Genomic DNA, 72,089 nt, shown 5'->3' with positions numbered 1-72,089 from the left:
GGAACCAGGAGCTGCAGTCTCAGAGGATGGTCCAGTGGCACGGGCAGAGGAAACTACAGATGCAGAGGAACCAGGAGCTGCAGTCTCAGAGGATGGTCCAGTGGCACGGGCAGAGGAAACTACAGATGCAGAGGAACCAGCAGAGGAACCAGCAGCTGCAGTCTCAGAGGATGGTCCAGTGGCACGGGCAGAGGAAACTACAGATGCAGAGGAACCAGCAGAGGAACCAGCAGCTGCAGTCTCAGAGGATGGTCCAGGGGCAACGAAGGGAAGCGACATGCTGGTGGCTGAAGAGGCGGTGGTGGCTGTAGAGACAAAAGGGACCTTACTTTAAAACAAAATTATCAAAAGAAAAAAATATTTCACAATTAGAGATTATTAAATACACACCAAGAACGGCTTTTCCGTTGGTGCCAACAACAATATTCCCATTGAAAGTTTTCTTGAGTCCTTCAATGGCCAGCTTGTTCAATCTTTTGTTTCGGTGGTGTAGAATGTTTCGCATTAGAAAGACATGGCTCGAGGGGGAAAGAGAATTCAGAAAATAATTGTTTTTGCGCATCCCGGAAAAAAGTTGCTCTACTACCTGGGAGTTGAGCCACCCACGTAGTTCAGGTACCACTCCTACACGTCTCAAGCTATCCTTTTCATCTTTTGTATTAAATTGATGGAATGTGTCATACAGACCGTAGTGGTCTGCAGAGCCTGTTTCGGGGTGGCCATTCAGATCAGGTGGGTCCTTCCTCTGCAGCAACCATGGCAAACTGATCTGTAGTTTCCCTGTCTTGGCATTGGCAATGTTCTCAGTAGTACTTGGTGCCAGTCAACCTTCACTGTTATAAAAAAAATATATCAGTATGACACAGTATGAGCAGTCAACAACTTGACAGCAATTGTAAACAAGTCAACTGAACATGACTGCCATCATCAAGCTAATCAAAATGGGCAAGTCAGGGGAACGTGACTGCCTTTAAAAATGAAACAATGTCGATAAACATGCGGAAATCTTTTCCTGAGATTTTACAACTGAAGGTACGGAGGATGAAGATAATTGGGAGTTTGTGTACTTTCTATATTCACGCCAAAAGACAGTAATAAATGTATATAAAACTCAGTTGTAAAATCACAGACATTAGTCAAGGGAACGTCTTTGACTAAATAAAAAGTACACTGCATCTTTTTTGCCTCAAGCAAGTGCGATAACCCTCATGTGCGAAGCCCTGTTTGCCTTCATTTGGCCTGAAGGGCAGTGTCTCTGGTTCTCGTAGATTGGTGTGACTCACCAATCCCCGAGCAAAGTCATAGATGATAACATTTGGAAAATGCTTGAATGAAAGTAGCATGTCCGCATAGTCCCTCGGGCTTTCAGCTCTGATATTGAATTTTACAGAGTTAACTATTCCACAAGGGCACGTGATGACTGCCCATCCACCTTCAAATAAAAAATAAAAACATGGACATGTTTAGTATTCATAAACATTAAATATTTTTCAGTGCACACATACATGATGCAACAGTATATATATTTAGTGTTTTACCTGATGCGCCCCAAACTTTTTCGAACACTTTATCATAGGTGCTCCTGGTTTTCATTTCATCCCTCAAACGCAGGAGGAGGTCCATCTTGGATCCCTTTGAGTCAACACCACACTCACGAACAAGTTTCCTCATAGTATCAACCTACGTGAACAGTCACAAAAGCTGTAATTAAAAAACTATTTTTCAAATATTCTCAATGATTAAAAATGTGTGTATGGCTATCATATGTAACAAAAATGTTATGTTATAAATCACCTTAAGTGGAAGGTAAGTTTGCTTGGTTTAGTTGATTTTATGTTTACTGTATGCATTTATAGTGTCAGTTTCTTTCCGGCGCCCATTTTAACCGATTGTGTCGTCCGCGCTGCGGCGTGCACCTTCACGGCCCCGGTGTCTGGTCTATTTGCTGTAATGAGTAGCTATGAGGACTGTTGTGGTAAACGGGGATGTGAGTGGTAGCCGCGGATGCTAGCCGCCACCGCTAGTTAGCATCGGGCTAGCGGAAGTTAGCATCGTGCTAGCGGAAATTAGCATCGGGCTAGCGGAAGTTAGCATCCACTGCTTGCACTCACTAGCATCCAGGACAGCTAACAGTGCTAACAGCCCTCCTATACTCTGCTGTACGGAGCTCCTCCTGGGCTCTGTCATACACACAAGCTGCCACTAGCTACTCTTCCTGGGTTCTGTTTCACAGTCAGGATGGTGTTTGTGCAGTTTCCAGCAGAGTTTTGCATGTATAAAAAAAAAAAACTGTAACACTACGTATTTTTCATCCACTTAACAATTATGCACTACTTTGTGTTGGTCTATCACATAAAATCCCAATAAAATACATTAAAGGGATAGTTCACCCTAGAATGATATTTCGCTCATTATCTACTCACCCTCATGTTGACTAAGGGCTGGAAGAAGTTTCAGAGTCCACCGTCCCTTCTCTGAGTTACAGGGGGTCTTGGCGTAGCAGTGCATGTCCATATAACGGTTGCAAAGGGACACCAGAGCTCTTCGTAAAAAAACACACACAAAAAAACAACCAAATACCTCCATGATGCTCGTATGTAATGTCCGTCTTGTGCTGAAGCCCCAAATTGCGTAATTGTCCCGAAAAAAATTAAATAAGTCTATATTTTAAGCTTGTTTGTAGCGGAAGCTTCTCGAAGCTCCTCTTCCTGGTCCGTCCAAATCTCGCGTGATTTGCGCCGGCGTCAGTGCGGTTACTGCGAATCACGCGAGATTTGGACGGACCAGGAAGAGGAGCTTCGAGAAGCTTCCGCTACAAACAAGCTTAAAATATAGACTTATTTAATTTTTTTCGGAACAATTACGCAATTTGGGGCTTCAGCACAAGACGGACATTACATACGAGCATCATGGAGGTATTTGGATGTTTTTTTGTGTGTGTTTTTTTACGAAGAGCTCTGGTGTCCCTTTGCAACCGTTATATGGACATGCACTGCTACGCCAAGACCCCCTGTAACTCAGAGAAGGGACGGTGGACTCTGAGACTTCTTCCAGCCCTTAGTCAACATGAGGGTGAGTAGATAATGAGCGAAATATCATTCTAGGGTGAACTATCCCTTTAAAGCTGTTGTTACATGACAAAATGTGTAAAGTAAAAGTTCAAGGTGTATGAATACTTTTGCAAAGCACTGTATCATTCACATTTATTTATTAAATGTTTTTTTTCCCCCCCAGCCACAGAGGACTTCATAAAGACACATGCTGGAGGAGAGGGATACACAGCAGTCACCCAGGACTGATTATCCATTGTGGAGAATCTTATCACAGTTTTGTATGCACTTTTGTACATGTCTTTTCTGTGTTAAGTATGCAGTAGTTGGTTCTGATTTGTAATTCTCCTCAAAACACATTGAGTTTATCACTTTAATTATTGTGTTATATTTGTTGTTGTGCCACAGACCCAAGCAAGGTGGGCTGTGTAACTTTATGTATTTATTAGTATTTTACCAGCAGTATTGATTTCAACAGATACAAATGACTTTATTAGAATGACATGTTTGTGCCAGTGATTAAGACAATAAAGATGGAAATAAATGAATGGGGATTGAATTGTGATTTATTATTTATTATTGGTAAACCTGTGTATAACTGTAGTCCCATATGTTTACAGGAGGTGGAGGATCTGTTTCCTGTTAATTTTCTTGTAGCTTCATCTGGCTCAGCAGCAGGTTTGAACTGGAAATGCATTACACCTTTGCATGCGTTTCCAGGTAATCTGCTGCTGAGAAAACCAAATGAAGCTATAGGAAAGTGAACTGGAACAGTCTGACACCTTCTGAAATGGGACTACAGTTATGCACAGAGCCTAGAAGCAGTATAAAAACGATGTCTAAAATTAGTTTAAATTTGATGCAAAAAAGACGTCGAAACGACCACATTTGGACGTCAAATAGCCCTCATGCGGCGGTCCTGTGGACGTTCAGTAGATGTCGGTTTAAATTTTGACGCAGAAAAGACGTCTATAATGACCACATTTGGACAACAAATAGCCCTTATATGGCGGTCCTGTGGACGTCAATACTGGACGTTCAGTAGACGTCGGAAAAAGACGTCGTCTGGAGTAACAGTCGGCACCTTCAGGGGACCAAAATTAGACGTGCAAAAATGACTTAGAAAAGACGTCGTTTGGACGTCTCTTTGCTCAGTGGGAAGTTCATTAGTTCACTTGACAGACGTTCCTCTGATATATCAATGTCAGCTTTTTCTCCAACGGACCTTTTGGTTGCAAGCTTGGCATACTCTGTATTGAGTAGGACTTTCCCAGCTCTCGTATGAGGCCCAATCCATGGTGCCCATTTATCATAGGAGGGAGACACTTTACAGGGGTTGTTTCGATTACCTTCATAGTCAAACAATGGATTTTGTGTTATAAACATGTGGCAAACACAACAGCACATGCAAGTATAAATGTGCATTATTTCAAGCTACAATAGACTGAGAGGAATTTATGAACACTTTTAACTGTACTGCAGAATACTCACTTCAGCTTGCCATTCTTGACTACAACTTACTTTTTAAAAACCCTCTGCAAACAATTTCTTTTTCAACAGAGTGCCAGAATGCCTCAACATCCACATGCCCATCGAACTCAGATGGGGGATCTTCAATGCTACTCACTGTAAGACAGGTGGTTAGACATGTTTCTTGAAATCAGTGTTGTGTTGATGTATTGGAAATGCCAAAAGAAATTTAAAAAAACTTACCTGGCATACTAAACACCCCCTTCTTATGCAAGTCCATAATAACAACAGGTGGATGGACCCCACAATTTACAAAAGAATAATTATAGTCTTGCGCTGTCAGTGCCTCAAAGTGCATGAAACCATGGAGAATGGAGTCATGATTTGGATATTTCTTGTTATTCGTTTGTTCGAGGGTGTCAAGAGCCCTCCCAACTGCAGTATGATTCTATGGAAATAATTAAAAGATAATTATGGTAGACAATTACACCTGAGAAAATTTAATATGACTGACTATAATAACTCAGTTGTGTATCCTTAGACCTTTTTCACAACAGCCATTTTGAATTGAGCTCGTAGGACAAACACAGGTGTTACCAATGATACTAATTAATGTTCTACGTTTCAAATTAGACAGCATATACAATAGGGTAGGTGCACAAGCTGTAGTACTTCCTGACAGGAAGATAGCATCTTTATTTCCTGTCCCATACTATTGGGTTAAGTGATTAATCAGGTTTGAACTAGTTGTGCCCATGAGATGCCGCACACCTGATCATTAACTGAACCTTTCCTGTTTCATGCCCATCTTCTCCCTCTCCTCATCTGTAAACGTTCTTTTAACCTTTCATAATTTAGAGAATTTCTATTGGTAACACCTCTAATTAGGGCCGCGGGCAATCGCACCGGGCACTACTGTTATTGTGTGGATTTTTTCTTATTAGGGCCGCGGGCAATCGCACCGGGCACTGGTCCCAACAGCTATGAAATAGCTGCAGGGACCAGTGCCCGGGCGGGATTTTTTCCTAGTTAGTGTAGTCACACTATTGTTCTTCTGTTTGGCCATTTTCTTCCGCCTTTTTACGGTCTTCTTCTAGTCCTTCATACTTTGTGCTATTTCAACAATTCATATATCAAAACGTGCAGCTTTTTTTGAACTTTATCGGCATTACTTTTCTCTTTTTAACTATTTATACTTTTTCAAATATTTAACTTTTTCTGATTTTTTTCAGCTTTATAATGGGTGTGTATTGCGTCTAACGAGCAGACCTAGAGTGGTGTCAGAGTGGATAGAGGCAAAAAAACATTCTAGAGTTTTTCTGGCTAAACTGTCAGCACGGCCACAAATTAAACTCTAGACAAATTATTTTCTCCAGTTTTGTAGCCACACTTGTCTTCTGGCTAAAATTCTGGTCAAAAATGCAAAGAGACTTAGATAATAATTTAAAATATTTTTTAAATGCAGCCAGGGAGCTCTCTGCTCTCATTCAGCCCAATGCATTTTTTTTTACATCAGCAGGAGAAGGAGCTCAACTTTGTAACTTGCTGTTAAGTGCTTTTTAATTCATTTTAATTCACCAAAAAATAGTCACAGGTCACAAAAAAGTCCTCTCCTTACTTGGTGTGGCTAATCTATACTCATTTCTTTTTATTTCAAGCATCATTGAAAAATCTCACATTCATCAAAGTCTCAACCTCTCTTCTTCACAACAACACTGTAGTGTAGGGGTTAGGGTGGCTGCTTGCCAACCCTAAGGTCACTGGTTCGAATCCAAGGGAAGAACTCTTGTTATGTTATGTTGAATTCTGCTCTCCTCCCCCGCCTTCAATTGGTTACAGGTGTTTGTTATCTCCTTGATTACTCATACCAGTTTGCAGCACATCATCACATTACAATGAATGACAACAGTCTTGAAAGCAGTGTGCTCTCTGTAGCCGAGTGGCAGAGTAAAGGTTTAGGCCCAATCCCATTTCACCCCTTGGCCCTACCACTTACCCCTACCCCTCCGTTTTGCGCGTTCACGTGTAGGGGTAGGGGTGTCCCAATTCCGTAAGGACAGAGGGGTAGGGGGAAGTGGTAGGGCTACATACCCCTCCAAACTGAGATTTTTCAGAGGCACACTCCAAACGGAGGGGTATGAAAAGTTTCCCAGAATGCATCTTGCGGCAGCCGGCAGCGGTGGCTGTAAAACGAAAAGTTGTTTTATTTCTTGCTGTAGCGCTGTTATTACGTCACTTTCTTAAGTTTTAATATTTTTTCTTGCGAGAAAGTAACTGTTTAGGTCCCAAATGTGTGGTTAGTTTATCCAAATGACGGCTGGTTAGAAGTTTGCTGCGACGATTTTTCGGAGAAGTGAAGCTCCAGGAGGAGCGGCTCCTCACAGAGACAGCAGCCGGTCTGCAGAGCTGCTCCGCCGGCCAAATTACGTCCTCGTCCCGGTCCCGCCGGGAGAGAAGGCGGTCGTTAATTAACTTATCCGCGGGTTTTTAGAGGTTTACCACCAGCATGTTACATTCTTTTTAGCATTTAAATGTTGGTCTCATTGATGAAATCTGACAATTGTGGCAGTAGCATTAGTTATTTGGATGAAAAGTGAAGCTTCATGTATCAGACAGAGGAGCAGGCAGCTGCCTCTGGGCTCTGTGTACAGAAATCACCACATTTACATCAGTAAATAAATGTTTTACAATGAACCGATCAGTCTGCATTAAGTTTTATCTTATTTTATTAAGTTATATGGTACACGCTATTTGATTTCTGGCAAAAGCTCGCCGCATCAGCTTACGTAAAAGCCAGTGAGACTACGTGATGACGTATGTGACTGTTGAAGGGGTGTCCCAATTCGGAGGGGTTGACTTTCTACCCCTACCCCTTGTAGCTCCGTTTCAAGGGGCGAGGGGCAAGGGGTAGGGGAAGGGGTAGGGGTAAAAAAGAGAAATGGGGTAAAAAAGAGAAATGGGATTGGGCCTTAGTGATCATATGGTCATGGGTTCGATTCCTGCCTCAGTCATTTCACATCATTGCTTGACTTTTGATTCCAATTATTCAGCTGTCATTGGACAGTCTTTGATTCCTCATAGTATAAAGCTCATTGTAACTCAGGTTCTCTGTGGCCATATGGTTAGTGTGTTAGGTGTTGTGCTATTTCAACAATTCATATATCAAAACGTGCAGCTTTTTTTGAACTTTATCGGCTTTTCTCTTTTTAACTATTTAACTTTTTCTGCAAATTAAACTCTAGACAAATTATTTTCTCCAGTTTTGTAGCCACACTTGTCTTCTGGCTAAAATTCTGGTCAAAAATGCAAAGAGACTTAGATAATAATTTTAAATATTTTTTAAATGCAGCCAGGGAGCTCTCTGCTCTCATTCAGCCCAATGCTGAGAGTTCTCCACAACTCTGTCTGTAGTCCAGTTGGTAAGGTGGCCGCTTGCCAACCCCAAGGTCACTAGTTCGAATCCAGGCTGAGCAATCTTGTTATGTGATGTTGAATTCTGCTCCCCTCCCCCACCCTCAATTGGTTACAGGTGTTCGTTAAGAGACGCATTAATTGCTTCTGCCACCGTTTGCAGCACATCATCACATTACAATGGCAACATGCCTATGTCTGTGCTCTCTGTGGCGAAGTGGCAGAGTAAAGGTTTATTGATCATGAGGTCATGGGTTTGATTCCTTACTTTTTTTTTTAAGCAGAAGCCAGTGATCCTCTTATCAAAGGTTTTCTTTACCCCTCACATACTGTCTCTGTCTGTAGCCTAGTGGTTAGCTTGCTGGTCTGGAGACCTGAAGGTTGCTGGTTCAAATCTTGCCTCAACAACAATTATAGTGAATTATTTTCCCAGTTGTCCTCTGTTGACTTCTGATAACTTGCTTCATGTTGAAACTGCTGCTCTCAGCCTGAAATTCACAGAAATTTTCATTCTAAGTCATTCAAGCTTGACTCTCAAGCTTTCTTGATGTTGACAGTGTGCAGATCATTAACTCATTGAGTGCCGCGCTCCTTTCCAAAGTTTTAGTCAAGTGTACCGGCAAATTAGACCATATTTGACTTTTTATTTTAGAGCCATAGTGTATTCTATATTATTGCCACCAACACATACTGTAGCTCATTTGAAAGGTTTAACTTTATCCTTCAAATGGCCACAAACCGTTTGTTTCTACGTGCCTCCGTTCCTGAGAAAAGTCAAGCTAAACATGGCTGGGTTTCACCAAAATCCCTCCTTTTTTTCTAGAAAAGGAGATAGAGCGTCTTTTATGAAAGGTGCGCTGTTTGTGTCTGTCGCTCTTCAGACACTCGCATTTCTGGATCAAAGGGCTCGTATAAGATAAATATACACAACAATTGTTGTTCTATTCACAAAACCACCATCGGGGGCGGGGGGGGCGCCACTAAACAGCAATAACACAGACGCACCGTGCCGTGTCACAGCCTCTCGCCGCGGAACGTGAGGCTCTGCCGGCCACAGCGGCTCGCGAACACCGGTCCCGCCGGTGGTCGCGGTCCGTCTGTGGTACGGGTCGGTGGTGCCGGTCTGCTTTGGTCCAGAGACCATCAGATTTTACCGCGGGAGGACTTTGGGGAGGACACGGTGTTGCTCCAGATGAAGACCGGGCGGGACAGTCGGCTGAGAGCTTCCTGGTTCAGCTCCCAGCTGCTGCAGCCTCGCGGGTGAGAGCGGAGCAGCAGCGGAGCAGCTGCTGCATCCACATGCAGACCTCCGTTTGCAGAAGCTGAGTTATGATAAAAACTTCCAGATCATGAGCTGTCATGTGACTTTGATCGTCATCTATTTCAGTTCTCCTCGTCGTAGAGTCCCCAAATTTACATATAATGTGTATTAAAGTGTCTATTTTCATAATTTAAAAAAAAAGCAAAAAACGAAAAATTTCGTTTTTGGCACTCAACGCATGGGAACGAAAAACGAGAAATTACGTGGTTGGCACTCAATGAGTTAACAGACAACAGTCTCTGCAACTGTGTGTGCACTGTGGCCTAGAGGCAGAGTGGAAGTCTAATGACCATGAGGTTGTGGGTTCGATTCTGACCTTGGTCAAACATTTGTATGGTGCTGCTTGCACTATTTGCTAATTCTGCAACAGCGTTCAGTTGCTATCAGCAGTCACACCATTTCCATTCTTGGAAATGCTTTTTCTAGTTTTCTTTCTTCATCTTCCGGCCTGATTTCGGTTCGCTACTAGTCATATTATATATCAAAACGTGCGTCTTGATCGGGATCGGTGTGCTATTACTTTTCTTAACAGTTTACGAATTTTTCGCGACGTAAGTCGCGAAAAACTGCGCAAAATTTTGCATTGAAGTCTATGGGACGGACGGGAAAAAAAGAGCGAAAAAGACCAATCATTGGAGTTTAACAAACGTCTACTGCTCAGGCATACTTTCACCTAGAGACTCCATTTAAACTTTAAACAGTAGACACAAGTCTTGTGTATTGTCGTATTACTCCACGTTTTGATAGGTCATATAGTTTTTGATCAATCCCTGATCAATGACCATGATCATTTTTGGAGAAATTATGAGATTATAATGGTTGTGTATTGCATGGAATGTTCGTGTCAGAGTGGGTGACATCATCGGTTAGAGTGGGTGAGATGCCAGAAAAACTCCAGATTTTTTCTCTATCCAAACTCCAAACGGCCACAATTCACACTCTACATATATAATTTCGGCCATGGTTGTAGACGAGCTCATCCTTGATCTCTTAACCTGTTCACGCAGGCCCCCTAGTGGTTGGGACGCCGGCGTCCCAAATCAATAACACATGAACGGCGTCCTTAATATAACGAAAAGTAGGCATGCTGTAATTAAAACTCCACCACAGACCTTTTAAGGACACTTTCGGCAACATGTAGGAAAAAAAATGAAGTTTCTAGGTGCTACGGTTTTTTCACAGTCACTGAAAAAGTCTCAAACAATATCAGACTACGGCAGCCCACAAGCGACGTCACGTCAACAACGAAGGTGATTTAAACATATATGTACCATCTGTACACCTCTTCTTTCACCACCAAAAAATCGTATACTGTCATATAAACAAAAGCAAAGCACAAAAATGCAGTTTTTACCCCATTAAAGGTTTAAACAAGCCTGCTCACTCAACACAAACAAACCCGGAAGTCATTTTCGAGTGCCGAAAAAGACGGACATTTGTGAATCATAGACCCACTAAAACACTGAATAAAATTACAAGCTTACCCTCTTGTTAAAGCTGAAGATGTGCTCGAAAATAATCCATTGATCGATTTTATCCATCGTGACCAGATAATCCACAGCGTGTTACGTAACTCCGCAGTTCTATTACTACTCGCATTCTCCGTCAGACTGCGCACCCGCTTTGCGCATCTCTCGTCGCCTGTCAATCAAAGTCACGGGGGTGAAAACTTTTTGGTCCAATAGCAGAGACTCTAAGGTGTGACCTGATATATAATGATCCCTGATTGGGCAAAGCTTAAGCCTGCACCCAGCTGGTTCCTGTGGTTCCCTCTCCCCCTAGTGTCAACAAGTAAGCAATACAAGTCTCCACAAAAAGTGAGTTTTTACTGCCCCAAGTTTAATTAAAATAATAATAAAAGACAAATGAACTATTTCAAATGTCCTTGTTAATTTAAGCCATCACTGATGGTTGTGGGATGTTTACTTCTGGAGTTATAAAGGAAAACTAGAAAATTTCCTCTCGGGAAATTTTGAATGGGCCGCGGGGCTACTGCCGATTTTGCCATCTCTGTCAACATGGGAATCAAACCCACGATCTTAAGCGCAAGACAGAGCTGATCAGACAGACACATGATCATCTTTCTATAAGCACTGATATGGAGGAGCTGTAACCACAATAGGTTAACTGTGTGTGTGTGTGTGTGTGTTTGTGTGTGTGTGTGTGTGTGTGTGTGTGTGTGTGTGTGACACCAACAAGGTTTAACTTTAAAACCAGATTAAATCATGGTTTAAGTTTAAATTCTGTTGCACGTTAACTGTGTTTTAATCACATGAAGGTGTGTGTGTGTTTGTGTGTGTGTGTGTGACTGTAATCACATGAAGCTGGCTCTAGAGTCTGTGTGTGTGTGTGTGTGACTGACTTGTCACATAGTTAGTTAGTAGCTGCATCCTGTGTCAGTCTGATTTAGCTGTGTCTGTGTTTTTAAACATTTAAACGAGCGCCAGGTGGATTGTTTATGAAGTTAACGAGCTCTGGCCTGAGGATCAAAGAGGTTACCACGGCGATAGGGGCCCCCGCAGGCTGAGACAGACAGAAACGTGGAGAAAAAGAGCCATTTTCTGCCTCTAAACCGGTCTCACATTTAGGCTTAGCATGACAAAACGGTAACTCCTATCAGAACAAAACACAGATCAACGTTGCTCTAAGGACTTACTGAAAATTTCGGTACGATTTGGTGTTTCTACAGTAAATATTTTGGCGACGCTGGCAGTTTTAAAACATCAGGCCGTTCTGCTCCTCTCAGAAAATATTTGTATTGGACTCAATGAGGAGCAGAGACAGACGTGGCCGCACTCAGAGGCTGATTCTGTCAATTCTGTAAGTCTCTCTGATATTTTGAGCACATGACATGAGAGATAACAAGTTTGTCTTACAAATTCTGAAAAAATTATGTCTGTAGAGTGTAAATTGTGGCCGTGCTGACAGTTTATCCAGAAAAAATACAGAATGTTTCTTCACTCTCTCCCACTCTAACCGATGATGTCACGCACTCTGACACGAACATTCCATGCAATACACACCCATTATAAACTCATAATTTCTCCAAAAATGATCATGGTCATTGATCAGGGATTGATCAAAAACTATATGACCTATCAAAACGTGGAGTAATACGACAATACACAAGACTTGTGTCTACTGTTTAAAGTTTAAATGAAGTCTCTAGGTGAAAGTATGCCTGAGCAGTAGACGTTTGTTAAACTCCAATGATTGGTCTTTTTCGCTCTTTTTTTTCCGCCCGTCCCATTGACTTACATGCAAAATTTTTGCGCAGTTTTTCGCGACTACGTCGCGAAAAATTCGTAAACTGTTGAGAAAAGTAATAGCACACCGATCCCGATCAAGACGCACGTTTTGATATATAATATGTCCTGCAACTCTTCGAGTTGCAGGACTAGTAGCGAATCGAAAAAGCGTCCGGAAGATGAAAAATAACTAGAAAAAGCATTTCCAAGAATGGAAATGGTGTGACTGCTGATAGCAACTGAACGCTGTTGCAGAATTAGCAAATAGTGCAAGCAGTGATCACCATACAAATGTTTGACCAAGGTCGGAATTGAACCCACAACCTCATGGTCATTAGACTTCCACTCTGCCTCTAGGCCACGGTGCACACACAGTTGCAGAGACTGTTGTCTGTTAATGATCTGCACACTGTCAACATCAAGAAAGCTTGAGAGTCAAGCTTGAATGACTTAGAATGAAAATTTCTGTGAATTTCAGGCTGAGAGCAGCAGTTTCAACATGAAGCAAGTTATCAGAAGTCAACAGAGGACAACTGGGAAAATAATTCACTATAATTGTTGTTGAGGCAAGAATTGAACCAGCAACCTTCAGGTCTTCAGACCAGCAAGCTAACCACTAGGCTACAGACAGAGACAGTATGTGAGGGGTAAAGAAAACCTTTGATAAGAGGATCACTGGCTTCTGCTTAAAAAAAAAAGTAAGGAATTGAACCCATGACCTCATGATCAATAAACCTTTACTCTGCCACTTCGCCACAGAGAGCACAGACATAAGCATGTTTCAGACAGAGTTGTGGAGAATTCTCAGCATTGGGCTGAATGAGAGCAGAGAGCTCCCTGGCTGCATTTAAAAAATATTTAAAATTATTATCTAAGTCTCTTTGCATTTTTGACCAGAATTTTAGCCAGAAGACAAGTGTGGCTACAAAACTGGAGAAAATAATTTGTCTAGAGTTTAATTTGCAGAAAAAGTTAAATATTTTAAAAAGTATAAATAGTTAAAAAGAGAAAAGTAACGCCGATAAAGTTCAAAAAAAGCTGCACGTTTTGATATATGAATTGTTGAAATAGCACAACACCTAACACACTAACCATATGGCCACAGAGAACCTGAGTTACAATGAGCTTTATACTATGAGGAATCAAAGACTGTCCAATGACAGCTGAATAATTGGAATCAAAAGTCAAGCAATGATGTGAAATGACTGAGGCAGGAATCGAACCCGTGACCATATGATCACTAAACCTTTACTCTGCCACTCGGCTACAGAGAGCACACTGCTTTCAAGACTGTTGTCATTCATTGTAATGTGATGATGTGCTGCAAACTGGTATGAGTAATCAAGGAGATAACAAACACCTGTAACCAATTGAAGGCGGGGGAGGAGAGCAGAATTCAACATAACATAACAAGAGTTCTTCCCTTGGATTCGAACCAGTGACCTTGGGGTTGGCAAGCGGCCACCCTAACCCCTACACTACAGTGGAGTTGTGAAGAAGAGAGGTTGAGACTTTGATGAATGTGAGATTTTTCAATGATGCTTAAAATAAAAAGAAATGAGTATAGATTAGCCACACCAAGTAAGGAGAGGACTTTTTTGTGACCTGTGACTATTTTTTGGTGAATTAAAATGAATTAAAAAGCACTTAACAGCAAGTTACAAAGTTGAGCTCCTTCTCCTGCTGATGTGAAAAAAATGCATTGGGCTGAATGAGAGCAGAGAGCTCCCTGGCTGCATTTAAAAAATATTTTAAATTATTATCTAAGTCTCTTTGCATTTTTGACCAGAATTTTAGCCAGAAGACAAGTGTGGCTACAAAACTGGAGAAAATAATTTGTCTAGAGTTTAATTTGTGGCCGTGCTGACAGTTTAGCCAGAAAAACTCTAGAATGTTTTTTTGCCTCTATCCACTCTGACACCACTCTTGCTCTGCTCGTTAGACGCAATACACACCCATTATAAAGCTGAAAAAAATCAGAAAAAGTTAAATATTTGAAAAAGTATAAATAGTTAAAAAGAGAAAAGTAATGCCGATAAAGTTCAAAAAAAGCTGCACGTTTTGATATATGAATTGTTGAAATAGCACAAAGTATGAAGGACTAGAAGAAGACCGTAAAAAGGCGGAAGAAAATGGCCAAACAGAAGAACAATAGTGTGACTGCTTCAGCAGTCACACTAATTAAAAAGCACTTAACAGCAAGTTACAAAGTTGAGCTCCTTCTCCTGCTGATGTGAAAAAAATGCATTGAGCTTAATGAGAGCAGAGAGCTCCCTGGCTGCATTTAAAAAATATTTAAAACTAGAAAAAGCATTTCCAAGAATGGAAATGGTGTGACTGCTGATAGCAACTGAACGCTGTTGCAGAATTAGCAAATAGTGCAAGCAGTGATCACCATACAAATGTTTGCCCAAAGTCGGAATCAAACCCACAACCTCATGGTCATTAGACTTCCACTCTGCCTCTAGGCCACGGTGCACACACAGTTAACATCAAGAAAGCTTGAGAGTCAAGCTTGAATGACTTAGAATGAAAATTTCTGTGAATTTCAGGCTGAGAGCAGCAGTTTCAACATGAAGCAAGTTATCAGAAGTCAACAGAGGACGACTGGGAAAATAATTCACTATAATTGTTGTTGAGGCAAGATTTGAACCAGCAACCTTCAGGTCTCCAGACCAGCAAGCTAACCACTAGGCTACAGACAGAGACAGTATGTGAGGGGTAAAGAAAACCTTTGATAAGAGGATCACTGGCTTCTGCTTAAAAAAAAAAGTAAGGAATCGTGGCAGAAAAAGTTAAATATTTTAAAAAGTATAAATAGTTAAAAAGAGAAAAGTAATGCCGATAAAGTTCAAAAAAAGCTGCACGTTTTGATATATGAATTGTTGAAATAGCACAACACCTAACACACTAACCATATGGCCACAGAGAACCTGAGTTACAATGAGCTTTATACTATGAGGAATCAAAGACTGTCCAATGACAGCTGAATAATTGGAATCAAAAGTCAAGCAATGATGTGAAATGACTGAGGCAGGAATCGAACCCATGACCATATGATCACTAAACCTTTACTCTGCCACTCGGCTACAGAGAGCACACTGCTGTCAAGACTGTTGTCATTCATTGTAATGTGATGATGTGCTGCAAACTGGTATGAGTAATCAAGGAGATAACAAACACCTGTAACCAATTGAAGGCGGGGGAGGAGAGCAGAATTCAACATAACATAACAAGAGTTCTTCCCTTGGATTCGAACCAGTGACCTTGGGGTTGGCAGGCAGTTACACTAACCCCTACACTACAGTGGAGTTGTGGTGAAGAGAGGTTGAGACTTTGATGAATGTGAGATTTTTCAATGATTCTTAAAATAAAGAGAAATTAGTATAGATTAGCCACACCAAGCAAGAAGAGGACTTTTTTGTGACCTGTGACTATTTTTTGGTGAATTAAAATGAATTAAAAAGCACTTAACAGCAAGTTACAAAGTTCAGCTCCTTCTCCTGCTGCTGTGAAAAAAATACATTGAGCTGAATGAGAGCAGAGAGCTCCCTGGCTGCATTTAAAAAATATTTAAAATTATTATCTAAGTCTCTTTGCATTTTTGACCAGAATTTTAGCCAGAAGACAAGTGTGGCTACAAAACTGGAGAAAATAATTTGTCTAGAGTTTAATTTGTGGCCGTGCTGACAGTTTAGCCAGAAAAACTCTAGAATGTTTTTTTGCCTCTATCCACTCTGACACCACTCTAGCTCTGCTCGTTAGACGCAATACACACACATAATAAAGCTGAAAAAAATCAGAAAAAGTTAAATATTTTAAAAAGTATAAAGAGTTAAAAAGAGAAAAGTAATGCCGATAAAGTCCAGAAAAAGCTGCACGTTTTGATATATGAATTGTTGAAATAGCACAAAGTATGAAGGACTAGAAGAAGACCGTAAAAAGGCGGAAGAAAATGGCCAAACAGAAGAACAATAGTGTGACTGCTTCAGCAGTCACACTAATTATTATCTAAGTCTCTTTGCATTTTTGACCAGAATTTTAGCCAGAAGACAAGTGTGGCTACAAAACTGGAGAAAATAATTTGTCTAGAGTTTAATTTGTGGCCATGCTGACAGTTTAGCCAGAAAAACTCTAGAATGTTTTTTTGCCTCTCTACACTCTGACACCACTCTGGCTCTGCTCGTTAGACGCAATACACACACATTATAAAGCTGAAAAAAATCAGAAAAAGTTAAATATTTGAAAAAGTATAAATAGTTAAAAAGAGAAAAGTAATGCCGATAAAGTTCAAAAGAAGCTGCACGTTTTGATATATGAATTGTTGAAATAGCACAAAGTATGAAGGACTAGAAGAAGACCGTAAAAAGGCGGAAGAAAATGGCCAAACAGAAGAACAATAGTGTGACTGCTTCAGCAGTCACACTAATAAAAAAAGAGAATAAAGATTTGAATAACAATAGTGTGAATGCTTCCAGCATTCACACTAACTAGGAAAAAATCCACACAATAACAGTAGTGCCCGCAGTAGTGCCAGCTTTCATAGCTGTTGGGACCAGTGCCCGGGGCGATTGCCCGTGGCCCTAACTAGAAAATTTCCTCTCGGGAAATTTTGAATGGGCCGCGGGGCTACTGCCGATTTTGCCATCTCTGTCAACATGGGAATCAAACCCACGATCTTAAGACAGAGCTGATCAGACAGACACATGATCATCTTTCTATAAGCACTGATATGGAGGAGCTGTAATCACATTAGGTTACCTGTGTGTGTGTGTGTGTGTGTGTGTGTGTGTGTGTGTGTGTGTGTGTGTGTGTGTGTGTGTGTGACACCAACAAGGTTTAACTTTAAAACCAGATTAAATCATGGTTTAAGTTTAAATTCTGTTGCACGTTAACTGTGTTTTAATCACATGAAGGTGTGTGTGTGTGTGTGTGTGTGTGTGTGTGTGACTGACTTGACACATAGTTAGTTAGTAGCTGCATCCTGTGTCAGTCTGATTTAGTTGTGTCTGTGTTTATAAACATTTAAACGAGCGCCAGGTGGATTGTTTATGAAGTTAACGAGCTCTGGCCTGAGGATCAAAGAGGTTACCACGGCGATAGGGGGGCAGGCTGAGACAGACAGAAACGTGGAGAAAAAGAGCCATTTTCTGCCTCTGCACCGGTCTCACATTTAGGCTTAGGGTGAGAAAACGGTAACTCCTATCAGAACAAAACACAGATCAACGTTGCTCTAAGGACTTACTGAAAATTTCGGTACGATTTGGTGTTTCTACAGTAAATATTTTGGCGACGCTGGCAGTTTTAAAACATCAGGCCGTTCTGCTTCTCTCAGAAAATATTTGTATTGGACTCAATGAGGAGCAGAGACAGACGTGGCCGCACTTAGAGGCTCAGAGTTTAAATTCTGTAAGTCTCTCTGATATTTTGAGCAGATTAACCTCTTCATGCAGAGGCCATTTTTGGCAATTTCCGCCTGTTTTTGTATCACTGCAATTAAAGCTTTATAACCACAGAAGTACTAATCCCACAACTATGGTTTATGGCTTAAATGAAAGACAACCTTTGTCCCTTTACATCTATATGTATAAAATATTGAATTGAGTCATTCCATAAAAAAATGGGCTTCTGAAATAACTTTTTTTTTTGGAAAAAAAAAAAAAACGAGTTTGAAATTTTTGGTGAAAAGGTGATATATCAAAATCCTAATTATAAAACAGGTTGAATTGTTCATATATGGTTCACACACTCCCTGTCCACATGTGTACCAAATTTTAGGTTGATATGTAAAACTACTGAGGCACTATAGAGTTTTTCCAAACAGTGTCCCTTGGCGATGTACAGTGTGCAAAACCTGTCCAAAATTGTCCAATTTGGCTAAAATGCACACTGCAAGATTTTAGTGAGATTTTTTTTTTTCCAACAGATAACCTATTGGGGCCAATCACATACTTGATGGCTTTTAGGAACACCAGTTACATAAGTAAAATGCCATTTGAAAATTTAATTTATGGGGATGAATATTTAGTGTCCAAAACCCATCCAAACATGAATTTACCTATTTTCGCCTGTATTATATTGTTATTAGGGCCGCGGGCAATCGCACCGGGCACTACTGTTATTGTGTGGATTTTTTCTTCTTATTATTAGGGTGAATGCTGAAAGCATTCACACTATTGTTATTCAAATCTTTATTATTATTAGGGTGAATGCTGAAAGCATTCACACTATTGTTATTCAAATCTTTATTAGGGTGAATGCTGAAAGCATTCACACTATTGTTATTCAAATCTTTATTATTATTATTATTAGGGCCACGGGCAATCGCACCGGGCACTGGTCCCAACAGCTATGAAATAGCTGCAGGGACCAGTGCCCGGGCGAAGCCCGGGCACTACTGTTATTGTGTGGATTTTTTCCTAGTTAGGGTGAATGCTGAAAGCATTCACACTATTGTTATTCAAATCTTTATTATTATTAATATTATTATTATTCTTACTTCTTCCCTTTTTTGGCCCTTAACTACTTCTTCATACTTTCTACTATTCAAACAATTCATATATCAAAACGTGCGGCTTCTTCAGGAGATCATTGGATGTATTCAACTTTTTCATATCATTCATACTTTTCAAAATATTCAAACTTTATTGAAAAATTTTTCCCCATAGGAATACATTGAATCGGTCTTCAAACTGTTCAAATCCTCTCCTTCTTTGAACTTCAACTGCTTCAACATACTTTCACCTACAGACCTCATTCAACTTTTAAAATGTTCACAAAACTTTCAAGTATTCACGGTATATTCAACTTTTTCATATCTTCTACCATTATTGATCAGTACACTTCAACTGTTCATGATCATTTTTTGACAAAATTCAAATTTAACATGCAAGTCAATGGCACGGAATTTTCAGAGCTAGAGTGATGATGACATCAGCTAGAGTGACAGAGAGTCTAAAAATCCTCTGACACTTTGCTCTCTAACCTGTCACCACGGCCACAAATTACACTCTAGACACATAATTTTCCCCCACTTTGGTAGACAAACTTGTGCTGTGTCTCACAGTGTGCTCGAAAACGCAGAGAGGCTAACAGAATTTAAACTGGGAGCCTCTAAGTGCAGCCAGTTCCCTCTCTTCCTCTCATTGACTCCCATTAAAAAGTAGGAGCAGATTTTCTGAGAAAAGCAGAAATGACCTCCTTATATTTCTTGCGACTGTGAGAAAAGTTTTTGTCCTACAAACATTTAATGCACATTGGCTCGCTCAGGAAGGTCTCCTTGCCCCGATAGTCATGACCACATTCTGGTAAGAGGTACGGTTCTCTTTTCAGAGGCTGTTGTTCGGAGCTGCACAGAGCTCAAATCTCACTGCTCTGCTCTGTGTGGTGCAGACAGAGAGAGAGAGACACACACACACACAGACAGATAGACACACAGACACAGAGACACACTGGCTTACAGCTCATAATCAGCCTCTAAATGAGTTCATATCTTTGAGGGGAATTTTTAAACATCTCTAATAATTTATTTCTCTTACATACATTTCAGTTTATTCTTGTAATGGAGATTTCAGGATTTGGAGCTTCTTCATGTCCTGACTTTCCTCTTTAACCCTTTACTTTGAAGGACTTGAACTTTTTCTCATTAATTCCAACAATTCAGACCATTTCTCAACCATTTAAGGACTTTCACATTTTTCATTTATGAATGTATATCTTCACACTCTTTTTTTTTTTTTTTTTTTTACACTTATCTTAAAACAATTCTGGCATTTGCATCCATTCCATATCATTCAGCCTCCTGCTTACAAGTTATAGACTTGAGGTATTGCTTCATCTTTATACATATTTGTTCATGCTTTCAAGCTGTTAATAATATATATATTTATTTGAGAAGACTTAAATGTTAATTTTTCATACTAACCTTCAAAAATTCAAGCAATTTTCCAAACACTTCATACAAATTCAACACCCTTCTTAAATTACTTTTTAATATTTTCTTACCTATTTCAGATTTCAACCATTCCACTGTTAAACTGTAAATATGCAGGATTTCTACATTTTCCTCAAACTTTTTATTGACATGTTTTACTTTTACCATTCAGATATGTTGTAGTTATTTTTAGTTATTCTCCCCTTTAACAGATTGTATCTATATTATTCTACTTTTACACTTCAGATATTCTTTCATCTATTAGTAATGGTTCAAAAATGTTTTCAAACTGTTTTAAATAAATCTGAGTGCACTTTAACCTTTCAATTCATTCATACTATTCTTCACTAATTCAAGTAATTACCACCCATTTCATACATCCTCCATCTTTCATCTTCTACTTTTACTATTCAGATATTGTTTAATCTACATTAGTAATGGTTCAAAAATGTTTTCAAACTGTCAGTTTTAAGTAAATCTGAGTAGACTTCAGACTTTCAATTTCTTCATACTGATCTTCAACAATTCAAGTAATTTCAAACCATTTCATACTCTTCATATATTGTTTCATCTCTTCAAGATTTCTTCAGCAGTTTCTTAAATTAATTCAGCATAGTTTCAACAATTTATTCAGCTCATTCAGCTTCCAGCTTTCAGCATTCACCCGTATTTCCTTCAGGAAATGCATTCTCTAGTTAGGGCCACGGGCAATCGCCCCGGGCACTGGTCCCAACAGCTATGAAATAGCTGCAGGGACCAGTGCCCGGGCGAAGCCCGGGCACTACTGTTATTGTGTGGATTTTTTCTTATTATTATTATTATTTTTCCACTTCCGGCCGATTTTCGATGTGCTACTAGTCCTGCAACTCGAAGAGTTGCAGGACATATTATATATCAAAACGTGCGTCCTGATCGGGATCGCTGTGCTATTACTTTTCTCAACAGTTTACGAATTTTTCGCGACGTAGTCGCGAAAAACTGCGCAAAAATTTTGCATGTAAGTCAATGGGACGGGCGAAAAAAAAAGACCGAAAAAGACCAATCATTGGAGTTTAACAAAAGTCTACTGCTCAGGCATACTTTCACCTAGAGACTCCATTTAAACTTTAAACAGTAGACACAAGTCTTGTGTATTGTCGTATTACTCCACGTTTTGATAGGTCATATAGTTTTTGATCAATCCCTGATCAATGACCATGATCATTTTTGGAGAAATTATGAGTTTATAATGGGTGTGTATTGCATGGAATGTTCGTGTCAGAGTGCGTGACATCATCGGTTAGAGTGGGAGAGAGTGAAGAAACATTCTGTATTTTTTCTGGATAAATTGCCACCACGGCCACAATTTACACTCTACAGACATAATTTTTTCAGAATTTGTAAGACAAACTTGTTATCTCTCATGTCATGTGCTCAAAATATCAGAGAGACTTACAGAATTGACAGAATCAGCCTCTGAGTGCGGCCACGTCTGTCCCTGCTCCTCATTGAGTCCAATACAAATATTTTCTGAGAGGAGCAGAACGGCCTGATGTTTTAAAACTGCCAGCGTCGCCAAAATATTTACTGTAGAAACACCAAATCGTACCGAAATTTTCATTAAGTCCTTAGAGCAACGTTGATCTGTGTTTTGTTCTGATAGGAGTTACCGTTTTGTCATGCTAAGCCTAATTGTGAGGCCGGTTTAGAGGCAGAAAATGGCTGTTTTTCTCCACGTTTCTGTCTGTCTCAGCCTGCGGGGGCCCCTATCGCCGTGGTAACCTCTTTGATCCTCAGGCCAGGGCTCGTTAACTTCATAAACAATCCACCTGGCGCTCGTTTAAATGTTTATAAACACAGACACAGCTAAATCAGACTGACACAGGATGCAGCTACTAACTAACTATGTGTCAAGTCAGTCACACACACACACACAGACTCTAGAGCCAGCTTCATGTGATTACACACACACACACACACACACACACACACACACACACACACACACACACACAGGTAACCTAATGTGGTTACAGCTCCTCCATATCAGTGCTTATAGAAAGATGATCATGTGTCTGTCTGATCAGCTCTGTCTTGACCTTAAGATCGTGGGTTTGATTCTCATGTTGACAGAGATGGCACAACCCGCAGTAGCTCCCGTGGCCCATTCAAAATTTCCCGAGAGGAAATTTTCTAGTTAGGGCCACGGGCAATCGCACCGGGCACTGGTCCCAACAGCTATGAAATAGCTGCAGGGACCAGTGCCCGGGCGAAGCCCGGGCACTACTGTTATTGTGTGGATTTTTTCTTATTAGGGCCGCGGGCAATCGCACCGGGCACTGGTCCCAACAGCTATGAAATAGCTGCAGGGACCAGTGCCCGGGCGAAGCCCGGGCACTACTGTTATTGTGTGGATTTTTTCTTCTTATTATTATTCTCCTTCATCTTCCGGACGATTTTCGATGCGCTACTAGTCCTGCAACTCGAAGAGTTGCAGGACATATTATATATCAAAATGTGCGTCCTGATCGGGATCGCTGTGCTATTACTTTTCTCAACAGTTTACGAATTTTTCGCGACGTAGTCGCGAAAAACTGCGCAAAAATTTTGCATGTAAGTCAATGGGACGGGCGAAAAAAAAAGACCGAAAAAGACCAATCATTGGAGTTTAACAAAAGTCTACTGCTCAGGCATACTTTCACCTAGAGACTCCATTTAAACTTTAAACAGTAGACACAAGTCTTGTGTATTGTCGCATTACTCCACGTTTTGATAGGTCATATAGTTTTTGATCAATCCCTGATCAATGACCATGATCATTTTTGGAGAAATTATGAGTTTATAATGGGTGTGTATTGCATAGAATGTTCGTGTCAGAGTGCGTGACATCATCGGTTAGAGTGGGAGAGAGTGAAGAAACATTCTGTATTTTTTCTGGATAAATTGCCACCACGGCCACAATTTACACTCTACAGACATAATTTTTTCAGAATTTGTAAGACAAACTTGTTATCTCTCATGTCATGTGCTCAAAATATCAGAGAGACTTACAGAACTTACAGAATCAGCCTCTGAGTGCGGCCACGTCTGTCCCTGCTCCTCATTGAGTCCAATACAAATATTTTCTGAGAGGAGCAGAACGGCCTGATGTTTTAAAACTGCCAGCGTCGCCAAAATATTTACTGTAGAAACACCAAATCGTACCGAAATTTTCAGTAAGTCCTTAGAGCAACGTTGATCTGTATTTTGTTCTGATAGGAGTTACCGTTTTGTCATGCTAAGCCTAATTGTGAGACCGGTTTAGAGGCAGAAAATGGCTCTTTTTCTCCACGTTTCTGTCTGTCTCAGCCTGCGGGGGCCCCTATCGCCGTGGTAACCTCTTTGATCCTCAGGCCAGAGCTCGTTAACTTCATAAACAATCCACCTGGCGCTCGTTTAAATGTTTATAAACACAGACACAGCTAAATCAGACTGACACAGGATGCAGCTACTAACTAACTATGTGTCAAGTCAGTCACACACACACACACACACACAGACTCTAGAGCCAGCTTCATGTGATTACAGTCACACACACACACACACACACACACACACACACACACACACACACACACACACACAGACTCTCGAGCCAGCTTCATGTGATTACAGTCACACACACACACACAGACTCTCGAGCCAGCTTCATGTGATTACAGTCACACACACACACACAAACACACACACACACACCTTCATGTGATTAAAACACAGTTAACGTGCAACAGAATTTAAACTTAAACCATGATTTAATCTGGTTTTAAAGTTAAACCTTGTTGGTGTCACACACACACACACACATACACACACACACACACACACACACACACACACACACACACACACACACACACACACACACACACACACACACACACACACACACACAGGTAACCTAATGTGGTTACAGCTCCTCCATATCAGTGCTTATAGAAAGATGATCATGTGTCTGTCTGATCAGCTCTGTCTTGACCTTAAGATCGTGGGTTTGATTCCCATGTTGACAGAGATGGCACAACCCGCAGTAGCTCCCGTGGCCCATTCAAAATTTCCCGAGAGGAAATTTTCTAGTTATTAGTGTGAATGCTGGAAGCATTCACACTATTGTTATTCAGTTCGGCCATTTTCTTTATACTTATTATTATTATTATTATTCTTACTACTTTCACCCTTTTTCAGACATCTTCTACTCCTTCATACTTTGTGCTATTTCAACCATTCATATATCAAAACGTGTGGCTTTTTCAGGACAAGGGTGCTATGACTTTTCTCTTTTATACTATTTATACTTTTTAAAATATTTAACTTTTTCTGCAAATTTTTTCCCATAGGAATGCATTGAAAACGTCTTCAAACTTTTAAAATCTTCTTACTTCTTTGAACCTCTAAAACTTCAGCATACTTTCTCCCACAGACTCCATTTGTCTTTTAAATTGTAGACAAACTTTTAATCTATTCCCGTATGACTCATCTTATTGATATCTTCAACAGTTTTAGATTGTTGGCTGTTTTAAAATCATTAAAATTTTTCACAAAATCCAACTTTATAATGGTTGTGTATTGTGCTTAACGAGCAGGGCTTAGAGTGAGTGACATCATCGTTAGAGTGAGAGGGATCGAAAAAACATTCAGGATTTTCTCTGGATAAATTGCCAGCACGGCCACAAATTAAACTCTAGACACATGATTTCCTCACCGGTTTGTAGCCACACTTGTCGTGTCTCATTTAATGTGTTCAAAACAGCAGACAGACTTACAGAATTGTCTCAATGAGCCTAATTGTGCAGCTAGACCCGCTCCAGTGGCTCATCCACTTCAATATAAAAGTAGGAGCTGATTTTTTTAGAAAAACAGAAATGCCCCCCTTTTCTACCTTGCGACGGCAAGAAAAGTTTTTGCCCTACAAACATTTAATGCACATCAATGTGCTCAGGAAGGTCTCCTCTCCCAGTAGTCATGGCCACATTCTGATAAGAGTTACGGTTCTCTTTTTCTGGGCTGTTTTCAGAAGCTGCACAGAGCTCAAATCTCTCTGCTCTGCTCTGCTCTGTGTGCAGTTGGTCCAGCTGTTGGGGCCAGCTCGTTATCAAAGTCTATAAATAGAACAAGTGCAGGTGCAGCCTGGCCGCTCGTTAAGATGTTTTTAAACACAGCCCCACACAGACACATGATAAACCAGACTGACAGAGGATGTCCACGCACAAACACAGGCATCACACTCACACAGACAGACACACACAGACACTCACACACAGTCACACATGCACAAACAGACAAACACACAAACACAACGCTGTTCCACACAGTAAAATGTAAGCAGTTAAAAGTCGCCATGGTAACTTCTGAGGGCAGCCTGCCACACAGGTGTAATCAATCAGATCATTAGGGAGAGAGGAGTTTTGTGGCGCTTATCAACAGTTTTACTTTCTGCACATGTACACACAGACAGAGAGACCGCCAGACTCACACACCCAGACACACACACACACACAGGTTTTCAGCTCAAATTCATCAGCCTCTCAATTACTTTATACTTTTGATGTAAACATCTCCAACAATTTATATTTTTCTCATGAATTTAAGTTCAGACGTTTAGTCTTTCCAACTCTATTAATAGTAGTACAATTACAGGTGGAGCCTGGGATATAGGATGCAGCTTTTAACATGTGTCCTATCTATCTATCTATCTATCTATCTATCTATCTATCTATCTATCTATCTATCTATCTATCTATCTATCTATCTATCTATCTATCTATCTATCCCTCCCTTTTTTCTTTCTTCTACTCCTCAGGGCTGTACAGTGCGAGCATTTCACTCGCATATGCGCCTAAAAATAGTTTGTGCGAGTAGAAAAAATAAAAAGGGAGCACCGGTGCGACTACGGATTTCAACCCTTTCATTCGCATTTTGCTCCTAAACTAAATCCATACTATGTGTATCAAAGTAGAGTAGCCCACAATTCTCGCGCATCTCTGTATAAAAAATGGACAAGCACTGTCCTACAACTTCTTTTTCACACCTGCAAAACACAGAACTCATGTGATGAGATGCGGTGACGTCGCCCTGCGGCGAGTTTATGAATGAAAACATCCGCGCCGCCCGGCCAGCACGGGCGATTCACTGCCCGCGGAAGTTAAAATTAGGACAGATTGATCTGTGTGTGTGTGTGTGTGTGTGTGTGTGTGTGTGTGTGTGTGTGTGTGTGTGGGTGTGTACGTGTGTACGTGTGTACGAGAGGAGGACTAGTTTCTCCTCGCCACTGCGGAGTCCGACGATGCGGCGCGAGTTGAGCGGAGCGATATCGGTGTGAAAGTCGTAGCCGGGACACTCGAACGTTGAAGGAAAATTAACTGACCGTGTACAATGAAGAAAATTGACTCGTATTTCCTAAAAAAGCAAAGCGAAACCGCTGACAGAGCGGACATCGGTGAGAGAAATGTGGGAGAAGTGGAATCTGGGACTGACGATGTTGACTCCGTCGAGCCGGAGGAGATGCCAACAGTTAGCCTTGCTAGCACCGGTAGTGCTAGCAAGGTTTACAAATTTAAAGCCGACTGGATCAAGCTCTTCTCCTGGTTGGAATTTGAGGACAACCTCATGTTTTGTAAATACTGTAAAGGCCAAAAGCAGGCAGGAAATTCGGCATTTGTTTCTGGAAACCCCCATTTAAAAAAAGATAGTGTAACCAAACATAACTACTCCAAGCGGCACATCGCCTGCAGAGACAGTTACATGCTGAGACAAAACAAACCAGCCTTGACAGTGACCGCAGCTCTGGACAGGCAGGTGATGTTGTCCGAGGTGGAGATGAGGAGGCAGCTTAAAATCAAAATGAACATCGCCTACTTCATCGCCAAGGAGGAAGAGCCGTTTGTCAAGTTTGGGCCACTTATGACGCTGCACAAGAAGAACGGCGTTGATATCAACCCAACCTATGACAACCATGTCAGGTAATATTTTCCAATAATATTAATATAGTAGTAATAATAATAATATTTAAAATCATAGCTTTTTACTAAAACAAAGCAATGTTGTCATTCTGGCATGTGTATAGTACCATTATGATAAGTAATGTAGGCTAACTGCATGTGATGTCAGTCATGTTATGTAACAGTATGTAGCTTAGTATGTGTATACTACATACTACATATGCCAGGCTATGTATTTATTTCTTGGCCTCAGTTGCAGGGAGATAAGCAGTTGTTCTGCAACACTGTTTGTATCCAATAAAACTTAAAATTACAAACCATAAGTGTTTTACAACAGTGTTCTCATTCATACAGGTGTGCGGAAATGATAGGACAAGTTGCCGATCTCTTGAAAGAGAACCTAGCTGCTAAGCTGAGAACAGCAAAGCACCTTGCAGTTCTCATTGATGGTGACACTGACATATCAAACACCGAGTGTGAGATTGTCTATGTGCGTCTGGTAGAGGGTGGGAAGCCAGTCACTCTCCTTGTTGGACAACAGACCCTTGAACACTCCCATGCCAATGGTAGGTGGTCACGGTCTAGCAGCAAGAGTAACCTTTATTTTTGTATAGTTTCATAAATGCATAATTGAGTCACTATCTTGTTTGTTTTAAGGCCACAAAAGTTCTTATTGTTTTTATGCTATCCTTCAAGGTGTTCTGGATGCAACCAAGGCTGCATTCAATGCAGTTTGCCCAGACGACAATGGAGGGTCATGGATGAAGAAGATGATCAGCTTTGGGGCAGATGGTGCCTCAGTGAATATGGGCCACCGTGGAGGAGTGATTGCTCTCCTGCAAAGAGAGGCAGGGGAGTATATTATCCCTATCCACTGCATGCCACACAGGTTTGTAACTGGAAAAAATGGTTATGTGGTAGCAGACATACATGCACATTTGTCACATGCGTGTGTGCACACACAACCTAAATTATTTGTCAGTCACACACAAATAGGCACACAGACACACCACTGTAACAGAGTAGGGAAAAAAAGAAGAGGAAGGTGGATAGTTTTTTTTTTAAACTATATTTTGGCTTTCACAGACTAGAGCTGGCGATCCTAACCCTCCAGAAGAAAGAACCAATGGTGTCCCAGGTCTACGATCTTCTGCATCTTGTGTGGAAGACCTACCACTTCAGTGGAAAGTCCAAGAGAGAGCTCCATCAACTAGGGAAAGAGCTGGGTGTGGATGTCTGCACACCGTCTACTGTCAAAGGGACACGCTGGATCCCCCATGTCCACAGGGCCCTCAAAGTGTTCCTGCGACATGGAGCAGACAAGAACCTTGCCACAGACAATGGCCAGTACTCCACTGTCCTGCAGCACATGGAGCACCTGGCTGTTGCAGGTACAGTGGAGGTTCAAGGACGGGCAAAGAAGGTCAGTTTTACAACATTAAGTTAAACAAATTAGGTTTTAAGTTAAATGACATTTCAGACTTGAATGGTTGGCAGATGATGAGGTGGCTAGGAATACAACACTTATTTTGTATTGATCTACTGCTACACAGGTAAAGAGAGAAATGGAGAGTGCACCTTTTTGTGTATTCTGCCATTTTCTCTCTGACATGTTCGAGGAGCTGTCTTCACTTAGCCTCACCCTGCAGAGAAATGACCTGATCCTCCCCCAAGCTACGTCAGAGCTGAGGAAGACAGTGACAAGACTAGAAGGACTTAAGTCTAGGGCAAAGTCAGGAGGCATGCTGGAGAAGATCCAGACCATGCTTGCTCAGCGTGGAGATGATGAGTGCAGATTCCAGGTGTGTTAGGATGAGTTTGTTAGGATCTAATGTAAACAAATGTTTAGAGCAGAAGTGTGAGAATCTGTCACTATATGAGAATTAGTGTAGGTCTATTCAATGTAAAGATTTGGAGAAATGCAGTCTTTAAAACAATTTTGTGTGATTGTCTCTGTCTCTGTCTCTGTCTCTGTCTCTCTCTCTCTCTCTCTAAGGGAATACCACTGAAGGGGAATCTGACAGGTCTCACAGACCTCACCCATCCACAGCTGAAGAAACACATGGAGGCAGCTATCACTATTGGTGTGACTGAGCTAAAAGCCAGGTTTGGTGGGCTCCTGAATGATGACGCTGAAGTCAAGACCCCGGTGCAGGCCTTCAGAGTCTTCAATCATGACACATGGCCAGATGATCAGGGCAGCCTTCTGACCTTCGGTGATGGTGATGTGGCAGACCTGGTGAGGCATTTCAGAGAGCCTCTTGAGAGGTAAGAATGTATTTTGCACTGCTGTGATGTAGGCACTGCCTGATGTGATGTGAACAATGATGCCTGGGTATTTGCTAACTTCCTCTGTTAAATCTCTACAGATCAGGGTGTGACCTGGCAGCTGTTGAGGATGAGTGGCAGGGACTGAAGATCTTGGTCAGTCAAACTTTCAAGGACAAGTCCTACAGTGGCCTGTGGGAGACCATGCTGACCAAGGAGCCATACAGGGAGGATTACAAGGTAAGCAAACACTGCTGAGTGTTTGCATGCTGCAGTGCCCTTCTCCTATTATTGGTGGTTAAAGATGAGATAAGTAAGGCCTATCTTAATCCCCCTAGAACATACTGGAGTTGGTGCAGCTGATGCTAGTGTTGCCCATTTCGGCTGCCCAGTGCGAAAGGGGCTTCTCTGCACAGAACCGCATAAAGAGCTCCAAAAGAAGCAGCCTTGCAGTCTCCACCACCGAAGACCTCATGAGGATCACCCTGGAGGGGCCCAGTCTTGAGGACTATGATCCAAGTCCTGCAGTGGACCGCTGGATGAACTCAGCCAAGCGTGCCAGGCGACTTGACTACAAAAAGATGTGGGACAGGGGTGTTCTCTGTGTTTAATTGAGGGTTACAGTAGGCCTTATGATGGCCCTGTGTTTATATGTATTAGTGCACATGTGTTACTGTGTACGTGATTTGAGTGTAAAATAATAAAATTGTGTTATTTATGAAATTTAGTAGTGCTCCTAAATTTTTTTCTGTGCTCCTAAATTTTTTCATTTAGGAGCACTTGTGCTCCTAGTGAAAAAGCTAAGCGTACAGCCCTGCTCCTTCATTTGTATTTTACGTAACTTTTTCTATCCTTCCCTATCTATCTATCTATCTATCTATCTATCTATCTATCTATCTATCTATCTATCTATCTATCTATCTCTCCTTTTTTTCTTTCCTCTACTCCTTCATTTGTATTTTACGTAACTTTTTCTATCCTTCCCTCTCTATCCATCCATCTACCTCTTTCTATCTATCATCCCCCTCTCTCTTTTTCTTTTTTCTTTCACTCCATTTCTGTCTTTTTACTTCTTTGTTTGATTGTTCCTTTCTTTCTATTCCTTTTCTCTTCCTTTGTTTTTACTCCATTTCTTTCTTTCTTTCTTTATTTCACTCCATTTCTGTCTTTTTACTTCTTTGTTTGTTTGATTGTTTCTTTCTTTCTTTCTTTCTACTCCTTTTCTCTTCCTTTGTTTTTACTCCATTTCTTTCTTTCTTTCTTTCTTTCTGTCCTTTTCTTTTTTCTCTCTTGTTTCAATCTTTCTTTCTTTCTTTCTTTCAACAATTTCTTCAGCTCATTCAGCATTGCTTACAGCATTCACACCATTTCCATTCTTGGAAATGTTTTTTCTAGTTAGTGTGAATGCTGGAAGCATTCACACTATTGTTATTCAGTTCGGCCATTTTCTTTATACTTATTATTATTATTATTATTATTATTATTCTTACTACTTTCACCCTTTTTCAGACATCTTCTACTCCTTCATACTTTGTGCTATTTCAACCATTCATATATCAAAACGTGTGGCTTTTTCAGGACAAGGGTGCTATGACTTTTCTCTTTTATACTATTTATACTTTTTAAAATATTTAACTTTTTCTGCAAATTTTTTCCCATAGGAATGCATTGAAAACGTCTTCAAACTTTTAAAATCTTCTTACTTCTTTGAACCTCTAAAACGTCAGCATACTTTCTCCCACAGACTCCATTTGTCTTTTAAATTGTAGACAAACTTTTAATCTATTCCCGTATGACTCATCTTATTGATATCTTCAACAGTTTTAGATTGTTGGCTGTTTTAAAATCATTAAAATTTTTCACAAAATTCAACTTTATAATGGTTGTGTATTGCGCTTAACGAGCAGGGCTTAGAGTGAGTGACATCATCGTTAGAGTGAGAGGGATCGAAAAAACATTCAGGATTTTTTCTGGATAAATTGCCAGCACGGCCAGAAATTAAACTCTAGACACATGATTTCCTCACCGGTTTGTAGCCACACTTGTCGTGTCTCATTTAATGTGCTCAGAACAGCAGACAGACTTACAGAATTGTCTCAGTGAGCCTAATTGTCCAGCTAGACCCGCTCCAGTGGCTCATCCACTTCAATATAAAAGTAGGAGCTGATTTTTTTAGAAAAACAGAAATGCCCCCCTTTTCTACCTTGCGAGCCTGAGAAAAGTTTTTGCCCTACAAACATTTAATGCACATCAATGTGCTCAGGAAGGTCTCCTCTCCCAGTAGTCATGACCACATTCTAATAAGAGGTACGGTTCTCTTTTTCTGGGCTGTTTTCGGAAGCTGCACAGAGCTCAAATCTCTCTGCTCTGCTCTGCTCTGTGTGCAGTTGGTCCAGCTGTAGCGGCCAGCTCGTTATCATGTCTATACAGGTGCAGCCTGGCCGCTCGTTAAGATGTTTTTAAACACAGCCCCACACAGACACATGATAAACCAGACTGACAGAGGATGTCCACGCACAAACACAGGCATCACACTCACACAGACAGACACACACAGACACTCACACACAGTCACACATGCACACATACACAAACAGACAAACACACAAACACAACACTGTTCCACACAGTAAAATGTAAGCAGTTAGTTGAGTCACCATGGTAACTTCTGAGGGCAGGCTGCCACACAGGTGTAATCAATCAGATCATTAGGGAGAGAGGAGTTCTGTGGCGCTTAACAGTTTTACTTTCTGCACATGTACACACAGACAAAGAGACCGCCAGACTCACACACCCAGACACACACACAGGTTTTCAGCTCAAATTCATCAGGCTCTCAATTATTTTATACTTTTGATGTAAACATCTCCAACAATTTATATTTTTCTCATGAATTTAAGTTCAGACGTTTAGTCTTGCCAACTCTATTAATAGTAGTACAATTACAGGTGGAGCCTGGGATATAGGATGCAGCTTTTAACATGTGTCCTATCTATCTATCTATCTATCTATCTATCTATCTATCTATCTATCTATCTATCTATCTATCTATCTATCTATCTATCTATCTATCTATCTATCTATCTATCTATCTATCTATCTATCTATCTATCCTTTCTTCTACTCCTTCATTTGTATTTTACGTAACTTTTTCTATCCTTCCCTATCTATCTATCTATCTATCTATCTATCTATCTATCTATCTATCTATCTATCTATCTATCTATCTATCTATCTATCTATCTATCTATCTATCTATCTATCTATCTATCTATCTATCTATCTATCTATCTCTCCTTTTTTTCTTTCTTCTACTTCTTCATTTGTATTTTACGTAACTTTTTCTATCCTTCCCTCTCTATCCATCATCTACCTCTTTCTATCTATCATCCCCCTCTCTCTTTTTCTTCTTTCTTTCACTCCATTTCTGTCTTTTTACTTCTTTGTTTGATTGTTTCTTTCTTTCTATTCCTTTTCTCTTCCTTTGTTTTTACTCCCTTTCTTTCTTTCTTTCTTTCTTTCTTTCTTTCTTTCTTTCTTTCTTTCTTTCTTTCTTTCTTTCTTTCTTTCTTTCTTTCTTTCTTTCTTTCACTCCATTTCTGTCTTTTTACTTCTTTGTTTGTTTGATTGTTTCTTTCTTTCTTTCTTTCTACTCCTTTTCTCTTCCTTTGTTTTTACTCCATTTCTTCTAAAATGTAAGCATGGTCGTCGCCATGGTAACTTCTGAGGGCAGGCTGCGAATCAATCAGATCATTAGGGAGAGAGGAGTTTTGTGGCGCTTAACAGTTTTACTTTCTGCACATTTACACGCAGACAGAGAGACCGTCAGACTCACACACCCAGACACACACACACACACACACACACACACACACAGGTTTTCAGCTCAAATTCATCAGGCTCTCAATTATTTTATACTTTTGATGTAAACATCTCCAACAATTTATATTTTTCTCATGAATTTAAGTTCAGACGTTTAGTCTTTCCAACTCTATTAATAGTAGTACAATTACAGGTGGAGCCTGGGATATAGGATGCAGCTTTTAACATGTGTTCTATCTATCTATCTATCTATCTATCTATCTATCTATCTATCTATCTATCTATCTATCTATCTATCTATCTATCTATCTATCTATCTATCTATCTATCTATCTATCTATCCATCCCCCTCCCTATTTTTTAACCCCTCTGATCTATCTATCTATCTATCTATCTATCTATCTATCTATCTATCTATCTATCTATCTATCTATCTATCTATCTATCTATCTATCTATAAACCCTTTGTCTCTCTTTTTCTTTCTTTCTTTTACTCCTTCATTTGTATTTTACATAACTTCTTTCTATCTTTCCCTCCCTATCCATCCATCTACCTCTTTCTATCTATCATCCCCCTCTCTCTTTTTCTTCTTTCTTTCTTTCTTCTTTCTTTCTTTCTTTTTACTTCTTTGTTTCTTTCTGTTTTTCTTTCTACTCCTTTTCTCTTTCTATGTTTCTACCCCATTTCTTTCTTTCTTTCTACTGCTCTCTGTATATCTCTCTCTTTCATTTATCCACCCCAATATCTTTCCTTCTTTCTTACTACTCCTCTGTCTCTTTCATTCATTCTCTATTCTCTTTATGTTCTATTATTCTGCTTTTCTTACCTTTTTCTTTCTCTATCTACCCTTCTCTCTGTGTCTTCTTTCTTTCTGTCCTTTTCTTCTTTCTTTCTTTCTCCATCTACCCTTCCCATTTTCTTTCTTTCCTTCTGTCCTTTCCTTCTTTCTTTCTTTCTTCAGCTCATTCAGCTTTGTTTCAACAATTTCTTCAGCTCATTCAGCATTGCTTCCAGCATTCACACCATTTCCATTCTTGGAAATGTTTTTTCTAGTTATTATTATTTTTCCACTTCCGGCCGATTTTCGATGTGCTACTAGTCCTGCAACTCGAAGAGTTGCAGGACATATTATATATCAAAACGTGCGTCCTGATCGGGATCGCTGTGCTATTACTTTTCTCAACAGTTTACGAATTTTTCGCGACGTAGTCGCGAAAAACTGCGCAAAAATTTTGCATGTAAGTCAATGGGACGGGCGAAAAAAAAAGACCGAAAAGACCAATCATTGGAGTTTAACAAAAGTCTACTGCTCAGGCATACTTTCACCTAGAGACTCCATTTAAACTTTAAACAGTAGACACAAGTCTTGTGTATTGTCGTATTACTCCACGTTTTGATAGGTCATATAGTTTTTGATCAATCCCTGATCAATGACCATGATCATTTTTGGAGAAATTATGAGTTTATAATGGGTGTGTATTGCATAGAATGTTCGTGTCAGAGTGCGTGACATCATCGGTTAGAGTGGGAGAGAGTGAAGAAACATTCTGTATTTTTTCTGGATAAATTGCCACCACGGCCACAATTTACACTCTACAGACATAATTTTTTCAGAATTTGTAAGACAAACTTGTTATCTCTCATGTCATGTGCTCAAAATATCAGAGAGACTTACAGAACTTACAGAATCAGCCTCTGAGTGCGGCCACGTCTGTCCCTGCTCCTCATTGAGTCCAATACAAATATTTTCTGAGAGGAGCAGAACGGCCTGATGTTTTAAAACTGCCAGCGTCGCCAAAATATTTACTGTAGAAACACCAAATCGTACCGAAATTTTCAGTAAGTCCTTAGAGCAACGTTGATCTGTGTTTTGTTCTGATAGGAGTTACCGTTTTGTCATGCTAAGCCTAATTGTGAGGCCGGTTTAGAGGCAGAAAATGGCTGTTTTTCTCCACGTTTCTGTCTGTCTCAGCCTGCGGGGGCCCCTATCGCCGTGGTAACCTCTTTGATCCTCAGGCCAGGGCTCGTTAACTTCATAAACAATCCACCTGGCGCTCGTTTAAATGTTTATAAACACAGACACAGCTAAATCAGACTGACACAGGATGCAGCTACTAACTAACTATGTGTCAAGTCAGTCACACACACACACACAGACTCTAGAGCCAGCTTCATGTGATTACAGTCACACACACACACACACACACACACACACACACACACACACACACACAGGTAACCTAATGTGGTTACAGCTCCTCCATATCAGTGCTTATAGAAAGATGATCATGTGTCTGTCTGATCAGCTCTGTCTTGACCTTAAGATCGTGGGTTTGATTCCCATGTTGACAGAGATGGCACAACCCGCAGTAGCTCCCGTGGCCCATTCAAAATTTCCCGAGAGGAAATTTTCTAGTTATTAGGGCCGCGGGCAATCGCACCGGGCACTGGTCCCAACAGCTATGAAATAGCTGCAGGGACCAGTGCCCGGGCGAAGCCCGGGCACTACTGTTATTGTGTGGATTTTTTCTTATTATTTTTCATCTTCCGGACGCTTTTTCGATTCGCATCTAGTCCTGCAACTCGAAGAGTTGCAGGACATATTATATATCAAAACGTGCGGCTTGATCGGGATCGCTGTGCTATTACTTTTCTCAACAGTTTACGAATTTTTCGCGACGTAGTCGCGAAAAACTGCGCAAAAATTTTGCATGTAAGTCAATGGGACGGGCGGAAAAAAAAGACCGAAAAAGACCAATCATTGGAGTTTAACAAACGTCTACTGCTCAGGCATACTTTCACCTAGAGACTCCATTTAAACTTTAAACAGTAGACACAAGTCTTGTGTATTGTCGCATTACTCCACGTTTTGATAGGTCATATAGTTTTTGATCAATCCCTGATCAATGACCATGATCATTTTTGGAGAAATTATGAGTTTATAATGGGTGTGTATTGCATGGAATGTTCGTGTCAGAGTGCGTGACATCATCGGTTAGAGTGGGAGAGAGTGAAGAAACATTCTGTATTTTTTCTGGATAAATTGCCACCACGGCCACAATTTACACTCTACAGACATAATTTTTTCAGAATTTGTAAGACAAACTTGTTATCTCTCATGTCATGTGCTCAAAATATCAGAGAGACTTACAGAACTTACAGAATCAGCCTCTGAGTGCGGCCACGTCTGTCCCTGCTCCTCATTGAGTCCAATACAAATATTTTCTGAGAGGAGCAGAACGGCCTGATGTTTTAAAACTGCCAGCGTCGCCAAAATATTTACTGTAGAAACACCAAATCGTACCGAAATTTTCAGTAAGTCCTTAGAGCAACATTGATCTGTGTTTTGTTCTGATAGGAGTTACCGTTTTGTCATGCTAAGCCTAATTGTGAGGCCGGTTTAGAGGCAGAAAATGGCTGTTTTTCTCCACGTTTCTGTCTGTCTCAGCCTGCGGGGGCCCCTATCGCCGTGGTAACCTCTTTGATCCTCAGGCCAGGGCTCGTTAACTTCATAAACAATCCACCTGGCGCTCGTTTAAATGTTTATAAACACAGAGACAGCTAAATCAGACTGACACAGGATGCAGCTACTAACTAACTATGTGTCAAGTCAGTCACACACACACACACAGACTCTAGAGCCAGCTTCATGTGATTACAGTCACACACACACACACACACACACACACACACACACACACACACACACACACACACACACACACACACAGGTAACCTAATGTGGTTACAGCTCCTCCATATCAGTGCTTATAGAAAGATGATCATGTGTCTGTCTGATCAGCTCTGTCTTGACCTTAAGATCGTGGGTTTGATTCCCATGTTGACAGAGATGGCACAACCCGCAGTAGCTCCCGTGGCCCATTCAAAATTTCCCGAGAGGAAATTTTCTAGTTAGGGCCACGGGCAATCGCACCGGGCACTGGTCCCAACAGCTATGAAATAGCTGCAGGGACCAGTGCCCGGGCGAAGCCCGGGCACTACTGTTATTGTGTGGATTTTTTCTTCTTATTAGTGTGAATGCTGGAAGCATTCACAGTATTGTTATTCTGTTCGGCCATTTTGTTTCTTTAAACTTATTATTATTATTATTCTGAGTCTTCTTCCCTTTTTCTGCGTTTAACTCCTTCTTCATACTTTGTGCTATTTCAACAATTCATATATCAAAACGTGCAGCTTTTTCAGGACATTTATGCTATTATTTTTCTCTTTCATACTATTTATACTTTTTAAAATATTTAACTTTTTGTGCAATTTTTTTCCCATAGGAATACATTGAAACAGTCTTCAAACTCTTCAAATCTTCTGCTTCATTCAGCCTCTAATAGCTTCAGCATACTTTCAGCTACAGACTTCATTCAACTTTTAAACTGTTCACAAACCTTTCAACTATTCAGCTATATCTCAGCTTATTGATATCTTCAACAGTTTCAGATATATGTATAGTTTTAAAATCATTAAAATTTCTGACAAAATTCAGATTTAACATGAAAGTCAATGGGACGGAATGTTCGGACGTTGGCAGTTGGTAGAGTGACAGAGGGTCTAAAAATCCTCTCACATTTTTCTCTCTATCCTGCCAGCACGGCCACAGATTACACTCTACACACATAATTTCGGGCATGCTTGTAGACAAGCTCATCCTTGATCTCTTCATGTGCTCAGAAAACCAGAGAGACGAACACAATTTAAACTAAGAGCCTCCGAGTGCAGCCATTTCCCTCTCTCCTCCCATTGACTCCCATTCAAAAGTAGGCGCTGATTTTCTAAACGTCCCAAAGTTTCCAACCTGCGACACAATCAACAATTTTTACTCTAGAAACACCAAAGTGACATGGACGTGTTCAGCAAGGTCTTATGGTTCGGAAAATGTAAACCTTTTGCTCGTACTAAGTACAGATTTGTCGTACATTAGATCTGTTTGAGGGTGTCACAGAGCAGTTAAAGCCTATGGTTAAAGCTGCCACCATGCCTTAAAGCCACCAGCCAACAGTTACATGGTAACCTCAACATGGCAACCTCACCATGGTAACCTCACCATGGTAACCTCACCATGGCAACGCACACATTCTCTCTGTCTGACTGTCTGTCGGTCATACACACACACACACACAAATGGACACACACTAACTACCACACACACACACACACACACACACACACACACAAATGGACACACACACACACACAAATGGACACACACTCACCATACACACACATCCAACACACACACACACACACACACACACACACACACACACACACACACACACAAATGGACACACACTCACCATGCATACACATCCAACACACACACACAAATGGACACACACTAACTACTACACACACACACACACACACACACACCATACACACACATCCAACACACACGCACACAAATGGACACACACACACAAATGGACACACACACATCCAACACACACACACACACACACACAAATGGACACACACTAACTACCACACACACACACACACACACACAAACACACACACACACACACACTCACCATACACACACATCCAACACACACACACACACACACACACACACACACAAATGGACACACACTAACTACCACACACACACACACACACACACACACACACACACGCACACACCCAACAAACATACAACCACTTACCAAACACATACACAATTTACACAATTACACACAAACAGACACACATGCACACACAACAAACACACACACAAATGGACACACACTAACCATACACAAACAGACACACACGTCCAACACACACACATTTCATACAGTTGTCAGGCCAGAACTTTTTGTATATCTTCCTCACTCACACACACACACACACACACACACACACACACACACACACACACTTTTGTATATCTTCCTCACTCTCTCTCTCACACACACACACACACACACACACACACACAGACACACACACTTTTCCTACAGTTGTCTGACTGTTTTGTATGTACCTCTCTATCTTCCTGTTGTAGTTAATGGACTCGTTGCTGTTAATTTTGTTCTTTAGCTATTTAAACTGAAAATACACATTTCCCCATTTTGGTCATGTTGAACACATTGTTTTACACGTATCCTAAACTACTGAGGCTCTTCTCAACCATTTCACACCATTAAACCCGCTGTTTACATGTTCTACTCCTCAGCTAATGCTCCATCTATATTCTTCAACAATGTTCTTCTGCTGTCAGTTTACAATGTATTTCAGTAGGCATTAACTTTTTTCCTAATTCAGGAATTTTTCAAACTCTTCTTTGACAATTCAAGTAATTTCCAGCCATTTCATACAAAGTCTCACATCTTCTACTTTTAAATATATTCTCAGCCATTGCTTCGGCTATGTTAGTGCTGGTTCATCAGTTGTCCTTCCTGTCAGGTTAGCTACAGATTTCAACTATTTAACCATTACATTTAAACATGCAGAATTTCAATGTTTTCTTCTCCCTTTAGCATTTCTACTGCTTTTTACCTTTAAAAAGGCATTCATCTCACACTACAAGTTATATGTTTCAGCTTTTTCCCTCCTAGGGATGAATAAAGTATTCCTCTACTCTCTACTCTACTCTACTCTACTCTACTCTAGCATTAGTCTTTTCAACATTGCTTTAGCAGTTTCGTCAACTAATTTAGCATTGATTCAACAATTTCTTCAGCTCATTCAGCATTGCTTCAGCAACAGCGTTCAGCTGCTTTCAGCATTCACACGCATTTTCTGCAGGAAATGCTATCTTTTTCTAGTTATTATTATTCTGAGTCTTCTTCCCTTTTTCTGCGTTTAACTCCTTCTTCATACTTTGTGCTATTTCAACAATTCATATATCAAAACGTGCAGCTTTTTCAGGACATTTATGCTATTATTTTTCTCTTTCATACTATTTATACTTTTTAAAATATTTAACTTTTTGTGCAATTTTTTTCCCATAGGAATACATTGAAACAGTCTTCAAACTCTTCAAATCTTCTGCTTCATTCAGCCTCTAATAGCTTCAGCATACTTTCAGCTACAGACTTCATTCAACTTTTAAACTGTTCACAAACCTTTCAACTATTCAGCTATATCTCAGCTTATTGATATCTTCAACAGTTTCAGATATATGTATAGTTTTAAAATCATTAAAATTTCTGACAAAATTCAGATTTAACATGAAAGTCAATGGGACGGAATGTTCGGACGTTGGCAGTTGGTAGAGTGACAGAGGGTCTAAAAATCCTCTCACATTTTTCTCTCTATCCTGCCAGCACGGCCACAGATTACACTCTACACACATAATTTCGGGCATGCTTGTAGACAAGCTCATCCTTGATCTCTTCATGTGCTCAGAAAACCAGAGAGACGAACACAATTTAAACTAAGAGCCTCCGAGTGCAGCCAGTTCCCTCTCTCCTCCCATTGACTCCCATTCAAAAGTAGGCGCTGATTTTCTAAACGTCCCAAAGTTTCCAACCTGCGACCCAATCAACAATTTTTACTCTAGAAACACCAAAGTGACATGGACGTGTTCAGCAAGGTCTTATGGTTCGGAAAATGTAAACCTTTTGCTCGTACTAAGTACAGATTTGTCGTACATTAGATCTGTTTGAGGGTGTCACAGAGCAGTTAAAGCCTATGGTTAAAGCTGCCACCATACCTTAAAGCCACCAGCCAACAGTTACATGGTAACCTCAACATGGTAACCTCACCATGGCAACCTCACCATGGTAACCTCACCATGGCAACGTCACCATGGCAACGCACACATTCTCTCTGTCTGACTGTCTGTCGGTCATACACACACACACACACAAATGGACACACACTAACTACCACACACACACACACACACACACACACAAATGGACACACACACACACACAAATGGACACACACTCACCATACACACACATCCAACACACACACACACACACACACACAAATGGACACACACTCACCATGCATACACATCCAACACACACACACAAATGGACACACACTAACTACTACACACACACACACACACCATACACACACATCCAACACACACGCACACAAATGGACACACACTCACCATACACACATCCAACACACACACACACACAAATGGACACACACTAACTACCACACACACACACACACACACAAACACACACACACACACACACACACACTCACCATACACACACATCCAACACACACACACACACACACACACACACAAATGGACACACACTAACTACCACACACACACACACACACACACACACGCACACACCCAACAAACATACAACCACTTACCAAACACATACACAATTTACACAATTACACACAAACAGACACACATGCACACACAACAAACACACACACAAATGGACACACACTAACCATACACAAACAGACACACACGTCCAACACACACACATTTCATACAGTTGTCAGGCCAGAACTTTTTGTATATCTTCCTCACTCACACACACACACACACACACACACACACACACACACACACACACACACACACACACACACTTTTGTATATCTTCCTCACTCTCTCTCACACACACACACACACACACACACACACACACACACACACACACACACACACACACACACACACACTTTTCCTACAGTTGTCTGACTGTTTTGTATGTACCTCTCTATCTTCCTGTTGTAGTTAATGGACTCGTTGCTGTTAATTTTGTTCTTTAGCTATTTAAACTGAAAATACACATTTCCCCATTTTGGTCATGTTGAACACATTGTTTTACACGTATCCTAAACTACTGAGGCTCTTCTCAACCATTTCACACCATTAAGGGGCCGTGTCCACCGGACGCGCTTTCAGCTCTGACAGCGCTCTCAGCGCTGCTTTCCCAGCGCTTAGCGCTCTCTCTCCCTCGTCAGAATGCCGCTGTTGCTAGGTTACAAAACGAGTCCTCTGACACTTCCGTGTTCCGGCCTTGTTTAATGTACAACGAGTGTCAGAAATACACAATAGCATTAGCAGCAGCTTTTGACATGGACCCTGAGGTCGTCCTACCTTCAATACAAGTGATGGTCATGATATAAACCGAGCCACGTCTCCGGTTGTGTTGCTGTCGGTAACGTATGTCCCGCCCCTTCTTGATTCTGATTGGTCAGTGTGGTGAAAAGTGACATTGACGAGCGTAGCGCTGTTCTAAAAGTTGAACAGATTTCAACTCGAAGCGCTCTGAGCGCCGCGACAAAAAGAAGCAAGCGCCGAGGGCGTTTTACCGCCGAGGGCGCTGAGCGCTGTGAGCGCCCAACTCAATAGGGTTTGAATGTAAAGTAGACGCCCAGAGCGCTGAAAACGCGTCTGGTGGACACAGCCCCTAAACCCGCTGTTTACATGTTCTACTCCTCAGCTAATGCTCCATCTATATTCTTCAACAATGTTCTTCTGCTGTCAGTTTACAATGTATTTCAGTAGGCATTAACTTTTTTCCTAATTCAGGAATTTTTCAAACTCTTCTTTGACAATTCAAGTAATTTCCAGCCATTTCATACAAAGTCTCACATCTTCTACTTTTAAATATATTCTCAGCCATTGCTTCAGCTATGTTAGTGCTGGTTCATCAGTTGTCCTTCCTGTCAGGTTAGCTACAGATTTCAACTATTTAACCATTACATTTAAACATGCAGAATTTCAATGTTTTCTTCTCCCTTTAGCATTTCTACTGCTTTTTACCTTTAAAAAGGCATTCATCTCACACTACAAGTTATATGTTTCAGCTTTTTCCCTCCTAGGGATGAATAAAGTATTCCTCTACTCTCTACTCTACTCTACTCTACTCTACTCTACTCTAGCATTAGTCTTTTCAACATTGCTTTAGCAGTTTCGTCAACTAATTTAGCATTGATTCAACAATTTCTTCAGCTCATTCAGCATTGCTTCAGCAACAGCGTTCAGCTGCTTTCAGCATTCACACGCATTTTCTGCAGGAAATGCTATCTTTTTCTAGTTAGGGCCGCGGGCAATCGCACCGGGCACTGGTCCCAACAGCTATGAAATAGCTGCAGGGACCAGTGCCCGGGCGAAGCCCGGGCACTACTGTTATTGTGTGGATTTTTTCCTAGTTATTTTTCCACTTCCGGCCAACTTTCGGTTCGCTACTAGTCCTGCAACTCGAAGAGTTGCAGGACAAATTATATATCAAAATGTGCGTCCTGATCGGGATCGGTGTGCTATTACTTTTCTCAACAGTGTACGAATTATTCGCGACGTAAGTCGCGATTTACTGCGCAAAATTTTTGCATGTAAGTCAATGGGACGGGCGGAAAAAAAAGAGCGAAAAAGACCAATCATTGGAGTTTAACAAAAGTCTACTGCTCAGGCATACTTTCACCTAGAGACTCCATTTAAACTTTAAACAGTAGACACAAGTCTTGTGTATTGTTGTATTACTCCACGTTTTGATAGGTCATATAGTTTTTGATCAATCCCTGATCAATGACCATGATCATTTTTGGAGAAATTATGAGTTTATAATGGGTGTGTATTGCATAGAATGTTCGTGTCAGAGTGCGTGACATCATCAGTTAGAGTGGGAGAGAGTGAAGAAACATTCTGTATTTTTTCTGGATAAACTGTGAGCACGGCCACAATTTACACTCTACAGACATAATTTTTTCAGAATTTGTAAGACAAACTTGTTATCTCTCATGTCATGTGCTCAAAATATCAGAGAGACTTACAGAACTTACAGAATCAGCCTCTGAGTGCGGCCACGTCTGTCCCTGCTCCTCATTGAGTCCAATACAAATATTTTCTGAGAGGAGCAGAACGGCCTGATGTTTTAAAACTGCCAGCGTCGCCAAAATATTTACTGTAGAAACACCAAATCGTACCGAAATTTTCAGTAAGTCCTTAGAGCAACGTTGATCTGTGTTTTGTTCTGATAGGAGTTACCGTTTTGTCATGCTGAGCCTAATTGTGAGACCGGTTTAGAGGCAGAAAATGGCTCTTTTTCTCCACGTTTCTGTCTGCCTCAGCCTGCGGGGGCCCCTATCGCCGTGGTAACCTCTTTGATCCTCAGGCCAGAGCTCGTTAACTTCATAAACAATCCACCTGGTGCTCGTTTAAATGTTTATAAACACAGACACAGCTAAATCAGACTGACATAGGATGCAGCTACTAACTAACTACAACACACACACAGACTCTAGAGCCAGCTTCATGTGATTACAGTTACACACACACACACACACACACACACACACACACACACACACACACACACACACACACACACACACACAGTTAACCTAATGTGGTTACAGCTCCTCCATATCAGTGCTTATAGAAAGATGATCATGTCTGTCTGATCAGCTCTGTCTTGACCTTAAGATCGTGGGTTTGATTCCCATGTTGACAGAGATGGCACAACCCGCAGTAGCTCCCGTGGCCCATTCAAAATTTCCCGAGAGGAAATTTTCTAGTTGTTATTCTTACTTCTTTCACCCTTTTTCTGCGTTTAACTCCTTCTTCATACTTTGTGCTATTTCAACAATTCATATATCAAAACGTGCAGCTTTTTCAGGACAATATTGCTATTATTTTTCTCTTTCATACTATTTATACTTTTTAAAATATTTAACTTTTTCTGCAATTTTTCTCTCATAGGAAATGAATTGAAACAGTCTTCAAACTCTTCAAATCTTCTGCTTCATTCAGCCTCTAATAGCTTCAGCATACTTTCAGCTACAGACTTCATTCAACTTTTAAACTGTTCACAAACCTTTCAACTATTCAGCTATATCTCAGCTTATTGATATCTTCAACAGTTTCAGATATATGTATAGTTTTAAAATCATTAAAATTTCTGACAAAATTCAGATTTAACATGAAAGTCAATGGGACGGAATGTTCGGACGTTGGCAGTTGGCAGAGTGACAGAGGGTCTAAAAATCCTCTCACATTTTTCTCTCTATCCTGTCAGTACGGCCACAGATTACACTCTACACACATAATTTCGGCCACGTTTGTAGACAAGCTCATCCTTGATCTCTTCATGTGCTCAAAAAACCAGAGAGACGAACACAATTTAAACTCGGGGCCTCTGAGTGCGGCCAGTTTCCTCTCTCCTCTCATTGACTCCCATTCAAAAGTAGGCGCTGATTTTCTAAACGTCCCAAAGTTTCCAACCTGCGACACAATCAACAATTTTTACTCTAGAAACACCAAAGTGACATGGACGCGTTCAGCAAGGTCTTATGGTTCGGAAAATGTAAACCTTTTGCTCGTACTAAGTACAGATTTGTCGTACATTAGATCTGTTTGAGGGTGTCACAGAGCAGTTAAAGCCTATGGTTAAAGCTGCCACCATACCTTAAAGCCACCAGCCAACAGTTACATGGTAACCTCAACATGGCAACCTCACCATAGTAACCTCACCATGGCAACGTCACCATGGCAACGCACACACATTCTCTCTGTTTGACTGTCTGTCGGTCATACACACACACACACACACACACAAATGGACACACACTAACTACCACACACACACACAAACACACATCCAACACACACACAAATGGACACACACACACAAATGGACACACACTCACCATACACACACATCCAACACACACACACAAACACACACACAAATGGACACACACTCACCATGCATACACATCCAACACACACACACACAAATGGACACACACTAACTACTACACACACACACACACACACACACCATACACACACATCCAACACACACACACACACACACACAAATGGACACACACTCACCATACACACACGTCCAACACACACACACACACACACACACTAACTACCACACACACACACACACACACACACACACACACACACCCAACAAACATACAACCACTTACCAAACACATAGCCTACACAATTTACACAATTACACACAAACAGACACACATGCACACACAACAAACACACACACAAATGGACACACACTAACCATACACAAACAGACACACACGTCCAACACACACACATTTCATACAGTTGTCAGGTCAGAACTTTTTGTATATCTTCCTCACTCACACACACACACACACACACACACACACACACACACACACTTTTGTATATCTTCCTCACTCTCTCTCTCACACACACACACACACACACACACACACTTTTCCTACAGTTGTCTGACTGTTTTGTATGTACCTCTCTATCTTCCTGTTGTAGTTAATGGACTCGTTGCTGCTCATTTTGTTCTTTAGCTATTTAAACTGAAAATACACATTTCCCCATTTTGGTCATGTTGAACACATTGTTTTACACGTATCCTAAACTACTGAGGCTCTTCTCAACCATTTCACACCATTAAACCCGCTGTTTACATGTTCTACTCCTCAGCTAATGCTCCATCTATATTCTTCAACAATGTTCTTCTGCTGTCAGTTTACAATGTATTTCAGTAGGCATTAACTTTTTTCCTAATTCAGGAATTTTTCAAACTCTTCTTTGACAATTCAAGTAATTTCCAGCCATTTCATACAAAGTCTCACATCTTCTACTTTTAAATATATTCTCAGCCATTGCTTCAGCTATGTTAGTGCTGGTTCATCAGTTGTCCTTCCTGTCAGGTTAGCTACAGATTTCAACTATTTAACCATTACATTTAAACATGCAGAATTTCAATGTTTTCTTCTCCCTTTAGCATTTCTACTGCTTTTTACCTTTAAAAAGGCATTCATCTCACACTACAAGTTATATGTTTCAGCTTTTTCCCTCCTAGGGATGAATAAAGTATTCATCTACTCTCTACTCTACTCTAGCATTAGTCTTTTCAACATTGCTTTAGCAGTTTCGTCAACTAATTTAGCATTGATTCAACAATTTCTTCAGCTCATTCAGCATTGCTTCAGCAACAGCGTTCAGCTGCTTTCAGCATTCACACGCATTTTCTGCAGGAAATGCTATCTTTTTCTAGTTATTTTTCCACTTCCGGCCAACTTTCGATTCGCTACTAGTCCTGCAACTCGAAGAGTTGCAGGACATATTATATATCAAAACGTGCGTCCTGATCGGGATCGGTGTGCTATTACTTTTCTCAACAGTGTACGAAGTATTCGCGACGTAAGTCGCGAAATACTGCGCAAAATTTTTGCATGTAAGTCAATGGGACGGGCGGGAAAAAAAGAGCGAAAAAGACCAATCATCGGAGTTTAACAAAAGTCTACTGCTCAGGCATACTTTCACCTAGAGACTCCATTTAAACTTTAAACAGTAGACACAAGTCTTGTGTATTGTCGTATTACTCCACGTTTTGATAGGTCATATAGTTTTTGATCAATCCCTGATCAATGACCATGATCATTTTTGGAGAAATTATGAGTTTATAATGGGTGTGTATTGCATGGAATGTTCGTGTCAGAGTGCGTGACATCATCGGTTAGAGTGGGAGAGAGTGAAGAAACATTCTGTATTTTTTCTGGATAAACTGTCAGCACGGCCACAATTTTCACTCTACACACATAATTTTTTCAGAATTTGTAAGACAAACTTGTTATCTCTCATGTCATGTGCTCAAAATATCAGAGAGACTTACAGAATTGACAGAATCAGCCTCTGAGTGCGGCCACGTCTGTCTCTGCTCCTCATTGAGTCCAATACAAATATTTTCTGAGAGGAGCAGAACGGCCTGATGTTTTAAAACTGCCAGCGTCGCCAAAATATTTACTGTAGAAACACCAAATCGTACCGAAATTTTCAGTAAGTCCTTAGAGCAACGTTGATCTGTGTTTTGTTCTGATAGGAGTTACCGTTTTGTCATGCTAAGCCTAATTGTGAGGCCGGTTTAGAGGCAGAAAATGGCTCTTTTTCTCCACGTTTCTGTCTGTCTCAGCCTGCGGGGGCCCCTATCGCCGTGGTAACCTCTTTGATCCTCAGGCCAGAGCTCGTTAACTTCATAAACAATCCACCTGGCGCTCGTTTAAATGTTTATAAACACAGACACAGCTAAATCAGACTGACACAGGATGCAGCTACTAACTAACTATGTGACAAGTCAGTCACACACACACACACAGACTCTAGAGCCAGCTTCATGTGATTACAGTCACACACACACACGCACACACACACACACACACACACACACACACACACACCTTCATGTGATTAAAACACAGTTAACGTGCAACAGAATTTAAACTTAAACCATGATTTAATCTGGTTTTAAAGTTAAACCTTGTTGGTGTCACACACACACACACACACACACACACACACACACACACACACACACACACACACACACACACACACAGTTAACCTAATGTGGTTACAGCTCCTCCATATCAGTGCTTATAGAAAGATGATCATGTGTCTGTCTGATCAGCTCTGTCTTGCGCTTAAGATCGTGGGTTTGATTCCCATGTTGACAGAGATGGCAAAATCGGCAGTAGACCCGCGGCCCATTCAAAATTTCCCGAGAGGAAATTTTCTAGTTATTATTATTTTTCCACTTCCGGCCAGATTTCGATGTGCTACTAGTCCTGCAACTCGAAGAGTTGCAGGACATATTATATATCAAAACGTGCGTCTTGATCGGGATCGCTGTGCTATTACTTTTCTCAACAGTTTACGAATTTTTCGCGACGTAGTCGCGAAAAACTGCGCAAAAATTTTGCATGTAAGTCAATGGGACGGGCGAAAAAAAAAGACCGAAAAAGACCAATCATTGGAGTTTAACAAAAGTCTACTGCTCAGGCATACTTTCACCTAGAGACTCCATTTAAACTTTAAACAGTAGACACAAGTCTTGTGTATTGTCGTATTACTCCACGTTTTGATAGGTCATATAGTTTTTGATCAATCCCTGATCAATGACCATGATCATTTTTGGAGAAATTATGAGTTTATAATGGGTGTGTATTGCATGGAATGTTCGTGTCAGAGTGCGTGACATCATCGGTTAGAGTGGGAGAGAGTGAAGAAACATTCTGTATTTTTTCTGGATAAATTGCCACCACGGCCACAATTTACACTCTACAGACATAATTTTTTCAGAATTTGTAAGACAAACTTGTTATCTCTCATGTCATGTGCTCAAAATATCAGAGAGACTTACAGAACTTACAGAATCAGCCTCTGAGTGCGGCCACGTCTGTCCCTGCTCCTCATTGAGTCCAATACAAATATTTTCTGAGAGGAGCAGAACGGCCTGATGTTTTAAAACTGCCAGCGTCGCCAAAATATTTACTGTAGAAACACCAAATCGTACCGAAATTTTCAGTAAGTCCTTAGAGCAACGTTGATCTGTGTTTTGTTCTGATAGGAGTTACCGTTTTGTCATGCTAAGCCTAATTGTGAGGCCGGTTTAGAGGCAGAAAATGGCTGTTTTTCTCCACGTTTCTGTCTGTCTCAGCCTGCGGGGGCCCCTATCGCCGTGGTAACCTCTTTGATCCTCAGGCCAGAGCTCGTTAACTTCATAAACAATCCACCTGGCGCTCGTTTAAATGTTTATAAACACAGACACAGCTAAATCAGACTGACACAGGATGCAGCTACTAACTAACTATGTGTCAAGTCAGTCACACACACACACACACAGACTCTAGAGCCAGCTTCATGTGATTACAGTCACACACACACACACACACACACACACACACACACACACACACACACACACACACACACACACACACACACACACACACACACACACAGTTAACCTAATGTGGTTACAGCTCCTCCATATCAGTGCTTATAGAAAGATGATCATGTGTCTGTCTGATCAGCTCTGTCTTGACCTTAAGATCGTGGGTTTGATTCCCATGTTGACAGAGATGGCACAACCCGCAGTAGCCCCGTGGCCCATTCAAAATTTCCCGAGAGGAAATTTTCTAGTTATTATTTTTCCACTTCCGGCCAGATTTCGATGTGCTACTAGTCCTGCAACTCGAAGAGTTGCAGGACATATTATATATCAAAACGTGCGTCTTAATCGGGATCGCTGTGCTATTACTTTTCTCAACAGTTTACGAATTTTTCGCGACGTAGTCGCGAAAAACTGCGCAAAAATTTTGCATGTAAGTCAATGGGACGGGCGAAAAAAAAAGACCGAAAAAGACCAATCATTGGAGTTTAACAAAAGTCTACTGCTCAGGCATACTTTCACCTAGAGACTCCATTTAAACTTTAAACAGTAGACACAAGTCTTGTGTATTGTCGTATTACTCCACGTTTTGATAGGTCATATAGTTTTTGATCAATCCCTGATCAATGACCATGATCATTTTTGGAGAAATTATGAGTTTATAATGGGTGTGTATTGCATGGAATGTTCGTGTCAGAGTGCGTGACATCATCGGTTAGAGTGGGAGAGAGTGAAGAAACATTCTGTATTTTTTCTGGATAAATTGCCACCACGGCCACAATTTACACTCTACAGACATAATTTTTTCAGAATTTGTAAGACAAACTTGTTATCTCTCATGTCATGTGCTCAAAATATCAGAGAGACTTACAGAACTTACAGAATCAGCCTCTGAGTGCGGCCACGTCTGTCCCTGCTCCTCATTGAGTCCAATACAAATATTTTCTGAGAGGAGCAGAACGGCCTGATGTTTTAAAACTGCCAGCGTCGCCAAAATATTTACTGTAGAAACACCAAATCGTACCGAAATTTTCAGTAAGTCCTTAGAGCAACGTTGATCTGTGTTTTGTTCTGATAGGAGTTACCGTTTTGTCATGCTAAGCCTAAATGTGAGACCGGTTTAGAGGCAGAAAATGGCTGTTTTTCTCCACGTTTCTGTCTGTCTCAGCCTGCGGGGGCCCCTATCGCCGTGGTAACCTCTTTGATCCTCAGGCCAGAGCTCGTTAACTTCATAAACAATCCACCTGGCGCTCGTTTAAATGTTTATAAACACAGACACAGCTAAATCAGACTGACACAGGATGCAGCTACTAACTAACTATGTGACAAGTCAGTCACACACACACACAGAGACTCTAGAGCCAGCTTCATGTGATTACAGTCACACACACACACACACACACACACACACACACACAGGTAACCTAATGTGGTTACAGCTCCTCCATATCAGTGCTTATAGAAAGATGATCATGTGTCTGTCTGATCAGCTCTGTCTTGACCTTAAGATCGTGGGTTTGATTCCCATGTTGACAGAGATGGCACAACCCGCAGTAGCTCCCGTGGCCCATTCAAAATTTCCCGAGAGGAAATTTTCTAGTTAGGGCCGCGGGCAATCGCCCCGGGCACTGGTCCCAACAGCTATGAAATAGCTGCAGGGACCAGTGCCCGGGCGAAGCCCGGGCACTACTGTTATTGTGTGGATTTTTTCCTAGTTATTATTATTATTTTTCCACTTCCGGCCAGATTTCGATGCGCTACTAGTCCTGCAACTCGAAGAGTTGCAGGACATATTATATATCAAAACGTGCGTCCTGATCGGGATCGCTGTGCTATTACTTTTCTCAACAGTTTACGAATTTTTCGCGACGTAGTCGCGAAAAACTACGCAAAAATTTTGCATGTAAGTCAATGGGACGGGCGAAAAAAAAAGACCGAAAAAGACCAATCATTGGAGTTTAACAAACGTCTACTGCTCAGGCATACTTTCACCTAGAGACTCCATTTAAACTTTAAACAGTAGACACAAGTCTTGTGTATTGTCGCATTACTCCACGTTTTGATAGGTCATATAGTTTTTGATCAATCCCTGATCAATGACCATGATCATTTTTGGAGAAATTATGAGTTTATAATGGGTGTGTATTGCATGGAATGTTCGTGTCAGAGTGCGTGACATCATCGGTTAGAGTGGGAGAGAGTGAAAAAACATTCTGTATTTTTTCTGGATAAACTGTGACCACGGCCACAATTTTCACTCTACAGACATAATTTTTTCAGAATTTGTAAGACAAACTTGTTATCTCTCATGTCATGTGCTCAAAATATCAGAGAGACTTACAGAATTGACAGAATCAGCCTCTGAGTGCAGCCACGTCTGTCCCTGCTCCTCATTGAGTCCAATACAAATATTTTCTGAGAGGAGCAGAACGGCCTGATGTTTTAAAACTGCCAGCGTCGCCAAAATATTTACTGTAGAAACACCAAATCGTACCGAAATTTTCAGTAAGTCCTTAGAGCAACGTTGATCTGTGTTTTGTTCTGATAGGAGTTACCGTTTTGTCATGCTAAGCCTAATTGTGAGACCGGTTTAGAGGCAGAAAATGGCTCTTTTTCTCCACGTTTCTGTCTGTCTCAGCCTGCGGGGGCCCCTATCGCCGTGGTAACCTCTTTGATCCTCAGGCCAGAGCTCGTTAACTTCATAAACAATCCACCTGGCGCTCGTTTAAATGTTTATAAACACAGACACAGCTAAATCAGACTGACACAGGATGCAGCTACTAACTAACTATGTGTCAAGTCAGTCACACACACACACAGACTCTAGAGCCAGCTTCATGTGATTACAGTCACACACACACACACACACACACACACCTTCATGTGATTAAAACACAGTTAACGTGCAACAGAATTTAAACTTAAACCATGATTTAATCTGGTTTTAAAGTTAAACCTTGTTGGTGACACACACACACACACACACACACCACACACACACACACACACACACACACACACACACACACACACACACACACACACACACACACACACACACACACACACACACACACACACACACACACACACACACACACACAGGTAACCTAATGTGGTTACAGCTCCTCCATATCAGTGCTTATAGAAAGATGATCATGTGTCTGTCTGATCAGCTCTGTCTTGACCTTAAGATCGTGGGTTTGATTCCCATGTTGACAGAGATGGTAAAATCGGCAGTAGCCCCGCGGCCCATTCAAAATTTCCCGAGAGGAAATTTTCTAGTTAGGGTGAATGCTGAAAGCATTCACACTATTGTTATTCAAATCTTTATTATTATTATTATTATTATTATTATTATTCTGTACACTTCTTCCGTTTTTCGGTCTTTAACTACTTCTTCATACTTTCTACTATTCAAACAATTCATATATCAAAACGTGCAGCTTCTTCAGGAGATCATTGGATCCATTCAACTTTTTCATTATCATTCATACTTTTCAAAATATTCAAACTTTATTGAAATTTTTTTCCCATAGGAATACATTGAAACTGTCTTCAAACTCTTAAAATCTTCTCCTTCTTTGAACTTCAACTGCTTCAACATACTTTCACCTACAGACTTAATTCAACTTTTAAAACGTTCACAAAACTTTCAAGTATTCACGGTACATTCAACTTTTTCATATCTTCTACCATTATTGATCAGTACCCTTCAACTGTTCATGATAATTTTTTGACAAAATTCAAATTTAACATGCAAGTCAATGGCACGGAATTTTCAGACCTAGAGTGGTGATGACATCAGCTAGAGTGACAGAGAGTCTAAAAATCCTCTGACACTTTGCTCTCTAACCTGTCACCACGGCCACAAATTTCACTCTGGACACATAATTTTCCCCCACTTTGGTAGACAAACTTGTCCTGTGTCTCACAGTGTGCTCGAAAACGCAGAGAGGCTAACAGAATTTAAACTCGGAGCCTCTAAGTGCAGCCAGTTCCCTCTCTTCCTCTCATTGACTCCCATTGAAAAGTAGGAGCAGATTTTCTGAGAAAAGCAGAAATGACCTCCTTATCTTTCCTGCGACTGTGAGAAAAGTTTTTGCCCTACAAACATTTAATGCACATTGGCTCGCTCAGGAAGGTCTTATTGCCCCGATAGTCATGACCACATTCTGGTAAGAGGTACGGTTCTCTTTTCAGAGGCTGTTGTTCGGAGCTGCACAGAGCTCAAATCTCACTGCTCTGCTCTGTGTGGTGCAGACAGAGAGAGACACACACACACACACACACACACACACACACACACACACACACACACACACACACACACAGACAGAGAGACACACAACCACAGAGACACACTGGCTTACAGCTCATAATCAGCCTCTAAATGAGTTCATATCTTTGAGGGGAATTTTTAAACATCTCTAATAATTTATTTCTCTTACATACATTTCAGTTTATTCTTGTAATGGAGATTTCAGGATTTGGAGCTTCTTCATGTCCTGACTTTCCTCTTTAACCCTTTACTTTGAAGGACTTGAACTTTTTCTCATTAATTCCAACAATTCAGACCATTTAAGGACTTTCACATTTTTCATTTATGAATGTATATCTTCACACTCTTTTTTTAAACGTATCTTAAACAATTCTGGCATCATTCAATCTCTTTCTTTCTTTCTTTCTTTCTTTCTTTCTACTCCCTTTCTCTTTCTTTTTACTTCATTCCTTGTTTCCTTGTTTCTACCCCATTTCTATATATACCCCAGTTCTCATAATGGATATTTCAGGATTTGGAGCTTCTTCATGTCCTGACTTTAGACTTTTCCACCTTCAATCCTTACATTTTACTTTGAAGGACTTGGACTTTTTCCTCATTAATTCCAACAATTCAGGCCATTTCTCAACCATGTAAGGAGTTTCATATTTTTCATTTATAAATTTATATTTTCACACTATTTTTTACACTTAAACAATTCTGGGATTTGCATCCATTCCCTATCATTCAGTCTCTTGCTTACAAGTTATACACTTCAGGTATTGCTTCATTTTTATACATATTTGTTCAACAAATACTTTCAAGCTCTTAATATATTTATTCATTTGAGTAGACCTATTTTTTCCACACCAATCTTCAAAAATTCAAGCAATTTTCCAACATCCTTCTTATAAGTTCTTCTTTTTAATTTTTTTCTCACCTATTTCAGATTTCAACCATTCAACTGTTAAACTATAAAGATGCAGGATTTCTACATTTTCCTCAAACTTTTTATTAACATGTTTAACTTTTACCCTTCAGATATGTTGTAGTTATTTTTAGTTATTCTGCCCTTTAATGGATTGTAACTACTTCTATATTATTCTACTTTTACACTTCAGATATTGTTTTCATCTATATTAGTAATGGTTCAAAAAAAAAATTCTAACTGTTTTAAATAACAACAAATGCATCCATTCCATATCATTCAGCCTCCTGCTTACAAGTAATTTTCCAAACATTTCTTACAAATTCAACGTCCTTCTTATAAGTTTTACTTTTTAATCTTTTCTCACGTATTTCAGATTTCAACCCTTCTACTCTTACATGCTCGACTTTTAGCCTTCAGATATGATGTAGTTATTCTAACTTATCCTTCCCTTTAAAGGATTGTAACAACTTCTATGTTATTTTACTTTTATTCCTCAGATATTCTTTCATAAATTAGTAATGGTTCAACAATGTTTTCAAGCCACCAGTTTTAAACTTCTTTGAGTAGACTCAAGCTTTTCAATTCATTCATACTATTCTTCATTAATTCAAGTAATTACCACCCATTTCATACATCCTCCATCTTTCATCTTCTACTTTTACTATTCAGATATTGTTTAATCTACATTAGTAATGGTTCAAAAATGTTTTCAAACTGTCAGTTTTAAGTAAATCTGAGTAGACTTCAGACTTTCAATTTCTTCATACTGATCTTCAACAATTCAAGTAATTTCAAACCATTTCATACTCTTCATATATTATTTCATCTCTTCAAGATTTCTTCAGCAGTTTCTTAACTTAATTCAGCATAGTTTCAACAATCTATTCAGCTCATTCAGCTTCCAGCTTTCAGCATTCACCCGTATTTCCTTCAGGAAATGCATTCTCTAGTTATTATTATTATTCTGTACACTTCTTCCGTTTTTCGGTCTTTAACTACTTCTTCATACTTTCTACTATTCAAACAATTCATATATCAAAACGTGCAGCTTCTTCAGGAGATCATTGGATCCATTCAACTTTTTCATTATCATTCATACTTTTCAAAATATTCAAACTTTATTGAAAAATTTTTCCCATAGGAATACATTGAAACTGTCTTCAAACTCTTAAAATCTTCTCCTTCTTTGAACTTCAACTGCTTCAACATACTTTCACCTACAGACTTCATTCAACTTTTAAAACGTTCACAAAACTTTCAAGTATTCACGGTACATTCAACTTTTTCATATCTTCTACCATTATTGATCAGTACCCTTCAACTGTTCATGATAATTTTTTGACAAAATTCAAATTTAACATGCAAGTCAATGGCACGGAATTTTCAGAGCTAGAGTGGTGATGACATCAGCTAGAGTGACAGAGGTTCAAAAAATCCTCTGACACTTTGCTCTCTAACCTGTCACCACGGCCACAAATTTCACTCTGGACACATAATTTTCCCCCACTTTGGTAGACAAACTTGTCCTGTGTCTCACAGTGTGCTCGAAAACGCAGAGAGGCTAACAGAATTCAAACTCGGAGCCTCTAAGTGCAGCCAGTTCCCTCTCTTCCTCTCATTGACTCCCATTGAAAAGTAGGAGCAGATTTTCTGAGAAAAGCAGAAATGACCTCCTTATCTTTCCTGCGACTGTGAGAAAAGTTTTTGTCCTACAAACATTTAATGCACATTGGCTCGCTCAGGAAGGTCTCCTTGCCCCGATAGTCATGACCACATTCTGGTAAGAGGTACGGTTCTCTTTTCAGAGGCTGTTGTTCGGAGCTGCACAGAGCTCAAAATCTCACTGCTCTGCTCTGTGTGGTGCAGACAGAGAGAGAGACACACACACACACACACAGACAGAGAGACACACAAACACAGAGACACACTGGCTTACAGCTCATAATCAGCCTCTAAATGAGTTCATATCTTTGAGGGGAATTTTTAAACATCTCTAATAATTTATTTCTCTTACATACATTTCAGTTTATTCTTGTAATGGAGATTTCAGGATTTGGAGCTTCTTCATGTCCTGACTTTCCTCTTTAACCCTTTACTTTGAAGGACTTGAACTTTTTCTCATTAATTCCAACAATTCAGACCATTTCTCAATCATTTAAGGACTTTCACATTTTTCATTTATGAATGTATATCTTCACACTCTTTTTTTAAACGTATCTTAAAACAATTCTGGCATCATTCAGTCTCTTTCTTTCTTTCTTTCTTTCTTTCTACTCCCTTTCTCTTTCTTTTTACTTCATTCCTTGTTTCCTTGTTTCTACCCCATTTCTATATATACCCCAGTTCTCATAATGGATATTTCAGGATTTGGAGCTTCTTCATGTCCTGACTTTAGACTTTTCCACCTTCAATCCTTACATTTTACTTTGAAGGACTTGGACTTTTTTCTCATTAATTCCAACAATTCAGGCCATTTCTCAACCATGTAAGGAGTTTCATATTTTTCATTTATAAATTTATATTTTCACACTATTTTTTACACTTAAACAATTCTGGGATTTGCATCCATTCCCTATCATTCAGTCTCTTGCTTACAAGTTATACACTTCAGGTATTGCTTCATTTTTATACATATTTGTTCAACAAATACCTTCAAGCTCTTAATATATTTATTCATTTGAGTAGACCTATTTTTTCCACACCAATCTTCAAAAATTCAAGCAATTTTCCAACATCCTTCTTATAAGTTCTTCTTTTTAATTTTTTTCTCACCTATTTCAGATTTCAACCATTCAACTGTTAAACTATAAAGATGCAGGATTTCTACATTTTCCTCAAACTTTTTATTAACATGTTTAACTTTTACCCTTCAGATATATTGTAGTTATTTTTAGTTATTCTGCCCTGATTGTAACTACTTCTATATTATTCTACTTTTACACTTCAGATATTGTTTCATCTATATTAGTAATGGTTCAAAAAAAAATTTCTAACTGTTTTAAATAACAACAAATGCATCCATTCCATATCATTCAGCCTCCTGCTTACAAGTTATACTCTTCAGGTATTGCTTCATCTTTATTTATATTTGTTCAACAAATGCTTTCAAGCTGTTAAAGCAGATATCAGTGGAATGTTTTTGTTAATATAAGTCCTAAATAGTCCTATTTTCCATCAGCAATCACTTACATGAAGTATTTCAGCCTAAAACACGAGTCTCTCCGTCACTCTGCTCTGCTGTAACCCGAGGAGAAAATTTTCCTTGTGGGATACAAGTGTTATCCAATGAGGGGAGAGAACGGCATGAAGGGCTGTGTGTGCAGCCAAGGGATGCGCGTGAATGTGGTGACGTAGCACGAGGACCAATTGATGCCTGACAAGGGCGGGGGCTGCTTACTCATGGTGCGTTCAAAGAAACTCGTACTTTGTGTTTTTCCTTCCTGTGAAGTCATACCAGTTCGATCTGGTACGAGTTCACGGGTCGGAAGTTACGAGTGGCCGTTATAGGGAACTTTCACAGACAACAGGACGGTAAAAACACGAGCTACGGGTTACCTGGAACGCTACCAAGTCGTAGTTGTGACTTGAAGCTGTAACTTACGGTTTCAAAAGCCTGCCTTGAACGCAGCATTAGCCGAAACGGCCGTGAAGCTGATATCTGCTTTAATATATTTATTCATTTGAGTAGACTGAAATGTTAATTTTTTCACACCAATCTTCAAAAATTCAAGCAATTTTCCAAACATTTCTAACAAATTCAACGTCCTTCTTTTAAGTTTTACTTTTTAATCTTTTCTCACGTATTTCAGATTTCAACCCTTCTACTCTTCCATGCTCGACTTTTAGCCTTCAGATATGATGTAGTTATTCTAACTTATCCTTCCCTTTAAAGGATTGTAACAACTTCTATGTTATTTTACTTTTATTCCTCAGATATTCTTTCATAAATTAGTAATGGTTCAACAATGTTTTCAAGCCACCAGTTTTAAACTTCTTTGAGTAGACTCAAGCTTTTCAATTCATTCAGACTATTCTTCATTAATTCAAGTAATTACCACCCATTTCATACATCCTCCATCTTTCATCTTCTACTTTTACTATTCAGATATTGTTTAATCTACATTAGTAATGGTTCAAAAATGTTTTCAAACTGTCAGTTTTAAGTAAATCTGAGTAGACTTCAGACTTTCAATTTCTTCATACTGATCTTCAACAATTCAAGTAATTTCAAACCATTTCATACTCTTCATATATTCAAGATTTCTTCAGCAGTTTCTTAACTTAATTCAGCATAGTTTCAACAATTTATTCAGCTCATTCAGCTTCCAGCTTTCAGCATTCACCCGTATTTCCTTCAGGAAATGCATTTTCTAGTTATTATTATTATTCTGTACACTTCTTCCGTTTTTCGGTCTTTAACTACTTCTTCATACTTTCTACTATTCAAACAATTCATATATCAAAACGTGCAGCTTCTTCAGGAGATCATTGGATCCATTCAACTTTTTCATTATCATTCATACTTTTCAAAATATTCAAACTTTATTGAAAATTTTTTCCCATAGGAATACATTGAAACTGTCTTCAAACTCTTAAAATCTTCTCCTTCTTTGAACTTCAACTGCTTCAACATACTTTCACCTACAGACTTCATTCAACTTTTAAAACGTTCACAAAACTTTCAAGTATTCACGGTACATTCAACTTTTTCATATCTTCTACCATTATTGATCAGTACCCTTCAACTGTTCATGATAATTTTTTGACAAAATTCAAATTTAACATGCAAGTCAATGGCACGGAATGTTCAGAGCTAGAGTGGTGATGACATCAGCTAGAGTGACAGAGGTTCAAAAAATCCTCTGACACTTTGCTCTCTAACCTGTCACCACGGCCACAAATTTCACTCTGGACACATAATTTTCCCCCACTTTGGTAGACAAACTTGTCCTGTGTCTCACAGTGTGCTCGAAAACGCAGAGAGGCTAACAGAATTTAAACTCGGAGCCTCTAATTGCAGCCAGTTCCCTCTCTTCCTCTCATTGACTCCCATTGTAAAGTAGGAGCAGATTTTCTGAGAAAAGCAGAAATGACCTCCTTATCTTTCCTGCGACGGTGAGAAAAGTTTTTTGCCCTACAAACATTTAATGCACATTGGCTCGCTCAGGAAGGTCTCCTTGCCCCGATAGTCATGACCACATTCTGGTAAGAGGTACGGTTCTCTTTTCAGAGGCTGTTGTTCGGAGCTGCACAGAGCTCAAATCTCACTGCTCTGCTCTGTGTGGTGCAGACAGAGAGAGAGAGACACACACACACACACACACACACACACACACACACACACACACACACACACAGACAGAGAGACACACAACCACAGAGACACACTGGCTTACAGCTCATAATCAGCCTCTAAATGAGTTCATATCTTTGAGGGGAATTTTTAAACATCTCTAATAATTTATTTCTCTTACATTTCAGTTTATTCTTGTAATGGAGATTTCAGGATTTGGAGCTTCTTCATGTCCTGACTTTCCTCTTTAACCCTTTACTTTGAAGGACTTGAACTTTTTCTCATTAATTCCAACAATTCAGACCATTTAAGGACTTTCACATTTTTCATTTATGAATGTATATCTTCACACTCTTTTTTTAAACGTATCTTAAACAATTCTGGCATCATTCAGTCTCTTTCTTTCTTTCTTTCTTTCTTTCTACTCCCTTTCTCTTTCTTTTTACTTCATTCCTTGTTTCCTTGTTTCTACCCCATTTCTATATATACCCCAGTTCTCATAATGGATATTTCAGGATTTGGAGCTTCTTCATGTCCTGACTTTAGACTTTTCCACCTTCAATCCTTACAATTTACTTTGAAGGACTTGGACTTTTTCCTCATTAATTCCAACAATTCAGGCCATTTCTCAACCATGTAAGGAGTTTCATATTTTTCATTTATAAATTTATATTTTCACACTATTTTTTACACTTAAACAATTCTGGGATTTGCATCCATTCCCTATCATTCAGTCTCTTGCTTACAAGTTATACACTTCAGGTATTGCTTCGTTTTTATACATATTTGTTCAACAAATACTTTCAAGCTCTTAATATATTTATTCATTTGAGTAGACCTATTTTTTTCCACACCAATCTTCAAAAATTCAAGCAATTTTCCAACATCCTTCTTATAAGTTCTTCTTTTTAATTTTTTTCTCACCTATTTCAGATTTCAACCATTCAACTGTTAAACTATAAAGATGCAGGATTTCTACATTTTCCTCAAACTTTTTATTAACATGTTTAACTTTTACCCTTCAGATATGTTGTAGTCATTTTTAGTTATTCTGCCCTTTAACGGATTGTAACTACTTCTATATTATTCTACTTTTACACTTCAGATATTGTTTCATCTATATTAGTAATGGTTCAAAAAAAAAATTCTAACTGTTTTAAATAACAACAAATGCATCCATTCCATATCATTCAGCCTCCTGCTTACAAGTAATTTTCCAAACATTTCTTACAAATTCAACGTCCTTCTTATAAGTTTTACTTTTTAATCTTTTCTCACGTATTTCAGATTTCAACCCTTCTACTCTTACATGCTCGACTTTTAGCCTTCAGATATGATGTAGTTATTCTAACTTATCCTTCCCTTTAAAGGATTGTAACAACTTCTATGTTATTTTACTTTTATTCCTCAGATATTCTTTCATAAATTAGTAATGGCTCAACAATGTTTCAAGCCACCAGTTTTTAAACTTCTATGAGTAGACTCAAGCTTTTCAATTCATTCATACTATTCTTCATTAATTCAAGTAATTACCACCCATTTCATACATCCTCCATCTTTCATCTTCTACTTTTACTATTCAGATATTGTTTAATCTACATTAGTAATGGTTCAAAAAATGTTTTTCAAACTGTTTAAAATAAATCTGAGTGCACTTTAACCTTTCAATTCATTCATACTATTCTTCACTAATTCAAGTAATTAGCACCCATTTCATACATCCTCCATCTTTCATCTTCTACTTTTACCATTCAGATATTGTTTAATCTACATTAGTAATGGTTCAAAAATGTTTTCAAACTGTCAGTTTTAAGTAAATCTGAGTAGACTTCAGACTTTTAATTTCTTCATACTGATCTTCAACAATTCAAGTAATTTCAAACCATTTCATACTCTTCATATATTCAAGATTTCTTCAGCAGTTTCTTAACTTAATTCAGCATAGTTTCAACAATTTATTCAGCTCATTCAGCTTCCAGCTTTCAGCATTCACCCGTATTTCCTTCAGGAAATGCATTCTCTAGTTATTATTATTATTATTCTGTACACTTCTTCCGTTTTTCGGTCTTTAACTACTTCTTCATACTTTCTACTATTCAAACAATTCATATATCAAAACGTGCAGCTTCTTCAGGAGATCATTGGATCCATTCAACTTTTTCATTATCATTCATACTTTTCAAAATATTCAAACTTTATTGAAAATTTTTTCCCATAGGAATACATTGAAACTGTCTTCAAACTCTTAAAATCTTCTCCTTCTTTGAACTTCAACTGCTTCAACATACTTTCACCTACAGACTTCATTCAACTTTTAAAACGTTCACAAAACTTTCAAGTATTCACGGTACATTCACCTTTTTCATATCTTCTACCATTATTGATCAGTACCCTTCAACTGTTCATGATAATTTTTTGACAAAATTCAAATTTAACATGCAAGTCAATGGCACGGAATTTTCAGACCTAGAGTGGTGATGACATCAGCTAGAGTGACAGAGGTTCAAAAAATCCTCTGACACTTTGCTCTCTAACCTGTCACCACGGCCACAAATTTCACTCTGGACACATAATTTTCCCCCACTTTGGTAGACAAACTTGTCCTGTGTCTCACAGTGTGCTCGAAAACGCAGAGAGGCTAACAGAATTTAAACTCGGAGCCTCTAAGTGCAGCCAGTTCCCTCTCTTCCTCTCATTGACTCCCATTTGAAAAGTAGGAGCAGATTTTCTGAGAAAAGCAGAAATGACCTCCTTATCTTTCCTGCGACTGTGAGAAAGGTTTTTTGCCCTACAAACATTTAATGCACATTGGCTCGCTCAGGAAGGTCTCCTTGCCCCGATAGTCATGACCACATTCTGGTAAGAGGTACGGTTCTCTTTTCAGAGGCTGTTGTTCGGAGCTGCACAGAGCTCAAATCTCACTGCTCTGCTCTGTGTGGTGCAGACAGAGAGAGACACACACACACACACACACACACACACACACACACACACACACACACACACACACACACACACAGAGAGGACACACAACCACAGAGACACACTGGCTTACAGCTCATAATCAGCCTCTAAATGAGTTCATATCTTTGAGGGGAATTTTTAAACATCTCTAATAATTTATTTCTCTTACATACATTTCAGTTTATTCTTGTAATGGAGATTTCAGGATTTGGAGCTTCTTCATGTCCTGACTTTCCTCTTTAACCCTTTACTTTGAAGGACTTGAACTTTTTCTCATTAATTCCAACAATTCAGACCATTTAAGGACTTTCACATTTTTTCATTTATGAATGTATATCTTCACACTCTTTTTTTAAACGTATCTTAAACAATTCTGGCATCATTCAATCTCTTTCTTTCTTTCTTTCTTTCTTTCTACTCCCTTTCTCTTTCTTTTTACTTCATTCCTTGTTTCCTTGTTTCTACCCCATTTCTATATATACCCCAGTTCTCATAATGGATATTTCAGGATTTGGAGCTTCTTCATGTCCTGACTTTAGACTTTTCCACCTTCAATCCTTACATTTTACTTTGAAGGACTTGGACTTTTCCTCATTAATTCCAACAATTCAGGCCATTTCTCAACCATGTAAGGAGTTTCATATTTTTCATTTATAAATTTATATTTTCACACTATTTTTTACACTTAAACAATTCTGGGATTTGCATCCATTCCCTATCATTCAGTCTCTTGCTTACAAGTTATACACTTCAGGTATTGCTTCATTTTTATACATATTTGTTCAACAAATACTTTCAAGCTCTTAATATATTTATTCATTTGAGTAGACCTATTTTTTCCACACCAATCTTCAAAAATTCAAGCAATTTTCCAACATCCTTCTTATAAGTTCTTCTTTTTAATTTTTTTCTCACCTATTTCAGATTTCAACCATTCAACTGTTAAACTATAAAGATGCAGGATTTCTACATTTTCCTCAAACTTTTTATTAACATGTTTAACTTTTACCCTTCAGATATGTTGTTAGTTATTTTTAGTTATTCTGCCCTTTAACGGATTGTAACTACTTCTATATTATTCTACTTTTACACTTCAGATATTGTTTCATCTATATTAGTAATGGTTCAAAAAAAAAATTCTAACTGTTTTAAATAACAACAAATGCATCCATTCCATATCATTCAGCCTCCTGCTTACAAGTAATTTTCCAAACATTTCTTACAAATTCAACGTCCTTCTTATAAGTTTTACTTTTTAATCTTTTCTCACGTATTTCAGATTTCAACCCTTCTACTCTTACATGCTCGACTTTTAGCCTTCAGATATGATGTAGTTATTCTAACTTATCCTTCCCTTTAAAGGATTGTAACAACTTCTATGTTATTTTACTTTTATTCCTCAGATATTCTTTCATAAATTAGTAATGGTTCAACAATGTTTTCAAGCCACCAGTTTTAAACTTCTTTGAGTAGACTCAAGCTTTTCAATTCATTCATACTATTCTTCATTAATTCAAGTAATTACCACCCATTTCATACATCCTCCATCTTTCATCTTCTACTTTTACTATTCAGATATTGTTTAATCTACATTAGTAATGGTTCAAAAATGTTTTCAAACTGTCAGTTTTAAGTAAATCTGAGTAGACTTCAGACTTTCAATTTCTTCATACTGATCTTCAACAATTCAAGTAATTTCAAACCATTTCATACTCTTCATATATTTTTTCATCTCTTCAAGATTTCTTCAGCAGTTTCTTAACTTAATTCAGCATAGTTTCAACAATCTATTCAGCTCATTCAGCTTCCAGCTTTCAGCATTCACCCGTATTTCCTTCAGGAAATGCATTCTCTAGTTAGGGCCACGGGCAATCGCACCGGGCACTGATCCCTACAGCTATGAAATAGCTGCAGGGACCAGTGCCCGGGCAAAGCCCGGGCACTACTGTTATTGTGTGGATTTTTTCTTCTTCTTATTAGGGTGAATGCTGAAAGCATTCACACTATTGTTATTCAAATCTTTATTATTATTATTCTATCTTCCCTTTTTTGGCCCTTAACTACTTCTTCATACTTCATAATATTCAAACAATTCATATATCAAAACGTGCGGCTTCTTCAGGAGATCATTGGATGTATTCAACTTTTTCATATCATTCATACTTTTCAAAATATTCAAACTTTATTGAAAAATTTTTCCCCATAGGAATACATTGAAACTGTCTTCAAACTCATCAAATTTTCTCCTTCTTTGAACTTCAACTGCTTCAACATACTTTCACCTACAGACTTCATTCAACTTTTAAAACGTTCACAAAACTTTCAAGTATTCACGGTATATTCAACTTTTTCATATCTTCTACCGTTATTGATCAGTACACTTCAACTGTTCATGATAATTTTTTGACAAAATTCAAATTTAACATGCAAGTCAATGGCACGGAATTTTCAGAGCTAGAGTGATGATGACATCAGCTAGAGTGACAGAGGTTCAAAAAATCCTCTGACACTTTGCTCTCTATCCTGTCGGCACGGCCACAAATTTCACTCTAGACACATAATTTTCCCCCACTTTGGTAGACAAACTTGTCCTGTGTCTGACAGTGTGCTCGAAAACGCAGAGAGGCTAACAGAATTTAAACTGGGAGCCTCTAAGTGCAGCCAGTTCCCTCTCTTCCTCTCATTGACTCCCATTGTAAAGTAGGAGCAGATTTTCTGAGAAAAGCAGAAATGACCTCCTTATATTTCTTGCGACGGTGAGAAAAGTTTTTTGCCCTACAAACATTTAATGCACATTGGCTCGCTCAGGAAGGTCTTATTGCCCCGATAGTCATGACCACATTCTGGTAAGAGGTACGGTTCTCTTTTCAGAGGCTGTTGTTCGGAGCTGCACAGAGCTCAAATCTCACTGCTCTGCTCTGTGTGGTGCAGACACAGAGAGAGAGACACACACACACACACAGACAGATAGACACACAGACACAGAGACACACTGGCTTACAGCTCATAATCACCCTCTAAATGAGTTCATATCTTTGAGGGGAATTTTTAAACATCTCTAATAATGTATTTCTCTTACATACATTTCAGTTTATTCTTGTAATGGAGATTTCAGGATTTGGAGCTTCTTCATGTCCTGACTTTCCTCTTTAACCCTTTACTTGAACTTTTTCTCATTAATTCCAACAATTCAGACCATTTCTCAACCATTTAAGGACTTTCACATTTTTCATTTATGAATGTATATCTTCACACTCTTTTTTTACACGTGTCTTAAACAATTCTGGCATTTGCATCCATTCCACATCATTCAGTCTCTTTCTTTCTTTCTTTCTTTCTTTCTACTCCCTTTCTCTTTCTTTTTACTTCATTCCTTGTTTCCTTGTTTCTACCCCATTTCTATATATACCCCAGTTCTCATAATGGATATTTCAGGATTTGGAGCTTCTTCATGTCCTGACTTTAGACTTTTCCACCTTCAATCCTTACATTTTACTTTGAAGGACTTGGACTTTTTCCTCATTAATTCCAACAATTCAGGCCATTTCTCAACCATGTAAGGAGTTTCATATTTATATATAGAAATGGGGTAGAAACAAGGAAACAAGGAATGAAGTAAAAAGAAAGAGAAAGGGAGTAGAAAGAAAGAAAGAAAGAAAGAGACTGAATGATGTGGAATGGATGCAAATGCCAGAATTGTTTAAGACACGTGTAAAAAAAGAGTGTGAAGATATACATTCATAAATGAAAAATGTGAAAGTCCTTAAATGGTTGAGAAATGGTCTGAATTGTTGGAATTAATGAGAAAAAGTTCAAGTAAAGGGTTAAAGAGGAAAGTCAGGACATGAAGAAGCTCCAAATCCTGAAATCTCCATTACAAGAATAAACTGAAATGTATGTAAGAGAAATACATTATTAGAGATGTTTAAAAATTCCCCTCAAAGATATAAACTCATTTAGAGGCTGATTATGAGCTGTAAGCCAGTGTGTCTCTGTGTCTGTGTGTCTCTCTGTCTGTGTGTGTGTGTGTGTCTCTCTCTCTGTGTCTGCACCACACAGAGCAGAGCAGTGAGATTTGAGCTCTGTTCAGCTCCGAACAACAGCCTCTGAAAAGAGAACCGTACCTCTTACCAGAATGTGGTCATGACTATCGGGGCAATAAGACCTTCCTGAGCGAGCCAATGTGCATTAAATGTTTGTAGGGCAAAAACTTTTCTCACCGTCGCAAGAAATATAAGGAGGTCATTTCTGCTTTTCTCAGAAAATCTGCTCCTACTTTACAATGGGAGTCAATGAGAGGAAGAGAGGGAACTGGCTGCACTTAGAGGCTCCCAGTTTAAATTCTGTTAGCCTCTCTGCGTTTTCGAGCACACTGTCAGACACAGGACAAGTTTGTCTACCAAAGTGGTAAAATTTATATTTTCACACTATTTTTTACACTTAAACAATTCTGGGATTTGCATCCATTCCCTATCATTCAGTCTCTTGCTTACAAGTTATACACTTCAGGTATTGCTTCATTTTTATACATATTTGTTCAGCAAATACTTTCAAGCTGTTAATATATTTAATCATTTGAGTAGACCTATTTTTTCCACACCAATCTTCAAAAATTCAAGCAATTTTCCAACATCCTTCTTATAAGTTCTTCTTTTTAATTTTTTTCTCACCTATTTCAGATTTCAACCATTCAACTGTTAAACTATAAAGATGCAGGATTTCTACATTTTCCTCAAACTTTTTATTAACATGTTTAACTTTTACCCTTCAGATATGTTGTAGTTATTTTTAGTTATTCTGCCCTTTAACAGATTGTAACTACTTCTATATTATTCTACTTTTACACTTCAGATATTGTTTCATCTATATTAGTAATGGTTCAAAAAAAAAATTTCTAACTGTTTTAAATAACAACAAATGCATCCATTCCATATCATTCAGCCTCCTGTTTACAAGTTATATTCTTCAGGTATTGCTTCATCTTTATTTATATTTGTTCAACAAATGCTTTCAAGCTGTTAATATATTTATTCATTTGAGTAGACTGAAATGTAATTTTTTTCACACCAATCTTCAAAAGTTCAAGCAATTTTCCAAACATTTCTTACAAATTCAACGTCCTTCTTATAAGTTTTACTTTTTAATCTTTTCTCACGTATTTCAGATTTCAACCCTTCTACTCTTACATGCTCGACTTTTAGCCTTCAGATATGATGTAGTTATTCTAACTTATCCTTCCCTTTAAAGGATTGTAACAACTTCTATGTTATTTTACTTTTATTCCTCAGATATTCTTTCATATATTAGTAATGGTTCAACAATGTTTTCAAGCCACCAGTTTTAATCTTCTTTGAGTAGACTCAAGCTTTTCAATTCATTCATACTATTCTTCATTAATTCGAGTAATTACCACCCATTTCATAAATCCTCCATCTTTCATCTTCTACTTTTACTATTCAGATATTGTTTAATCTACATTAGTAATGGTTCAAAAATGTTTTTCAAACTGTCAGTTTTAAGTAAATCCGAGTAGACTTCAGACTTTCAATTTCTTCATACTGATCTTCAACAATTCAAGTAATTTCAAACCATTTCATACTCTTCATTATATTGTTTCATCTCTTCAAGATTTCTTCAGCAGTTTCTTAACTTAATTCAGCATAGTTTCAACAATTTATTCAGCTCATTCAGCTTCCAGCTTCCAGCATTCACACCGTATTTCCTTCAGGAAATGCATTTTCTAGTTAGTGTGACTGCTGAAGCAGTCACACTATTGTTCTTCTGTTTGGCCATTTTCTTCCGCCTTTTTACGGTCTTCTTCTAGTCCTTCATACTTTGTGCTATTTCAACAATTCATATATCAAAACGTGCAGCTTTTTTTGAACTTTATCGGCATTACTTTTCTCTTTTTAACTATTTATACTTTTTCAAATATTTAACTTTTTCACAAAAAATCTCACATTCATCAAAGTCTCAACCTCTCCATCTTCACAACTCCACTGTAGTGTAGGGGGTAGGGTAACTGGTTGCCAACCCTAAGGTCACTGGTTCGAATCCAAGGGAAGAATTCTTGTTATGTTATGTTGAATTCTGCTCTCCTCCCCCGCCTTCAATTGGTTACAGGTGTTTTGTTATCTCCTTGATTACTCGTACCAGTTTGCAGCACATCATCACATTACAATGAATGACAACAGACTTGAAAGCAGTGTGCTCTCTGTAGCCGAGTGGGCAGAGTAAAGGTTTAGTGATCATATGGTCATGGGTTCGATTCCTGCCTCAGTCTTTTCACTTCATTGCTTGACTTTTGATTCCAATTATTCAGCCTGTCATTGGACAGTCTTTGATTCCTCATAGTATAAAGCTCATTGTAACTCAGGTTCTCTGTGGCCATATGGTTAGTGCTCAGCCTGAAATTCATAGAAATTTTCATTCTAAGTCATTCAAGCTTGACTCTCAAGCTTTCTTGATGTTGACAGTGTGCAGATCATTAACAGACAACAGTCTCTACAACTGTGTGTGCACTGTGGCCTAGAGGCAGAGTGGAAGTCTAATGACCATGAGGATGTGGGTTCGATTCCGACCTTGGTCAAACATTTGTATGGTGATCACTGCTTGCACTATTTGCTAATTCTGCAACAGCGTTCAGTTGCTGTCAGCAGTCACACCATTTCCATTCTTGGAAATGCTTTTTCTAGTTAGTGTGACTGCTGAAGCAGTCACACTATTGTTCTTCTGTTTGGCCATTTTCTTCCGCCTTTTTACGGTCTTCTTCTAGTCCTTCATACTTTGTGCTATTTCAACAATTCATATATCAAAACGTGCAGCTTTTTTTGAACTTTATCGGCATTACTTTTCTCTTTTTAACTATTTATACTTTTTCAAATATTTAACTTTTTTCACAAAAAATCTCACATTCATCAAAGTCTCAACCTCTCTTCTTCACATCTCCACTGTAGTGTAGGGGTTAGGATAATTGCTTGCCAACCCCAAGGTCACTGGTTCGAATCCAAGGGAAGAACTCTTGTTATGTTATGTTGAATTCTGCTCTCCTCCCCCCGCCTTCAATTGGTTACAGGTGTTTGTTATCTCCTTGATTACTCATACCAGTTTGCAGCACATCATCACATTACAATGAATGACAACAGTTTTGAAAGCAGTGTGCTCTCTGTAGCCGAGTGGCAGAGTAAAGGTTTAGTGATCATATGGTCATGGGTTTGATTCCTGCCTCAGTCTTTTCACTTCATTGCTTGACTTTTGATTCCAATTATTCAGCTGTCATTGGACAGTCTTTGATTCCTCATAGTATAAAGCTCATTGTAACTCAGGTTCTCTGTGGCCATATGGTTAGTGTGTTAGGTGTTGTGCTATTTCAACAATTCATATATCAAAACGTGCAGCTTTTTTTGAACTTTATCGCATTACTTTTCTCTCTTTTTAACTATTTATACTTTTTTAAAATATTTAACTTTTTCTGCAAATTAAACTCTAGACAAATTATTTTCTCCAGTTTTGTAGCCACACTTGTCTTCTGGCTAAAATTCTGGTCAAAAATGCAAAGAGACTTAGATAATAATTTAAAATATTTTTTAAATGCAGCCAGGGAGCTCTCTGCACATCATCACATTACAATGGCAACATGCTTATGTTTGTGCTCTCTGTGGCGAAGTGGCAGAGTAAAGGTTCAGTGATCATGAGGTTGTGGGTTCGATTACTGGTCCAAATCTTGCCTCATCAACAATTATAGTGAATTATTTTCCCAGTCGTCCTCTGTTGACTTCTGATAACTTGCTTCATGTTGAAACTGCTGCTCTCAGCCTGAAATTCACAGAAATTTTCATTCTAAGTCATTCAAGCTTGACTCTCAAGCTTTCTTGATGTCAGAGTGAGACAGAGTGCAGCTCATCAACAGACAACAGTCTCTGCAACTGTGTGTGCACTGTGGCCTAGAGGCAGAGTGGAAGTCTACTGACCATGAGGTTGTGGGTTCGATTCCGACCTTGGTCAAACATTTGTATGGTGATCACTGCTTGCACTATTTGCTAATTCTGCAACAGCATTCAGCTGCTGTCAGCAGTCACACCATTTCCATTCTTGGAAATGCCTTTTCTAGTTATTAGGGCCGCGGGCAATCGCACCGGGCACTGGTCCCAACAGCTATGAAATAGCTGCAGGGACCAGTGCCCGGGCAAAGCCCGGGCACTACTGTTATTGTGTGGATTTTTTCTTCTTATTAGTGTGACTGCTGAAGCAGTCACACTATTGTTCTTCTGTTTGGCCATTTTCTTCCGCCTTTTTACGGTCTTCTTCTAGTCCTTCATACTTTGTGCTATTTCAACAATTCATATATCAAAACGTGCAGCTTTTTTTGAACTTTATCGGCATTACTTTTCTCTTTTTAACTATTTATACTTTTTCAAATATTTAACTTTTTCACAAAAAATCTCACATTCATCAAAGTCTCAACCTCTCTTCTTCACAACTCCACTGTAGTGTAGGGGTTAG

General features: G+C 39.4%; 2 protein-coding genes across 3 annotated transcripts in view; one reads left to right on the top strand and one right to left on the bottom strand.

Moving 5' to 3' along the window:
• Window positions 1–827, bottom strand: part of LOC146959948 (uncharacterized) — a 3,150-nt gene extending 2,323 nt beyond the window's left edge. For both annotated transcript variants that reach the window (XM_085772760.1, XM_085772759.1), the window contains exons 1-2: window positions 391–827; window positions 1–305 (exon numbers count right to left, since the gene is read on the bottom strand). The exon at window positions 1–305 is cut by the window's left edge and continues 94 nt beyond it. In XM_085772760.1, the coding sequence (XP_085628886.1) occupies window positions 1–305; window positions 391–562 (477 nt within the window). In that variant the 5' untranslated portion in view covers window positions 563–827. The remainder of the gene's footprint in view (window positions 306–390) is intronic.
• Window positions 828–27,636: 26,809 nt separating this feature from the next.
• On the top strand, window positions 27,637–28,860 carry LOC146959947 (zinc finger protein 862-like). Its single transcript, XM_085772762.1, has 3 exons — window positions 27,637–27,952; window positions 28,083–28,275; window positions 28,473–28,860. Exons 1-3 carry the CDS (start codon window positions 27,751–27,753, stop codon window positions 28,831–28,833), a joined length of 756 nt encoding a protein of 251 aa, XP_085628888.1. The 5' UTR covers window positions 27,637–27,750; the 3' UTR covers window positions 28,834–28,860.
• The last annotated feature ends 43,229 nt before the right edge of the window (window positions 28,861–72,089 follow it).

Source organism: Trachurus japonicus, unplaced genomic scaffold (assembly GCF_045865225.1).
Source record: "Trachurus japonicus isolate A0001 unplaced genomic scaffold, Traja_1.0 AP030834.1".
NCBI lineage: Eukaryota > Metazoa > Chordata > Actinopteri > Carangiformes > Carangidae > Trachurus > Trachurus japonicus.
This window is presented reverse-complemented; position numbering and strand designations above follow the sequence as displayed.

Coding starts and splice junctions, on each gene's coding strand:
- LOC146959947 (XM_085772762.1), top strand. CDS start 27,751: ATGATAGGACAAGTTGCCGATCTCTTGAAAGAGAACCTAGCTGCTAAG. Junction 27,953..28,082: donor TGAACACTCCCATGCCAATG/GTAGGTGGTCAC, acceptor CTATCCTTCAAG/GTGTTCTGGATGCAACCAAG. Junction 28,276..28,472: donor ATCCACTGCATGCCACACAG/GTTTGTAACTGG, acceptor TGGCTTTCACAG/ACTAGAGCTGGCGATCCTAA.